Source organism: Cucumis melo, chromosome 11 (genome assembly GCF_025177605.1).
Source record: "Cucumis melo cultivar AY chromosome 11, USDA_Cmelo_AY_1.0, whole genome shotgun sequence".
NCBI lineage: Eukaryota > Viridiplantae > Streptophyta > Magnoliopsida > Cucurbitales > Cucurbitaceae > Cucumis > Cucumis melo.
The window spans coordinates 15,202,046-15,274,134 of NC_066867.1; the positions used below are offsets into that span (position 1 = coordinate 15,202,046).

At 32.3% G+C, this 72,089-nt stretch overlaps 2 protein-coding genes across 3 annotated transcripts; one reads left to right on the plus strand and one right to left on the minus strand.

The window, feature by feature from the left end:
• The first annotated feature begins 28,922 nt into the window (after positions 1-28,922).
• On the plus strand, positions 28,923-32,536 carry LOC103490440 (protein FAR1-RELATED SEQUENCE 9). 2 transcript variants are annotated; one of them, XM_008449934.3, is made up of 3 exons: positions 28,990-29,112; positions 29,410-30,981; positions 31,934-32,536. In XM_008449934.3, exons 2-3 carry the CDS (start codon positions 29,497-29,499, stop codon positions 32,099-32,101), a joined length of 1,653 nt encoding a protein of 550 aa, XP_008448156.2. In that variant the 5' UTR covers positions 28,990-29,112; positions 29,410-29,496; the 3' UTR covers positions 32,102-32,536. The 2 variants fall into 2 exon arrangements, with proteins under 2 accessions (XP_050947585.1, XP_008448156.2); XM_051091628.1 differs by having other exon boundaries at positions 28,923-30,981.
• Positions 32,537-41,766: 9,230 nt separating this feature from the next.
• On the minus strand, positions 41,767-44,257 carry LOC103490442 (3-hydroxy-3-methylglutaryl-coenzyme A reductase 1-like). The gene is made up of 3 exons (XM_008449935.2): positions 42,931-44,257; positions 42,499-42,845; positions 41,767-42,407 (listed from the first exon to the last, which is right to left on the minus strand). Exons 1-3 carry the CDS (start codon positions 44,129-44,131, stop codon positions 42,162-42,164), a joined length of 1,794 nt encoding a protein of 597 aa, XP_008448157.1. The 5' UTR covers positions 44,132-44,257; the 3' UTR covers positions 41,767-42,161.
• Between the last annotated feature and the right edge of the window lie 27,832 nt (positions 44,258-72,089).

Consider the following 72,089-nt stretch of genomic DNA (forward strand, 5'->3'; position numbering starts at 1 on the left):
CAACCCTTGAGTGTGCCAGGATGGAAATGGGAGAGTGTGTTAATGGACTTCATTACAGGACTGCCCAAGACCTTAAAGGGCTATATAGTGATCTGGGTTGTTGTCGACAGACTCACGAAGTCGGCCCACTTTGTGTCAGGGAAATCCACTTACACTGCCAGTAAGTGGGGGCAGTTATATATGACGGAGATAGTGAGACTGCATGGAGGGCCCGTATCCATCATTTCAGATAGTGATGCTTGTTTCACATCGAAGTTCTGGAAAGGACTTCAACTTGCATTAGGCACGAGATTAGACTTCAGCACGGCCTTCCACCCTCAGACTGGTGGTTAGACAGAGAGATTAAACCAGGTTTTGGAAGACATGTTGCGAGCCTGCGTGCTAGAGTTTTCAGGGAGTTGGGACTCCCATTTGCATCTGATGGAGTTTGCCTATAATAACAGCTATCAGGCTACTATCTGTATGGCACCGTTTGAGGCTCTGTATGGTAGGTGTTGTAGATCCCCTGTCTGCTGGGGCGAGGTTGGTGAGCAGAGAATGCTAGGTCCCGAGTTAGTTCAGACCACCAATGCAGCCATACAGAAGATCTGAGCTCGTATGTTGACAGGGCAAAGCAGACAGAAGAGTTATGCTGATGTTCGACGTAAGGATCTCGAGTTTGAGGTGGGAGACATGGTCTTTCTGAAGGTAGCACCTATGAAGGGTGTTCTGAGGTTCGAGAAGAAGACGAAGCTGAGCCCACGCTTTGTAGGGCCGTTTGAGATACTGGAGCGGATTGGCCCCGTGGCTTATCACTTGGCATTGCCCCCATCTTTTTCTGCAATGCATGATGTATTCAATGTCTCCATGCTGAGGAGGTATGTTGCAGACCCAACGCATGTAGTCGACTTCGAGCCACTGCAAATCAGTGAGAATTTGAGCTACGAGGAGCAGCCTGTCGAGATCTTGGCAAGGGAAGTCAAGAAGCTCCGTAGCCGAGAAATTTCACTGGTCAAAGTTCTTTAGCGGAACCATGGAGTTGAAGAGGCCACGTGGGAGAGAGAAGAGGACATGAGAGCCCAGTACCCCGAACTGTTCGAGGATTAGAACTTTTGAGGACGAAAGTTTTCTAAGGAGGGAAGGTTGTAACGCCCCAACAGATTGGTTTTTTTTCTTTCTTTTTCATTTAGTCGTCTCAAGAGTAATTTTGTAAATTTCGAAATTGTCTATGGAATTGGATTATTTTGACTTTATACTTAATTAAGGTCTAGAGTCATTTATTGGGTGGATACTTAATGAATGAGGTAAGGTTAAAATATTTATTTGTGAAGGTAACAAAATTAATTACTGATTGTGAAAGGTAAGAGTGTTGTGTTGTGAAGAGAGAGAGTGGGTGGTTGTTATTGGAGTAAAGTAGGGAAAAAGATAAAAGAAAGTAATAATTATTATTTTATTATTATTTTTCTTATTAAAAAGGGGCATTGGAAAGCGTGGAATTCATCATCTTCCCCAAGTAAAACCCTAATCCCAATCCCTCCACCCTAGCCGCCGCCGCACTCCTCAGACCGCCGCCGTAGCCCGCGTCTGCCCCACCGACCTCTAGCGAGCGCCGCGCCGTCGAGTTCCCTCCCCCGTAGCCGAATCGTCAGTCGCACGCCTTCAGCCGTCGAAAGCCCGAGCCGCGTTTCGGCCGTCGTTCGAACCCGAAGCGGACCGCGTCCGTTCACTCGACCCATTGCAGCTCCGCCCGCGCTCAACGAACTCCGGCCAAGCGCCGCGTCTCCTTCGCCGTTGCGTCGCCCTTCGCGACCCGAGCTGCGCCGCCTGCCGCAGTCGTCCCACATTTCTGACCCGAACAAGAGACGCGTGCCTTCGACCCGGAACCCGACCCGCATACCCGCTCCGTGCAGCCGAGCCGCGCCGCGTGCACCTGCGTAGCCGAGCCGCGCCGCGTGCACCCGCAAGCCGAGTCGCGCCTCCCTTCTGCCGCAAGCCGAGCCGCATGCGCGCAGCTTCTGTACTGAGCCGAGCCGTGCCTGCGCCCAAGCCGAGCCGGTTCCTGCTCCTCCAGCCGAGCCGCCAAGCCTAGTTTGGCTCTTTTCCACCTAATTTTTTGGTAAGTTGATTAATTGTTTTGGCATACCCAGCAAAGACTCAATTTTTGAACCTAAATAATTTAATTTAGACTAAATTGAATTATTATCGCTTAAGGAACGTCTTGGACCGAGTGACCTAGGAGTGTTGGAAGTTTTCTGTAGGGGCTCAAGCATTTCAACCTCGACCGTGGGTAAGTCGCCTCAAGTAAGTCTTGGACCAAATTTTCCCTTGAGGGTAAATTACTAAATTGTGAACTTTTGACCCTTTAGGACTAGCACCGCTTGGGAAAGCGTGTTGCTACTGTTAAGACTCGTCGAGCAATTCTCCAAGTAAGAGATTTCTACTACTAGCTCTGTAATTAGAACCATGAGACCACTTACACCTCCAGTTATGCATGTTAAGGACTAGACTGCATAACACATGTAAATAATGAAAGCATGATGTGATTGATGTTGTGGTTACATGATGGTATGATATTGTGATGATGTGACTTGTCGTAATTGTATGTTGGATATTGTGATGGTTTGTGAGATGGCGATTAGACTGGTTTGATTACATGATGATGCTATGTGCATGTATGTTATGGTTAGGGTACTTGTTAGCTTAGCCTATTAGAGTCGTACCTGCATGGGTGTCCTTCGGGATCACCACCTATTTAGGACTGTGTGATCCGACGGGGCACCAGTCTAGCATGGATATAGATATGATTCGAGTGATCCGACGGGATCCTCGCATCCCGAATGTTTTAGTGTTACCCCCGGGTTCACTACAGACCACCTATGTGCATGTTTTTACTAAACTTTATGGCTTGAATCATGTGTTTTACATTTAGTAATGACTTCGGCTCAGTATAAAGAGTTGGGTCGTTACAAAAATATTACATTTTCAAATATTTAAACTATGCATGATGTATACATGGATTATTGCATGCAATGTTCACAAATACCAAACACAAAAAAAAAAACTAATATTATAACCTACTTTTTGCAAATGATAAAATTGTAGAGACTCGTGCTGATAACGTGTTATAAAATAAAGAACCAAGAAACTAAATAAGAATAATGCAACAACACAAAAGAAGAATAGAGAAGAGAGGAAGTAAAAGACAATTGAACTCAATTGTGGGGTGTATTACAAAGGCACCACACACCTCTATTTATAGAACATATCATGGTATAGGTTATATTATGAAATTCAATGTGATGAATGTTACAATATGGAATTGAATGAGAGTTATATGAAAATTGTAACCTATCTAGGTTATGGATATCTACATTTATAATATATCATTATATTTACAATACTTTGAGTTTTTCTAAGGGGTAACATTTTTGGGATAAAATATTAACAATATAGCAAATTTTTGAACAAATTCCAAACATAGCAATTTTTTTCTTTTTTATATAAGGGCATTTTTAAAAATAGCAAAATAAATTAAAATATTTAAGCTATATTAAAATTTTGGATTCTATCAATGATAGAAACTGATAGACTTCTATCACTGTCTATCAACGCCACTGATAGAAGCATATCAGTATCTATCAATGTTTATTATTGATAGAATCTGAAATTTTGCTATATGTTGTAAATATTTTGTCAAATTTACTATTTTTGACAATTCCTCTTCTATATATTCCTAAAATTCCCTCATTTTATATGAAAATATTTCGCTCATTTTTCTCCTTACCTATGCAATCGTTTTGTCCATCTTCACCAGGATCGTTTTTTCCGTTCTCTAAGATCACCTTCTTCATTCTCTCACAATTTTCCTTAGGGTTTTATAATTCGTCCTCTCTTTTCCTATCGCTATTTTGTTTTCGCCTCAAACCAATCAATTTTCCATTCGATTCTCTCTCCGCCTCCGACTAGTCGTTCTTCAACGTCTAACAATTTTTCAGGGATCTATCGTTAAATTTTGTGGTATGTAATCAAGTTTTCTTTAAAGATTTTAGATTTGATTTTGATTTGATCTTTAGTTTTTTTAATAAAAATTCTATTCATCATTGCAATTTTATCTTTGTTTGTAAGTATGGTTCTGCAGAAACTGAGCCTATTAAGAATTTTGTTGATTTTATGTTTTTAGGTTAAAAGAATTACATGTTATTATTATTATTAATTTAAAACAATGTTGAATATGAGTCTATCATTAATAGATTAATATTAGTGGTAGACTTGTATCCTAGTGTATCACAGAGTCGATCAGTGATACACTAGGATACAAGTCCATTACTTATAGATCTTGTCTTCTATAAATGCTTTAGTGTAATACTAGGATGATAACCTTTTTTTTTTCTTTTTTTCTTTTTTGTGCAATAATTTGGATTTATGATTAAGCTTCCCATAGTATGTTTCATAATGGACAATGAGATGATAAACATAATTACTTGAAATGATGTGTTTTGAAAATTTTGTGAGCTTGATATTAAGGGAAGTTGGATTGGATGCATGTCCTTTTTCAATACAACTGTCAATCTTATTGAATTATGGGATCGCTGATATTCAAACTGTGGTTGAAATTCCCAAAGATAAATATGTTGCTGAGTTTCCAAGTTTAGTTAAAGGGCAAATTACAAGATATCCGTTAGTTGCCCATGCTATTGTTCATGTCTCTAATATGGATTTAAAAAGGTCATCTAGAGTTGTTAATAGAGAGACTGATAAATTGCTTTCTCTGCTGCCTTCTTCTTTAATTGATAATGATTTTCAAATTCTTCCGAATATTAATGTTAGTAGCTTGTCTTCTGCATTCAATTTAAAAGAAAAGGATATGTTTGCTAGCAAGAACAACTATCAAAGTCATTTTACTACATTGCTATAAAGAACAATTTTGAGTTCAAGACTATGAGATCAATTCAAAATCAAGTGAGTTTAAATGCTCCCAAGATAATTGTCTATGGTCCATCCATACATCTTGTTACAAGGTTGGGGAATTATAGCAGCTAAGGAAGTATATATTGTTAATCACAATTGATTAGTAATTGTATGATAAAAGATCACTTCAGTTCTTTTGATCGTTATTTGACTCCATATGATATTATGAATCACATGAGTACTAAACTTGGGGTAAATGTTAGCTACTATAAAGCATGGAGGGTAAAAAAGCTTGTTATGAATTCTTTGAATGGTGAAGAAAAAGAATTATGCCTTGAATTCAGAAGAGGCTCCGTAGGAGTTGAGAGGAGTTAGAGATGCAGTCAAAACTATTTACAAAGCTGAAAGAAATGAATTTAGGTGTGTTTTTATTCTTATAATGTATATATTATTATTAAAGCTTTTAATGATATGGTCTATTAGTGATGATATGTTCATTTACTATATATCAACACTATCACCAGTTTGATCATATGCTCATTTACTTTAGGGTGACCTATTACTGATAGACATTCACACCCCCACAAGGAACACGTCCCCCCTTCGCGTAAAAATGTCTCTAACGAAGCGTTAAAATGTTTGATCTTACACTTAAAACTTAATCTTCACTTACAAGAAAGTGCCAAAACACCTACTTCTTAGAACTTAAGCTTAAATGAGAATTCGCTTTACGATCTAAGAACGCAACACTTAGAAACTTAACAACCTTATTCATTCCTTAACAAAACTTAGTACAATTACAAGGTAATACTTAAAAACTTAAAGCTATTGAACTTAAACTCCAAAGCTTGCCTAGCTCTCTATTGCCTAGCAGAACGCAGCATCTTGCCTTCATAATGCAGCCTTTTCGCTTCGCTTTCCTTGGAAATGGAAACTTAAACATAAGCCTAAGGCTTAGTGAGTGCCATTTTAGAAAACCTTTGGGAAACAAGTACATGCATAAATTCATTTTGTTAGATCAAATTAATTCACAACGCCTCATCATGCACTAAAAGCAATAAACACCACATTAGCCTTTACTTATTCCTTTTGCAAGGACATTGAATCATCCTTATGCATAGACTACTGTGACGACCCGTACCATCATTAGCATCCCAGAAGATTTACATGTTCCATTCTAGTTTCTCATGTGGTTAGCTTAAATGCGGACATCTCAATGAATCCAACGACCTTCTCATTACCATGCATATCTCTCAACGCATGGTTATCTTGACTCTTATCTACACATAATAGCTAGCTCATGATAGGAATAAAGCTAAAGGTTTACTAGCATACAAGCATTTTATACAAGCAACATAACATGAAATACTTGAACTTTGAAACATTCTTTCAAATGGTCGTGCTTTTCTTATAAATCATAAACAAGATTATAACATGTGTTGTACTATACATAACATATCATTACTTTGAAAGAGAAAAAAAAACTTTGGAAATCTTTGTTCTTTCTCTTTTGAAGGGTCACTTACAAAAACTATATGTTTCCTCCTAACCCCCTTCTTAGTTTCCTTTTTCTCCTACTTGGTGTCTTTTTAGCAGAACTTCAACACTTAAAGTTTCCTTATTCCTTCTTTTGAACTCTTAAGGTCTATTTATACTAATCCTAAACTGGATTAATCATCCTTAAACTCATCTTAGCTTGTCAGCTCCTACTTAGTGCTTTACATGTGTAGGTTTAATATTTTCTCTAAACATGCCTAACTTTAACTTAACACGTAAGAAGCTGACTAATCTGATTTAATGAATCATCCAATTTCCTCCCTAGCTCTTTCTCGCTTAACCTAAAATGCTTACTAACAATCCTTCTCGTGTTATCTTAACTTAGTGAAACATCTTATGAACACAACCATAGAGTCGATCACTCAACATATAACGTAAATAGAACATCACCTTTTCAGAATGAGGATCATATCAATAGTTTAGAAATCACGTTAGAAACTGATTAACCATTCACAACCGTTTATAAACCATGATTTATTATCTTTAGAAGAATACTCATTTTCATGGAAAACATTTATGAAATGGATTTTATCATCCACAAAAATAGGGTTCATAAAACACACTTGATCGTTCACATTAGATTAATCAATCATAGGTAATGCTTGGAAATCACATTTATTACTTTCAACAATGCTTGTAAAACGAAACACTGTAAACAATGTAGCATTCACAATAAAAGATACAGCTTATCTTGTCACTTACGGAACATACTTAGCCTCAACTTCTTCCTTCTCGGCTTTCGACTTTCTCCCTTCGTTCGACAGTTGGAGGAACCATTCATTCAGCATTCAAAACCTTCTTCTCTTACTCTCATAAAAAAACTAAAGTCTATTTGTCATCTAGAAAAACATCCTTTTTCTTTTGACTTTCAACCCTATTTATAGAGGCCTTTCACCTCAAAGGGTCACTTTCTTGCTTTACATGTGTCGTCTTATTAACACACGCGTTATGCTATCAATCCCAACTTCACACGTAATTCAATCATCAGCAGCGATTTGACTTTTCCTTGAGACACACACCCTATTAATTTAGGAAGTCAAACTCTTAATTGTCTGACTATCATTTTCTCCTCCCGAAAAGTCACCGTCATTTCCTTTTCCACAGCAATTTGTCGTGTCACTTGACAAGACATTTACTTCCTCACCTAAATCTCCTGGGAGTATATACTTCTTCTCGTGGCATCCTGACAAATGTCCTACCCTTGGTGCCCAATGCAATGTCTTCCTCGTCGGTTATCCTTAGCGTGTTCCCTACCTTTACGTGATAGTATCTTAGCTTATGTATTTCTCTTCCTGTTGCTGACTTATTTTTTGTTTGTGTGCAATGCTCAGTTCCAAATAATAAGTATGTAGTATAAGTTTTCCTATCGCTTACCCAAGTGTAAGCAAAATGATAGATTTCTTGAGAAGTCCAGGGTCGAACATAGGGAATTGATATCAAATCTTAGTTATAAGGTTTACTTCTTCAACCAGGCAGTACAAGCTGTGCAGTATAAGATAAAGGTGTGCCTATACTATCTTAAAATCTGCACTAAAGATTCTGTAAAAGATGGTAAGAGAGGGAGTAAAATAGATAATGAACTAACTTGCATTAGGAAATAGTGAAGGAATGTATCTGGGTTGCTAGGCAATTAGGCCAAGTGGCAACCTAGATGCGATAAAGATCAGTTAACTAGCCTCTGATTAAGGCGAGCAGCTCTCATGAATACCTTAAACACCACACTTGCTCACGTCTCGGGATGTAAATGATAAAGCTTGGTTAAGCGACATCTATCTAGATATGTTTACTTATAAGACTTATATTACCTCTCTTTTAAGGGAGGCAACCTTTCGGTGTCAAGTCATCATACTTGTTCTCCTTTTAGGATACAAATGATGGAGGTATAATCGCCAAGGTGGAGTTTATCTTCAAATTCCCTCTTGCGCGCGTTAGCTATATTCTTGTTACTTACTCTCTCGAGTAGTTGGCGACAAATGTTGGTCAAGGGATGATTATAGCTCAGCTAACGAGATAAACCTTATTAGCTAGACTTCTTATTAAGAATTTATCACAAGCCTAAACCACTTATAACACTTTGACAAATGAACAGTAAAAGAATGATGGATTGAAAGTGGATAAATGTGCAATGTATTAAAGAATGTAGGCTTTCGATTATTGTACAATATGAAACAATACATTACAAAGAAATACAAAACTAAAAAGTGAGGAACGAGGAAACATTACAAGTTAGGAGGAAGAAAATGGTGGATTTCTCCTCTAATCTCTCCCTAAGTTCTTGCTTACAAGAGTGATCGGAGAAGAAGATAGAGATTTTTACAGATGGTGGAGAAGATACTCTTTTCCATCGACTCTAATAGAGCTCTCTAAATTTTGGCCTATTCAGGCCAGGTGTGGGGTGGTCCATTCAGATGTAAGGCTCCCACGTCTCTCTTTTTTTTTTTTTATGTTGGAAGAGGGTTTATATAGGCTACTTGCAGTCTGAAACATCTATTCATTATGTGCAAGTCAGCGCCACTTGCAGTTTTGTCATCATTAGTCTATATTAGTCGGCTCTAGTTGTCAGCGTCGCTAGCATTCATGTCAAGTCATATCAACTCCAACTACTATCCTTGTTTGCTAGTGAATCGTCTTGTACATGTTGACATGGTTTCTCGTCTAGAGATGTTTGATTACTAGGTAAGCTTCTCATTGTGTAGCACGTGCTCCTTTATGATTCACTATCTTTTTCTTTTCCTCCTAATCATGCAATAAGACATTGAAAAATGGGGTAAAACATGCATGAAAACTTATACAAGTTGTATTCTCTTATACTTATGAATTTGCAATAGAAGCTACGCGTTTTGACACACAATTATGTCTTTTGGTTCCATTGTTCTACCTAAAAGGCTACAATAACTTGTATGTCTTTTGGTTCCATTGTTCTACCTAAAAGGCTACAATAACTTGTATTTCTACACGTTATCAGTCGTTTCAGTCTCTCTTCGAATCCTTTCTCTCAGAACTTCTCAATACATCCGAAATCAATCTTCTCACAAAGATCTATTTCTTTCTGAATCAAGGCCTCACAAGAGACATATGATAAGTTTGAAGAACTAATAAATCAAGCAACCATAGAACACTTTAAAAGTGAATTTGTTAACACGAAAGATAAACCTAGTGAAATGGACCTTTCAATTTTCCTAGACTTTGTTGCTACAATTAATAATGATGAGAACTTGAATGAAAGTAATCTAGCAACTCGTGATAAGTATGTTAGATAGCAACAATGAAATTTGTGATAAGCATGTTATAGAGGATATTGACATTAATGATTCTGATGTTTATTTTAGATAAATAATGTAAGAAAACTCTTTCTAATAAATTTACTTTGTCTCCTTAGGATAACGGGATGGAACTTAAGGTTCTCCCTTCACATGTAAATTAAATATGTGATCTTAGGAGACAGCAACACCTTTCATGTCATAATCTCGAGGAAGCTTATCAAGGAGCAAGAGGAACGGTTACTAGAGACTTTAAAGAAGAACAAGCAAGCCATAGGATGGACGTTAGATGACTTAGAAGGTATAGACCCATCGTTTTGCACCCATATAATTGACCTTGAAGAAGAAGCAAAAGATAAGGTGCAACTTCAAAGGCGACTGAACCCAACCTTGAGGGAGGTGGGGAAGAAAGAAGTCTTGAAGCTAAAGGATGTCAGAATCATATATCCTGTACCAAACAGTATGTGAGTGAGCCCGATACATGTGGTACCAAAAAACTAAACATAATAATTAAAGAAAATGAAAAAGGTCAGTTCGTTCCAACTTGTATACAAAATAGTTGGTCTATGTGTATAGACTATAAAAAGCTAAATGAGGTAGCAAAAAAATGTCATTTTCCTTTGACTTATTTATATCAAATGATAGAACAACTAGCTAGGAAATCATATTTTTTGCCTTTAGAAGAATGTCATTTGGACTATCTAATGCTCCTGCTACATTTCAAAGATGCATGCTTAGCATATTCTTTGACTTTATTGGTAAATGCATAGAAATGTTTATGGATGACTTTGCGGTCTATGGTAATGTTTTTGAAACTTATCTGAATAGTTTAGAATTGATTTTAAAGAGATGCATATATACAAACTTAGTACTCAATTTTGAAAGTGTCACTTTATGGCCTTTCATAGCATAATACTAAGTCATTTAGTATCACAAAAGGGAATCCAAGTAGAAAAAGCTAAACTTGCCTTATTCAACTTGTTTGAAAGATGTTAGATCCTTCTTAGAAAGTGTTGGATTCTATAAACGTTTTATAAATTTTTTTTTTCAAAAATAGTTTTTCCTTTGACTACTTTGCTTCAAAAAGATATCCCTTTCGTAATTGATGATGAATATAAAGTTGCATTTGACACTTTGAAAGAAAAGTTAACTTCAATCCCTATTTTGCAATCACCCAATTGGAATTTGCCATTTGAAATCATGTGTGTTGCAAGTGAATTTCCATTAGGTGCAGTTTTAGGGCAAAGAGTTGATAAGAAACTTCATGCAATTTACTATGCATCTAGGACTTTAAATTTAGCTCAAGCTAACTATTGAACAATTGAAAAAGAGTTTCTTTCTATAATTTCTTCTCTCGATAAGTTTTGTAGCAATATCATGGATCTAAAATAATTGTTTATCATGATCATGCAACCATCAAGTATCTAACAAACAAGAAAGAAACCAAACCAAGGATAACGAGATGAATTCTTTTTCTTCAAGAGTTCAATGACACCATGAAGGATAGGAACGGCCTTGATAACCCCATAACCAACCATTTGAGTAGGATCATCTAAAAGAAAGAGGACAATCTAGTACAAAAGGACTTTTTTTTATGAATACCTTTTCAAGTTAGATTTGTGTTTTTTATGGTATGCTAAAATAGTAAATTACCTTGTGACCGGTAAAAACCCTACCCATTTCTCTTACAATAAAAAATGTAAATTGAAAAGTCAGTCTAAGTACTATTTTTGGGAGTCTTCTTACTTATGGAAAATAGGCTTAGACCAAATAGTTAGAAGATGTGTAACTAAAAATGAACATGAATCTATATTGTCTTTTTGTCATGAAAGAGCATGTGGAGGATACTTTGGTCCTAAACGTAATGCTAGGAAGATTTTAGATTATAGATTTTATTGAAAAACGCTTTTTGCTGACTTTTATGCATATCATAAATCATGTGAAAAGTGTCAAAAGTTTGAGTCCATTTCCAAAAGGAATTAAATGACCTTGAAACCAATTCTCCCTTGTGAAGTTTTTTATACAAGAGGAAAGAAGAGCTTTATCCATGCAAGCTTCAATCCAAAGCAAGGATACTAATCCATCCAAGAAAGTACATGGTTCCCCTTATTTCTCCCTTCCTTTATTTTTCTTTTCAAAAGCTTTGAGGACAAAGCAATTTTTTAAGTGGGGTAGGTGATACTTAACTTAGCTTGCATGTAGATGTACGATTTTCAAAATTTTGCCAAATTTTTTTTTTCAAAAAGTTAGTTCTTCCTTGGCTTACTCAGATTAGAACTGCACAAGAATAGCATAACTATCAACCCGAGATCATTGAGCTTGAGTTTGTAGATGTTCAAAAAGTTAGGGTTTTCCAATGTTAGTGAGGTATGAACCCCTAAGGAGGAAGTCTTCCCTTTGTCTTGAGCAAAACTAGTACTACTTAATCTTAGAGATCTTTACCTAACTTCAAGTTTTAACCAAGGGGTTAGAGATAAGGAGTGATCCTTCCTGCTCCACAATAGAGGGAAAGCAAAGCCTAGGACGCTTTTAATCTTTTTGGAGCACTTCTAGGCATTGAAGTAGCTAGACCTCGAGTTTATCTGAACATGATTTTGTCGGATAAATCTAGTTAAAACTTAAATTCAATTGATTGCTTTCATTCTCTTTGATCATTTGAATGATGTTTAGTCTTGATTTGGATTTATTGTTAAGACATTGAGTTTGTAGCTCGATTGACTTGCAAGATTAGCATGATTATCTACTTGCATGATTGAATGATTTTTTCCTTAAGAATGATCATTCCTTTCAATTTGGATTTACTCTCAATGCAGAAGTGGTCTTTAGAATGATCATTCCTTTCGATTTGGAAGGATCACCCAACCTCTCGGTGACTTTCTTTTTCAACAGAACTCCCTTTCTCAGATTTGAGCTTCACATGTTGATTAGGGCATTTTGGGTATCCCATCGTGGTCTTGTAGGCTTTTTCCTTTTTCAAAATTGTTCTATACATTGTGAATATTTTGCCAGTTTGTTCTATTTTTGAAACAACCCCTTTTAAATAACAAACTCTAAGTTATTTAAACTGGGAAAACAAAAATATTTATTCAATTTAAATCTAAATCAATTTTTTAAAAACAAATTTGTATTATTAACTTTATTTATCTATATATATCTATATTATCTAGAAGGGACTATGAAAAAAATTATTTAACTTTTCCTTTTTGCCCCTTGGATGGTTATAGGGATATACCAAGTAATTTCACTTTTAAAATCTGTAACACCCTAAAAACTTAAGATAACTTTGAATTTAATTATCTTATTTTATTTAATTAATTTTGAGTTTATTGGGTGTTATTTTGAGTTATTTAAATGTAAATTATTTGTTGTCGAGAAATTGAAATTAATTAAAGGGGTTTTCCCAAAAATATAACAAATCGGCAAAATATGTACACTATATAAAATAATTTCGATTCTTTTTTTTTAATATTTGATTTAAGATTGAATTAGATTCTCTATAAATTCAATAATGACACTCTAATTTTTTTAGATAGTTACAAATATAACAATTAGATTTAAACTATTAGCATATATAGAAACTTTTTAAAAATAATTACAAACATAGCAAAATCTGTTAAAGTCTATCACTAATGTACTCTAAAAATCAGAAATAGAAGTCTACCACAATAGACTTTGCTATGTGTGCAATTTTTTTAAAAATGTTGTTATACACTTAATTTTTATACCTAAAATTGAAACCCTAAACCCTAAACTTAATTTTTATACCTAAAATTGCTACCTATTATAATTACTTTTTTTCTTATACATGTCTGGCAAAATAAGTTTAAAAAACTATGTCCACAGCTCAAACTTATTTACTTTTGCAAAAATGGCAAAAGAAAAAATCCAACCCACGTGATATGCCTTATATAAACTTGATACACCACTGATACATACTTGACACACTCCATATACTGCTAATATACATTTGATACACTATTGACGCTACTAGAAAAATGGGTTTTAACAACGCAAAATTTACGTCGTAAAAGGTTTCAGTGACACAATTTTTGTGTTAGCTTTTGTCAAGATAGGCTATTTAACTACACTTCAAAAAAGTGTCGTTAAATATGCTTAGATGACACCAATATAGTGTCACTAATACCCTTACATTGATGCTTTAAATGTGTCACTATTATCTATAACTCGACACCAATATATTGTCATTAATTCCCTTATATTGACGCTTTAAATGTGTCACCTTCATCTATAACTCGACATAAAAAAAATGTGTCATTTTTTGTTATTAACAACACTTATTTCGTGTCATGTTTAAATGTTTTGGTACATATCATTTTTGTCAAGAAATGTGCTCTCACAACACTATTCGTGTGTAATAAAAACTTATATGTAGACACTTGTTTAGCTTCACTATTTTTCAATTTACAATATATATTTTTCTGTCATATACTTACTTATTTCAACATATTTCTACTGTAGACAGAATTAAATACATGATTCAAAATTACCCACATATGTTTAAATAATCTTTATATTGATAATAAAAAATATAAATTACATTATCGATAAAGGTTTTACAATAATCCAAAAGATAATTAACTGTAATACATGTATGTGTGACCTAATCTAATCAAACTAATGCATAAATGGACTTGATCGATCTCATGGTCCACAGATTCTTTAACTATACCTACAAACTTGTCGAAAATAAACCTTAGTCAACATTCATTAAGTACATGCCAAACAGATTTCACCTTCTTAATAAGCAAACAAATGAACTTTTCAAAATAAGCCAAGGTTCATTTAGCCAAGGTTCTTAATAAAAGACGAATAAGGGATGCAAAATTGAAATAAAAACACCGACTACATAAGCATAAGCATAGTCTATAAGTGTTGCAAATTTAAGTTTCAGTTCAATCTTTACAGGCTCATAAGAACAAAAGGAACCAATTTAGCTACACAAAACATGCTTCAGATAATACTCATAGCGAAAGAACAAAGAGGACCAACTTTGCTATACAAAAAACTATTGAAATTTATGTCCTAAAGCTCATAGTTTGTAATCATATTTTATTCAATAAAGTTGTTATGGAGAAAATATTAGAGAAATTGATTACTATAATCTTAAATCCAATAATATAAGGTTCTGAGGCTATTTTGAGAAAACTTGAACTTTATATAGAGACGTGGATCAAAAGTTCAAGTATATAGCCTACATAGTCAATGGTATACAAAAAGGTTGAGCACCTTATTCTGGAAATATTATTGATGTGGCCTACTTTGTAGTTAGAACAAACGATGTGATCCTGAATCATTTATATAGAGACATGAAAGTGAGGGTATCCTATGTAAAGAGTTTACATAAGACTAAAACATGAAATAGTCACTTTTATGTTTTAATTTCGTTTACTGTTTAAAACGAACTATTTTGATTATTGATAAGCCAGGTAATTTAATCTTAATCTTGAGCTAACTATGAATTCTTGTTCACTCGAGATTATCCTTAGACCTTCATAGGTGAGGGTAGCTCATTAGCGCTGGCCCAATAATTCTTCTATTTCAAGAGTAAGACCGGGTGAATAGCTGGGATAAAAAGTTCAAGATTGAATTCACTCCTACCCACTTTATGGTTAGTGGATAGATTGTTTCCTTAAGGATTGAATCCAAGTCTTGAACAAGGGCTCTCATCCTCTCATTGACTTGAGAGGGATTTAGTTTATAAGTTGGACCTAAAACCAATTGTTCAATAGTGAATCAGTGGGACTTAAGAAGAAAGATGTAGTCTCGGGGTAATTCGATATTTTGACCTAGTCGAGGTTACAAACAACCTATGAAGGATTAACTTACTGATCATAGTTATATCAGTTGGACAAAATTATATCTATAGTGAAGGGACTGCAACTACGAAACTTTAATGGAATGATCTATTAGTTAATGAATGATGATCAGCTTGGTCTAAAAGGGTTTAGCTAGCTAATCTCGGATCATTGGAGTCCATGATCTATAGGTACATTAGGTTCCCCTATTAGCTCATATGGACTAAACATAGAACAGCACGATGGATTGATTCAAATTGTTTGAATTAGGCAAGGAGAGAGAAACTGACAAGTATATGTGTGATATAGTCGTCGATTAAAAGATAGAGCTTTATGTTTAAATATGATTTAAACATAAAAAAAAATATGAATACGAATTCATACTTGGAAGCTCGAAAATGATGGAAATTGTCAAACTTGAAAAAAGTACAAATTTTGACTTTTGACTATAAAAAGTCAAACTTTGATTTTTGGCTTTAAAAAGTCAAACTTTGACTTTTAACTTTAAAAAGTCAAACTTTGACCAGGCGATATATTCAAATATGATTTCAATTTCAAGAAAATGAATATGAATTCATGCTTAGAATATCAAAATTAGTCAAGAAGGTCAAAATGGTAAAAGTCAAAATGTTGACTTTTAACTTGAAAAGTAAAAGTTTGACTTTGACTGGAATGGTCAAATGACCATTTTGCCTCTTGACTAAAGTTAGTGGAAAAATCTAACATTTCGTTGGATAATTCCACTAACTCTTAGTGGACTAAGTAGAGGTTCATGGTGATGACACCAAGCTCACTAAGAAAAAATGCAATGAAGAATGATTCCATTAGTTATAAGTGGAAAGTGAGGTATTGAAATTTGGTGAACTAATTACACGCAATAGTTGCATGTAGTTAGGTTATTTAAGAAAATATTTTGAAATTATGAAAGACCTTTGGTTAATTTATAAAATTAACTTCTATTTGAACGAGTTTCTCCACCATATACAAAACTCCATTTTTCAACCTTTGAAAAAAGTTTTCACCTCCAATTTCCATGACACTCTCTCAAACCTCTCTCTCGTTTCCTTGATCCATAGGGCCAATCTAGAAGATAGTAGGTGACTATTAGTGGTGGTTCGAGTTCGTGATCGAGGAGTAGACAATTAATTCGAAAGCTACAAAGGTAATTTCTTGTAAAACCCTAGTTCTTGTAGTTTAGGGTTGCATGTTAACTAGAAGCAATTAGGGTAAGATTTCGGTTCTTTTTTCGCTACGTTTGTTTAAATCCTAGCAAAAACTACCTACATTTTCCAGCAATGTTCTAGTTCACATCAAGTTGAAACTTAAACATAAACTTACCCTTAGCACCCCCCTTCCAATCCAAAGTCATTATTAAACTTAAACATAAACTTAGCACTGCCACCATTTTGGTCCTTTCTTGCTGAATTGCTCAAATTAAAAACTATCACTAATAGCATCTATCAGTTATAACAACTATCACTAATAGCATCTACCACTGATACTTGCTACCAATGATATATGTTATCACGCTAATAGCTTTTAGTTTGAGAAATAATTAATTACTTCACACACTTTTTATCGACTTTTCACATTGAAGGTTATCACTAATAGCTATAATTAGTGAATATCATTGACGACTGTTCTTGGTTGTTATTTGGATAACTACTATCAGTGATAACTTGTCACCATTACAAGTAATTTTTCCTAGTTTTCTTAAATTGAAAGTTATCATTAATAGCAATTGATAGATGTTATACATTGTTATCTATGATAAATGCTATCAATGATAGATTTTAATTTAAGAAATATTTTATCTGTTGATATAATTGATAAAGCTATCAGCGACGACTTTTTATTAATAATAGCCACTGAAGGGTAGAGTAACTTTCAATTTGAGAAATATGGTATCAGTTGCTATAGTTAGCTACTATCGCTGATAACTGCTATCAGTAATAGTTTTCAATTTGAGAAATGTGGTATCAGTTGTTATCACTGATATCTTCTATCAGCGATGTTGCTATAAATTGATATTCTTGATAACTACTCACTACTAGAAAAAGACCCTTTCTTGACGGTTGATTTTTTCTTTTCTTGACGGTTTCTTGAAAAACCGTCCAGAAAGGGACGGTTTAATGAAAAAAACCGTCAAGAATTTTGATTAAAAGGCGGAGGGGAGGCAATTTACAAAATTCTTGACGGTTTTGAAACGTCAAGTAATATGCAATTTTTTCTTGACGTTTTAGAATCGTCAAGTTTTTTATTTTACATTCTTGACATTTTTAAAACGTCAAGAATATTTATGAGTTCGATATTCTTGACGTTTTTTAAAACGTCAAATGTATATATTTATCCTTGACGTTTTAAAACTGTCAAGAAATGTCGATAAATTCTGGACGTTTTAAAACGTCAAAAATTTTCATTTTCAAATTTATTGACGTTTCTTGACGTTTTAAAAACGTCAAGAATGTTTTATAAAAAAACCTATTTTTTAAAAAATATATTATTATTTTTTTATTATTTTTTATTATTTTATTATTATTATTAAATTTCTTCTTGAAAAAAAAAACCCTAAAATTTCATCTCACAGCCGCACGCCTCTCGCATCTTCTTCTTCTTCTTCCTCAACCGATTGCTGCCACCTCACCCCATCTCCTCACTTCTCCATCGAATGTCGTCGTCAGCCCCTCATCTTCGACGACCACCCACCGCAGGCAATCGTGTGTTCTAGTCGTTCATCGACAGCCACCGAATGCGCCGCACCGACGGCCACCCACCATTTGCCTAAGCCGAGCGTCGAGCATCGCATCATTCTCCTCCCCGTGTGTCGTCTGACAAAGTCCAGCCACTGCCACTGCAGTTCTTCAAGTCACACACCAAACCTCAGCCAACCCGAGCCGAGATCTCTGTTGTCCAAGTTGATTTTTTGTCTTCTTCAGCCGCGTGCATCGAGCTACCTCCCAAGCCAAGCCGCTCGCGAGCCACCCTTCCTTGCAGCTACTTGAGCCAGTGCTTGGTAAGAGAGAAAATTTGATCCTTGTAGTTGTTTCCTTAGCCGATTTCAATATTATTGTTGGAATAAATTGTTGGATTGATTGGGTTCATGACCAATGATTTTTCTTGATGGGTTAATTTCTTATTATTGCTTTGAAAACTATCACCCAAAACTTTACCTTTCGTTATATTTTTGTACATATATTTTTTGCACTACATTCATTAAATGATATTTATAAATCTACAATAATACATTTATTTAATATCACCACCTTGCAATTATTAGATAGAAAAACATACCACTCTAATGAATTCATGTGGCAGTTTTATATGCATTTTTATGTGACTTTTAGCCATTTCCAATAAGCCCACCATTGACATGTGCTCTAAAGTTGTCTATATTTTAGGGAAAATTTATAATACTTTTGCTTAAGAAAACTTTGTATACCTTTTTATTTTCTTAAGGTCCCTCTCTCTATGTTTAATTGCAGAGAAGGGCCTTCATTTAAAGGGATAAAATAGTTGGTAATGAAAACCAATGACAATGTTACAAGTTGATATTAGCAAAAATAACAAGGTTGAAAGTAACTTAAACCTTATAGTATCCCAAACTTTCTTTGTCACTTTTTTTTCCCTTTTTGTGTTGCCATCAAATTTTCTAAGTTGATTCAACCATCCATAGACTTGGGCAAGGAGATTGAGGGGATATGAAGTTTCTTGATGTTGGAGATTTAGTGTTCACTTTAACCCACTGTGTGTATTGGCCAATACGACTTTGTTATTGTATTATTTTCAATTAAGTTTATAGGGGAAATCTTGGACCACCAAGCTTTTCTATTTGGGATATATTGAAGTTATCTTATATTGAAGTACTCACTAGAAACATTTAAGAATTGTTTTGGATGTACTTTATAGTTGATTTCATCCACTTAAAAAACCTAAAGAAACCAATCAAAATAAGCACTTATAGTATGTATTTTGATATTCCCTTGTGAAGAAGGTAGAGTACCCATTTAGACTTTGTTTTAATAATTGCATTTGTTTGCATGCAAGTTCTTATTCCTTTGTATTTTGATTGTTGGATTTTAATGTTATAGATTTTGTTATGGCCTATAGTAACTTGTATTCTTTTTGTTAGTAGGAGTTGCTAAAATCTTGTATTTCTTTTATTCTTTCATATGAATTTCTTTCATATTATGAATTTCTTGTATTCTTTCATATATTATAATTCAAATTGATAACCATTACTCAATAAATTCTCTTAGGACTTACACTTATGGATAGATCATGGATAGGAATTTATTTTCTTTATTTGGTTAGTTGGTGGAAAGTTAGTCTTATTAAGCGAATGTTTGTTCAATATCCATATTTCTTTTCTCTTTTTATTATCTCAACAAGACTTTTTGAACTAATTTAATTTACTTTATTTGTTAATAGATTTACAATTATGGATAAATCATGGATGCATAAAAGTAGATTATCCAAAGAATATGAGTTGGGTGTGGAAAATTTCATCAAATTTGGATTTTCGAATACAAGTACCTCTTACATTCGTTGTCCTTGTTTGAAATGTGAGAATTGTGAAAAGCATAGTAGAAAGGATGTTAGAGATCATTTATATGTTAATGGTATTGATGAAAGCTATAAAATTTGGTTTTGGCATGGTGAAGCATTTCCTAACTCATCTTTCTATGGAGAATGTTCAAAGTTTGACACACATACATGTGAAGTGAATGATGTTGGAAGTGTAAAAGAAATGATTGAAGTTGTTCACGAGGAGTATTCAAAAGACCCAAATGGATTTGAGAAGTTGCTTATTGATGCTGAAAAACCATTGTATGAAGGATTGAAAAAGTACACCAAGTTGTCTACTCTAGTTAAATTGTATAATTTAAAAGTTAGATATGGATGGAGTGATATCAGTTTTTCAGAATTACTTAAAACTTTGAAGGAAATTTTGCCAACTACCAATGAACTCCCAAATTCATTGTACGAAGCAAAGAAAATATTAGGTGCATTAGGAATGGAATATGAAAAGATTCATGCATGTCCTAATAATTGTTGTCTCTATAGGAAAGAATTTGCTAATGCAACAGAATGTCCTAAATGTGGTCAATCGAGGTGGAAAAACGTTAAGGATAGAAATGAAGAGAGAAAGCAAATTCCCTCAAAAGTGATATGGTACTTCCCACTCATTCCACGATTCAAAAAGCTATTTAGAAGTATTGAATGTGCTGAAAACCTAACTTGGCATGCTAGTGAAAGAATTGAGGATGGTAAGTTACGACATCCAGCGGACTCTCCAGCATGGAAGTTAAAGTCTTTCATAGGGTCTGCAACTCATTATCATGTCCCTATCACATATATGCCTTGAAAAAGTGTGCCTGCAGAACTGAAAGATAAGATATTCACTACAGTTGAGGTATATATAACTTTAATGTCCTTATTATATTTGATAATGTTCTTGTTGTATGGACACTTGATTAAGTACTTTTAATTATTTAGGCTGCATTCGTCATTGATCCAAGATCTAGGAAAAACGTTCTCCAAACTGCAGGTATTTCGTTTTGTCAGTTTAAGAACTGGCTAACAACGAAATACATCATCCCGCATAAAGATGAACCACAATTGCTTCAAGTTCCACCTGAAAAGTATTCCTTCATTGAGCAAAATCACTGGGAAGAGTTTGTAAGGTCAAGGTTATCAGAGACCTTTCAGGTATGAATAACTTTTATACATGAAAATCATTCGGAATAATATTTGCTACTTTCTCATTAACAAATACATTTGGATATAGGAAAAAAGAAAATTACAACAAGATAGATGATCGAAGAACAAATACAGTCATAGAATCTCAAGGAAAAGGTATGCCAATCTTAAGGAGGAAATGGTAAGATGTTTAGATGTCTAAGGAGGAAACTCACATTTTTGTAGTTTGTTCTTTCTTTGTTGGCGAAGAAACCTTATAGAATTTGGGATGTTTGGTTTGATATCTGATGTAATGCTCCTCTTTGCTTGTGTGGTGTAAGTTTGTTTGTTTCTTGTAAAGGGTTGCATAAAAAGTTGTAAGTAGGATTATTGTATGACTTTGTCATTTGGGGGGAGGGGGGTTGCATAAAAAGTTATAAGTAGGATTTTTCTAAAGCTTTGTCATTGGGGGGGGGGGGGGGAGGGGTTGTTTATTTCTTGTAAAGGGTTGCATAAAAAGTTGTAAGTTTGTTGTTTGTTTCTTGTAAATGGTTGCATAAAAAGTTGTAAGTAGGATTATTGTATGACTTTGCAATTGGGGGGGAGGGGGGTTGTTTGTTTCTTGTAAATGGTTGCATAAAAAGTTGTAAGTTTGTTGTTTGTTTTTTGCAAAGGGTTGCATAAAAAGTTGTAAGTAGGAATATTGTTTGACTTTGTCATTTTGGAGGGGGGGTGTTGCATAAAAAGTTGTAAGTAGGATTCTTCTAAAGCTTTGTCATTTTGAGGGGGGGTTTGTTTGTTTCTTGTAAAGGGTTGCATAAAAAGTTGTAACTACGATTATTGTATGACTTTGTCATTGAGGGGGGGTTGTTTGTTTCTTGTAAGGGGTTGCATAACAAGTTGTCAGTTTGTTGTTTGTTTCTTGTAAGTTTTCTTTATACCAAAAATGGAATACAAGCTAATATGTTTACCACTTGAACTCCATGTTCTCGAATGAAGAAGGAGGGTTCAAATGAAGTTTATGTTGATCGAGCTAAAATGTGGAAGAAAGCTCGAGTTAACAAATAAGGACAGTACGACAACGACGACATTCAGCAAGTCGTCCATAAAATAGTAAGTCATTACATGTAAATCACACATTTCAATTATCCATTACATAAGCAATCATTTCTATAACTTACATTAATTTTGCTATCTTTTTAGGATGAGATATCAATGAATACAGATTCATCGTCTGTGAATAGACACTGTTTGAATGATGTATTAACCCAATCATTGGGTACAAAAGAGCACAATGGTCGTGTGCGTGAGGTTGGTGGATACGTTACTCCAGCAACGTACTTTCATATTCAGTTAAGAAAACATCAAAAGATGAGGCGAACATTCTAGTTGAGAATGAAGAACTCCGTAGGCGAGTTAGTAAATTAGAGGCACAAATTCCCTCAAACTTATCTACACCATTGTCTGCACACGGGAGTTGTTCAAGGCCAATAGTGTTAGAGGGGATTGAAGAGAAGGGTAAGAGAATAGAAGTGGAATCGTTGGACAAACCAAAACAGAAGGAAAAGAAAGGGAAGGAGGTGATGAAGATGAATGAACCAGAGTTGGACATCTTGAAGGTATGTAATCCACTATTAAACTCAAATGTTTAATATTGTACGTCTTACTGAATTTGGATGTTCTTGAAGGTATGTAATCCACTATCAACTTTGCCATTAGCGTTGAAATCGATTCTTAGATATGCTGAGAAGGTAATGGAGAAAGATTCCAGCATCACTTTTTCACTACCCGCTGACCTTTTTGGCGTTTGTCGAAAGACTTCTGTGCTTCGAGAGGATATCGTTGATCTTTGTAACATGAACAAAGTGAAAACGTTTACATTGGTGGCCTATATGATGTAAGTCAATTTCACTCCTTTGCATCTAAATTTATGTATCTTCTTTACGAGTTTATATATTTTGTAGGTACTTGTATTCATCTGTTAGTGGTTCGAAAGAAAATATGCAGTATGTCTTTGTAGATCCGTCCCTAATCTCTTCTGAAAACACACAAGAATCTCGAATTCGAAACTTGTGTAGTAGATTGATGGTGTCCAAACCCAACCAAGTAGTTCTTGCTCCTTTTAATCCCGAGTAAGTTTAGTTAGGGTATTGGTTGCATTGACAATAAAATAGTACTTACATTTTTGTATAATTAGGGGTCATTGGGCACTGCTTGCTATAAATGCGTATGAGGATACAATGTTTTACCTTGACTCGCTAAGGACGACATCAAAAGTAACTACAAGATATGTAACCGACACGTAAGTTTAATCTTTTATATCATGTAGTGCTCTTAATTCTAATGCATGTACAATATTCTAAGATATGTGCAATCTTATCTTGGCAAAACAGAGCAATAGCGATATTTCACTTGCAAAAGAACATTAATAATAGCAGGAAACAAACTTTATGGCGAACAGTAAAGGCAAGTATAAATATTTAAATTCAATTTTATTTTGTAGATTACTAGCAATTAAGACTAGTCCGTTATTCTAATTTATTGTTTTTATAGTGTCCACTACAAGTCGGGAGCACTACGTGTGGATACTATGTCATGAAGTATATAAGATAAATTGTAAATAGGGGAAGCATTGTCATCTCGGATTCGGTATGTTATATATCAAACTATTTCTTTTGTACGTATATAATTTCTAAGTCGAGTTAGATGAGGTGCGGGTTGAGTTGGTAGAGTTTTTGGGTTCGTACATATGATCTAGGACTTATGGCGTCATCTCTGAAAAAGGAAATTAACTTTATTTTTTGTGGCTGATTTTTTGAAATGTTCATATGGAGGGGAGGGGTTGATTGATATACTTTTGAGACTTTGTAGAGGATTAGAGTTTAGGTGAATTGTTGATAGGTGAACTGTTCATATGTAGGGGGTTGCCATTATGAAAGTTTATGTATTTGGGATGATATACTTTTGGGCTAGGTTAGTTAATCAGATGATGTTTAGTTCAATTCTTGGAAATCTGTTGAAACTGTTTATATATATATATTGGTTTTGTAAATGATATATGAATATGATGCAAAGTTTTGGAAATGATATTGAATGGATGATGTTTAGTTGCCATTTGATGTATATTTGTCGTTTATATGTAGTTGAATTTTTGGACCAATGAGAGCATAATACAGGAAGAATAATATAAAATAAATTACAATTAAGAAAATGAAAAATTGCTTGACGGTTTTGAAATGTCATTAACAATACATTTCTTGATGGTTTGCAAATGTCATAAATAACAAAATTCTTGACGGTTCTAAAATGTCATTAAAAAGCACTCTTGGCGATTTCCAAATGTCATGAAAAAGAGTACTCTTGACGGTTATTAAATGTCATGAAAAATGAACTCTTGACGGTTTGTAAATGTCATGAAAAATGCACTCTTGACGGTTTTAAAATGTCATGAAAAATGCACTCTTGACAGTTTTAAAATGTCATGAAAAATGCACTCTTGACGGTTTTAAAATGTCATGAATAGTCGTATTCTTGACGGTTTTTGGGCTTCATCATCTCATTCTTGACGGTTCTAAACGGTCATAAAAACGTATCCTCTTGACGGTTCTCAACTGTCATGAAAAATTGAATACTTGACGGTTAGAAAGTGTCAACGATACCAATTCTTGACACTTTTTACAACCATCAAAAAAATGGCCTTTCTTGACACTGGATTCAACGACGGTTTTGAAACCGTCAAGAATACTCATTCTTGACAGTTTAAAACCGTCAAGAGAGTCATTTTTTGTAGTAGTGACTATAAGTAATTTTTCTATACTGCTATGAACGTAAAATGATACCACTAACATTATCTATCAATTATTGCATTAGAAGAATATCATTGATAGTAAGTATAAGCAATATCATTAGAAGAATATTTTTTATAAGTGATATCTCCTTGGTAAACATATCAATTTTGAATTGATGAGGTTTAATTAAGCTATCAATTGATACTTTTGATAACTACTGCGAATAATATTCTTCTATTGTGATTACTAATAATATCTATGATTGATAACAGCATAAGAATATCATTGTCAAGTGAAAATCAATACGTATCAAAGTCTGTATAGGCAAAGTCGTTACAATCAAGCATAAATATGTTTAGAAATAAAATTTATTGCTAAGAGTAGGTTGCACTTACCTAGATTTGCCTCGACAAAAAAACTTTAAATTTTACCCTTACTTTTTAGCGTAGTTTGGTGGGAAGTAAGGGTGTCGAACCCAAGAAAATGGTGGCTATGTAAGTTTCTTGAGATTAAGCTTTAAAGAAATGATGTTAGTAGCAAAAGAAAAGCATTGAAGAGTGGGAAAATCAAGTAGAACCAAGACTTAAGAGTGATTAGGATGTAAAGTCAATTCACTAAAAAAAAAGGTAAAAATTGAACTCTTATGAGAAAAATGAGGGAAGGGGCAAAGGGCACTAATCAATTCTTATCATTGAATGAAGAGGATTGTGAAATGATTTTTGCTCAATTAAAAGGAGTTCTTGATTTTGTAAGAACTTTGGTCAAGATTTCAAGAAAAGAGACAATCACCTCAAGCATTTAATTTATATTCTTGCAATAACAACTAAAACCTAATCTTGCTCTTTAAAGAAGATCAAAGTATCTTTCACACTTTTTTTCTGAAACAATTTGCAATCAATGAATTAATTGGATTTAATTGTGTACAATAAAATTAATGCAATCAAATTCAAAAATTACCAAGAACAAGAGAGATTCATCTTGCATTAATCAATTTCAAGATTCAATATGTTGCAATCAAGAATTAGATTGAGTTTTTGTGTAGACAAAGGGTAATCAAATTAATCTTACATTAATTTTTCATACCCAAAGTATCTTGCATGCAAAAATGGTGAATCGAGAACAATATCAAGAATTAAATTGACAAGAATACTTGTAATTGAAAGAATGAATCATTTTTTATACAAGGAAATTAACGATTCAATAAAAACAATAAGAAATTCAAAGATTTGATCATATCTAATTAATAGGGAAAAATAAGAGAAGAATTCTCCAAAAATTGAAAAGTCCTAACCCTACTTAGCTCTCGGTGATTAGCCCTCCATCAAAAAATAATTCTAAAAATTAATTGAGAGAACAAAAAAAAAAAAAAGCTAAATGGAGGAGCAATTTCTGGAGTTTGAGAGAGTTTAGCAGAATTTTTGGGATTTATTTGAGAGAAAATGGTGATTGGTGATGGATTTTTTGATGATTTTTTTGATAATCATAAAAAAAGATTCTAACTTCCAACCTTAAGGTCATCCGAAATGACGAAAAAGTTGGTTATTTTTCGGATATTTGCTAAATACTTACGAAGTTGCCACTAAAATATTCTTGAAAAAGTAATTTGCAGCTGCTAAGGTTCGAACTCGAGTGGTGGGAGAGACCGCGCGACCAAGAGCTAACACGTGACATGAGAAGAGAGATGGACGGACGAATTAAAGCTCGCGCGGATGGATTCGAATAAATTCCATTTTATTTCACATCTAGTGGGATTTGAATCAATGACGTTTGGGCAAAGGGAAAGATCAAAACAACGACATTTTGAATTTGAGAAATCCGAAAAATAAATGTTTTGCTTGGATTCAAAGTTGTGACCTCTGGATTGTTCGCACATGTGGATGGCTGACACGTGTCACGACTTTTTGAATATTTGCCCCTAATTTACAAATTGCTCATTCTTCTTTGTTTGGACCCCGTTTTAGGTGATTTTTGTTGTGTTGGGTTCGTATCAAAGTCTTCTTTCATATTTTGCACAAAAATATCAAAATAATGACGATATGTATACTATGGATTAAGAATAGGATACAAATAAATGGGTCAATAATTGTCCCAACAATCATTGATAGTATTTATAAGTAATATCCCTAATAGGCTACTATATATCAATGATGTCAAGGTAATGCTACTATAAACTGATATTTTGGTTGTTTGTTTTTAACATGAATGGACAAAGAAAAGAAACCGAATCGACATGCTATCGGTGATAGCTTTGAATCACTAATAACATGCTATCCATGTGATAGCTTCTATCGCTAATGGTATAAATAAAATTGATATAATTGCAACTTTTGTTTAAATAAATTTTTTATTTTAGGTTATGCAATCAACATTTATCATATAGAAATTTGAAGTTCAAGTCATCAGTGATAAATTCAAGAAAAACACACTGACATATACATCTGTCATGGATAAAAGTCATTACTGATAGCATGATATCAGTGATAAAAGTTGTCACTGATAGCATATGAGGAAAGAAACTCAAAGACAGAATTGACATTTTTAAAAAATTTATCATATGATTGGTAAAAAATTGTTAATTTTGCAAATGTTGTTCCCTTATACTACATATTATTTCTATTTTCTATCTGGTGCGGCTTTTCTTAATTCTTTGGTGTGACAAAATCATAAAAAATAGTCTCATTCATAGAGACCATTTATAAAGGTTTTCAAATCATAAAGACTATATATATGATGTTTTATCAAACTATAAGTTAAATTTTCTCCGAACATTAAGGACTAAAATTGCAACTTAACTAAATTTTTAAAGAGAAGTTCTTGTGAATAGGAAAAAAAATGAAATATATTTGCAAAATACAGCAAAAAAAACTTAAACGAACTACAAAGAATTTGATAGATTTTATTATATTTTGTAAATAGTTTCAATTTTTTTTTTTTGTTATATTTGAAAATGTTCATTTTTTTAAACATAAATTATATTCATATATAAATAAATTAATAATAACTTATTATCAACTAAATCTTAATAGATAAGTAAGACGAGTTTATGATTTATACATATATAGTAGGGTTTTTCAATAATATAACAAAACGACAAAATATTTATACTGTATAGAACAATTTTGAAAACGAAAAAAACTCATAGACCCACAATGAATAATACCAAAAATGCCCCATTAACAACGTGCGTAATATATTTGGTATTTGATCGTTTAGATTTAGGTAGCCAAATTTAAACGATTTTTTTTCAAGATTTTTTGTACAAGATCTTTTAGATTTTATTACACGATTGTTTAGATTTGGCTACATAATTGTTTAGATTTATTTTTTTCAAGATTCTTTTGATATACGATCATTTAAATTTGGTTACATGATCGTTTATGTTTTGTACACGATCGTTTAAACCCTAAACCCTAAATTTGGCTACCCAAATCTACACGATTTTTTTAAAAATTCTTTAGTACACAATCGTTTGGATTTGGCTATTTTTGGTACACAATCATTTATAGCAAAATATAAATGACATTCTTTTCAAGATCTTTTATATTTAGCACACGATCTTAAAAACCAAATAACAATTTGAAAAAAAAAAAGAGAAGAAAGATAATAGAAAGAAATGGGGAAGAGGGAGAGAAGAAAGACGATGAAAAGAAAGGGCAAACCTGAAATATTTTTTAAAAAATGGTCACCTTTATGAAATTTTTCATTTTGTTACACGAGCCGTAAATATTTTGTCAATTTGTTATATTTATTAAAATTTCTCTCTCTATAGTATGAAACACATTTTTTTTTTAACTAGAATTTAATTTTTTAATCTATCACCAAAACTCATATCTAAACATATATTTGAATTTTATGTTTTCATTAAACTCCTTGTTTTCAAACTTATGTACCAAACAAGCCACAAGTCTACTAGAGAGAAAGTAAAAAGAAAAAAAAAAAAGAGTTTCGACACGTGCGTGGTTGTAATGGGCTAGCACGTGTATTTCAAGCCCATTTGCGAAAGAAAATAAACCGCCATGAAAATAAGAAAAAGAAAAAACAAAACAGAAAAGAAACGATGGAAATGATAAAGATCGGAACCCTAGAACGATCGGCAAAGAGATCAGACAACCGTTACCGCCACTGGTACTTTAGTGATCGTGTTACCTATTTTTTGTTCATAATTTAGGCACCTACTTTTATTCTTACCAATTATGGATTAGAATTCTTCTTCCTTCTTCCCATTTGCCCCCAATTTGTTTCACTTTCTTCTCCGGCCTCAATAGCTTCTAGTTTTTCGAATTTCATTTTCTTTTCAGATAGGGAAAGTTTACAACTCTCAGTTCATCGTACAAATGTACAGTTCTTATGAAACGATAAATTTTTCATAGCTCTATTTTCGTTCTATTAGAGAAAGTTTGAAGAATTTTCATTTCTGTACAGCCGGTGATATATATCTTGAAGGATCGTAAGGGAGATGGAAGTCCTTTAGGAAGCATCTCCCGACTCTTGTTTAGTAGTTCTTTAGAAATGAGTGGTGGCCGGCAGCGGACCCTTGTGGTTGGGATTCAGCATGTTTTGGACTATCTGAAACGAATGCAGGCTGAGAATCCTGCTTTTTATTATGCAGTCCAGGGCGATGGTGATCATCACTCTGGGGCGAATATCTTTTGGGCTGATGCAACGTGTAGAATGAATTATACTTACTTTGGGGACACTGTTGTACTAGATACAACATTTAGAACAAATCAGTATAGGGTGCCTCTTGCTGCCTTTTCAGGGTTTAATCATCATGGTCAGCCAGTGTTGTTTGGATGTGCGTTGGTTCTTTATGAGTCTGAATCCTCATTCATTTGGCTCTTCCAAACTTGGCTTCAAGCAATGTCTGGCCGCCAACCAATTTCCATTACAACGGACCCAGATAGGCTTATCCAGGTTGCCGTTGCACAAGTTCTTCCAGGTACTCGCCATCGTTTTTGCAAATGGGCTATATTCAGAGAAACTCAGGAGAAGTTGTCTCATCTTTGCCAATCTCATCCTACCTTTGAAACCGAGTTTAGAAAATGTGTTAATGAGGCTGAGACAATTGAAGAATTTGAGTCCTGCTGGGAAGCCCTTCTGAATAGATATTACATTATGGACAATGAGTGGCTTCAGTTAATGTATGGTGCTAGACAACAGTGGGTACCTGTCTACATGAGGGACACTTTCTTTGGAGAAATGTCAATAAATGAGAGCTATAAAAGTTTGAATTTGTTTTTTGATGGATATGTTACTGCATCCACCTCTATGCAGATGTTGGTTAGACAGTATGAAAAGGCCATGGCAAGCTGGCATGAAAAAGAATTAAAAGCTGATTACGATACAATTAACTCTATGCCTGTCCTGAAGACACCATCTCCTATGGAGAAACAGGCTGCAGATCTATATTCAAGGAGGATATTCAGAAAGTTCCAGGAGGAATTGGTAGAAACTCTTGCCAATCCTGCAACCAAAATTGATGACACAGGAACAGTTGCTACTTATCGAGTAGCAAAATTTGGGGAAGACCATAAAGCCCATGCTGTTAGTTTTAATTCATTAGAGATGAAAGCCAATTGCAGTTGTCAGCTGTTTGAATATTTGGGAATAATTTGCAGGCATATATTAGCGGTTTTTAGGGCAAAAAATGTTCTTACACTTCCTTCTCAATATGTATTGAAACGGTGGACCAGAAATGCCAGAAATGGAGCTGTAATAGATGATCATGATTCAGAACTACCAAATGAAGCTGGAGATTCTTCTACTGTTAGGTACAATAATCTTCGTCAAGGAGCAATCAAGTATGTTGAAGAAGGAGCGAAGTCAATTCATATTTATAATGTGGCTATGGAGGCCCTAAAAGAGGCCTCTAGAAAGGTTGCTGCTGTGAAGAATCGGGGCCCTGGAGCTACTAACGGTGATATTATGGCCAATGGAGTTGTTGGGGTTTTGGTTGCAACAGAAGAAAATCAGACGGCAACCTATCAATCAGTGGTTAGTCTCATTAGTTTGCATTTTTAAATCCTCCGAATTATGTCCGTGTTTTATTCATGTTCCTCACCCCTCCTCCTGAGTGGAGTGATTTAGACCTTTTTACACCAATAAATGAGCATTGTGTTTGAGAGATGTCTAAATCATTAGGGCAACATACTATATTTCATGAGTCAATTGATGACAAACTGTTGTAGGGTTCAATGGTAGGGTTTATTTTTTAAACGGATGAACCTGGAGAGTTGGAAGATTCGTTAGTTAATGATAATAATAAGCTTAGATTTGGGTTGAATAGATATTACTGTGTCATGCTTGTCCTATATATGTACTTTGGTTGCATTGTATTCATTCCCTTTTCCCATCCTGCTGATGTATTCATCCACAAATCTTCAGATGGGTACAGATTAGTTCTTACTATCAAAATCAAAATCTGTATTCCCTCCTGTGTACTTCATTCTATATTTTGGTGAGGAACCAACTTTTCAATAATTGAACTTAATTATTTATGGACTTGACTTTTCTTCAATGCATCTGTTTGTGCTGTTGCTTAGTTCATCTTTCTTAAGTGGAATTAACCAGAAGACTGTGCTCTTACTGTCTCTTTTTATATCTACTTTTCTCTCCGAGATTGTGAGAGGGAAAAGCTAGATATAGAGTGTCTTCTGTTTAACTTTTCAAGTTTTTAATTTTGAAAATAAATCATTTTGGAAAAATTGAAACGTTTGGGAACCACTAAAAATAGCTTTTTAATAACTATCAAAGTTTATTAGAAGTTTTTATCAAAAGAGTTCAAATGAGAGTAACTTTATAAAAAGTAGTTTTTTCCCTAGTCAATCCAAATAGGCCAATAGCCTATCATTCTTTTGGTGAAAAAAAAAAAGAATACCAAGAAGATAATGGAGGTTGACATTTTTCTTATTTGTTCTCTGTTCTCTGTGTCCTTTCCTTTCTCCAGGAACAAAAGGAGAAAAAAATTCGTGAGCTTTCTGCAGAGTTGGAAAAAACAAATCAACGTTGTGAAGTATATAGAGCAAATCTCCTAGCTGTTCTAAGGGACATGGAAGAACAGAAGTTGAAGCTATCTGTGAAGGTCCAAAATGCAAGGCTTAGTTTGAAAGAGTGAATGATCAAGAAATACAGGAACAACCAATGTCTGACTTTAATGTTACCATTCTACTCTCAAGTTGATACCATCCTTCCACTGTGTTCATCTTTTTAATGGTTCTTCCATCTAACGAATAAAGATGGGGAGTGAGCAACCTGGCATTGAAGGAAACCTTCGAGTGTGCCACAACTGTCTTGTAAGTTTTCTCTGAACTAAATGAGTGTTTCCTTTTTCTGTGGAAAAATGCTATAACTATCCTGCAATTCCTACTGTGCAAGTTACAAAGAGAGGTAGTTGGATCTAGGATGAACCATCATGAACATCTGGCATTGATTGCTGCTGTCCACTTAGAGACTAGGATATGAAGATGAACGCTGTTCAAATCTTGATGACTCAAATAATTCTTGTTTGAGTGATTCTTGTAAAGTAAATAGAATGTGTATTTTTATTAAATCTTCTTCAATTTTTTAGTAATAGTGATACCAACTAGGTTAAATTACAAATTTCTAAAATTTGAAGTTTGTGTTTATTTGGACTCTAATCTTTTAATTTTTTTTAAAATTTATGGATCAACTAATTTTTAAATATTTTGAATTTATAACGGAATTATTGGACAATAAAAAAGATTAAGAATTTAGAACAAACTTTCAAATGTTCATAGTCAAATATTACACAAATAATATTGAAGTTTAGGGATTTCCTATTTAACTTATTAATCGTCATCCATTATTCGATTAGGCCACATCTACAAATTTTTATACTTTTTCAGTTCGTGATGGTGAAATCAAAGATTGTAAGTATGTTTTGTATTCAAATCTGGGCTGGTTGTGTTTGATGTTTTTGGTTAGCTTTATTGAAGATTTTAATGAGATTTATGAGCTATTTCATGAATGGTTTTTAGATTCTCAGATTCATTAAAAGAAATTTCAATTTGGTTCATGTATTAATATTTTTAGGCCTAAACTTCAATAAATTACTAAACAATCGAATCCCTGTATTTTGCAACATTTAATGATTTACTCTCCATAGTAAAAATATTATCACAATCTTATGAATATTTTTAGACAAATAGATCGATGAAGCAGAGATTGAAGATCAAATTTGTTAATAACTATAGAGATCAAGTCATTACGTCATTAACAACAAACTTGAATATTCATGTGTTATTTTTATGCAAGTTAAGCAACCAAAGGGTTTTTTTTTTTTTCTTTTCTTTTCTTTTCATTTTGAATCAGTGGTTTTTAAAACCTTAGTAAAGTTTGTTATTATTGTAATGTGTCAATAATGAACATTTGATTTGATTCAAATATAAACTAAAATTATTTAAATGTGATAGTTCGAACTCCTCGTGACTTTTACCAAAGAGAACTAAGAGTGTTAAGATATGAATTGATGTTGAATGCTTCAAAATATTTGGTATTTGTTTGAGATAAAAGAGCAATATTAAATGTTTGGAAGAACTTAGAATGTGTTGTTGTAATTATTTTATGTTGAGGATTAGTATGAAGTTCCGTGGATATTAGGAGATTGGTGTTTGATGAATTATTATGATTCCTTCGTGCCCACGGAGTATTTAATTTACTTAATTTTTTAAAAAGTTGTGCATTATCGGCAAAATTTTTATCTTTCTAATTTTTTAATTGAAATGATATATAGTATAAGTGTAACGACCCAACTCCTTATACTGAATCGAAGTCATTACTAAATATAGAACAAGTGGTTTAAGTCATAAAATTTATTAAAAACGCATAAGGTTTAAGAAATTTTATTTATGAAAATTTAAACAAGGTAGTTATGCAAAAGGTGTAATGCGTTCTAAAGTCCTACTCGGGCCCTATCTACATAAAAAGATGATAAGTAATGAAAAGTACTCAAACTCAAATACGAAAGTCTGAAATAAGGATAAGCGGAAGCAGTAGTCCCTATGGCCCTCCACGGTCACTTCGGGTCGCTCGCCAGCTTGCCCTTGCCCTTGCCTCGTCCTCTACCTGAAAACATAAAATGAAGAGAGTGAGTATAAAATACTCAGTAAGGGACCCACTACTAATCCCACTAGGTGCCTGTTAACTTCCTGTCAGAGTCCTGTAACTGGTACCCAATTTCTGGCACGTTCCCGAACACGTGCAACATGCGCTCCCGTAGGAACGTAACTCTGGTCTTCGGTGCCCCGGGGGACACCTAGGACAGTCGGGATGCGAGGACCCCGTCGAGTCACTCGAGTCATATCTATATCCATGCTAGACTGGTGTCCCGTCGGACCACACAGTCCTCAATAGGTGGTGATCCCGAAGGACACCCATGCAGGTACGACTCTAACAGATTAAGCTAACAGGTACCCTAATTGCAGTATACATACACATGGCATCAGCATATAACATATCACATAAATCATCTCTACACTCTCCGTCTCGACATTCGTCGTATAGCCATAACAGGCTCTCGCCACACATAACAGGCTATAGTATAACCATATCGTCATTTGCATCATACTAACATTTATTTCAGGCATCGTACTGTCTAATCCTTAACATGAAAAATTGGAGCATACATAGTCTCATACTTCTAAACATGAAGCTAGTAGTAGAATCTCTTACCTGGAGATTTACTTGTCGAGTCCTAACCGCGAGGCAGTACGCTTTCCAAGCGACGAGGTCCTAACTGTTTAATATGCCAAAATTCGTAATTAGGTCACCAACGACTAACGGTTCAAGACTCATTTGAAATGACTTACCCTAGAAGGAGATTGCAGTGCTCAAGCCCCTACTGAAGAAATCCCCCGCTGCAGCAGTTACTTGGTCCTAGACGTCCCTTAAGGAAAAATGATCTAATTTAATTCCAAATTAAATTATCTAGTGCCCAAATATTGAATCTTGCTGGATAATGCCAAAATAATTGATTTAATTACCAAAAATTAGGTGGAAGGAGCCAAATTAGGCTTGGCGGCTCGGCTGGAAGAGGACAGGGACCGGCTCGGCTTGGCGCAGGCGCGGCTCGGCTCGGTACAGGGATTTACGCGTGCGGCTCGGCTTGCAACAGGAAATTACGCGTGCGGCTCGGCTTGCAACAGGAGGGAGACGCGGCTCGGCTACGCAGAAGCGCGCGGCGCGGCTTCACACGCGGACACGGCTCACACGCGGATGCACGCGGGCGCGGGTCGGGTTCCGGAAGATGGCGCGCGTCGGTTCGGGTCGCGGAGTGGGTTTTCGGTCGGATCCTTGCGCGTGAGGCGTTGGCTTCCGGATTTCGGGTGGCGCGGCGGCTGCTGGTGGTCCGGCTACCGCGGCTTCGCTCGGCGACGGCTGCAGACGAGCGTTTCGGCTGAGCTGCGTCGGATCGAAGCGGCGCGACTCGGCTGGCTGTCGGGTTGGCTGCGGACGCGCGAAGGTGGCTTCGACTCGGCTTCGGGCGTGCGAGAGACGGCTGCTCCGACGGACGCTCGGCTGCGCGGATCGGCTTGGACGATTCTTCCGACGCGGCTGGAAGCTCGGCGACGGCTCGGTTTCGACTGCGGCTCGGCTGCGCTGCTGAACAGAGAGGGGGATGCTTGGCGGCTCGGGTTCGCGGCGGCGGCGGCGGCGACGTGCGGCGGCTAGGGTTTCAATAATAAAAATTTTCCTTTTTCTTTTTCTTTTCCCCTCTTTCTTTCTTTGATTTTTTTCTCTTCCTCTTTACGCACGAGTCCCAAGGCCTTTTTATAAGAAAATTGACTCTTTTCTTTTCCTTTTAAAAACCCAAAACAACCCCTCCTCTCTCTCTCCAAATCTCACCAAAACAACTTTAGTTAAAGGGCTTCCCTAATTATTTCCAATAAAATAAAAATAATAAAATAAATAAAAAAATGATACTTATTATCCTAAACAAATAAGGATTCCCAACCTTAATTACTCGAAAAAATCAAAATGGTAAGGTTCTTCCAATAAATTTAAAATTCTCATAACCACACTTAATATTAATGACAATGGACAAAACAAAAAAGAAATATCGAATTTGTTGGGCGTTACAATAAGTTGCATTCAAATATTGTCCATAATATAAAATATTCTTGAATTTGAAAAGACTGACAATAAATGATTTATATGTAATTTTAGGTTTAACATTGAAATTTTTTAAGTTCGTTAACATATCTCAAATACTAAACTAAAGCCTATCAATGATAAATAAGGTTTGTTTTTTATATTAATATATATATATTTTCATGTCTTTTAGTCAATAATATATAAATGTTAAATAGTTTCACAAAATAATAATTAGTTGGAATAATATAGACTTTCCAAAAAAAGAAAAAAGAAAAAACCAATGTTTGTATTATAGATAAACTATAGCTAAATTTGCGTATGTGTTTGAAGAACTATTCTAACAAATGTAAAATCTTTAATGTCCTAAGAGTAATACATCTCACGTACTTTCATTTTCAAAACAAATGTATAATATCTTAACTAATTAATCGTTGGTCAATTTAGTTTCCTTAACTCAATATACTATAGGTTTTTTTTTTTTCTTTTTTTAATTGGTTTTCACCTGACAATAACATAGATTATGCTTTTATGGCAATTTGACATGAAGTGTTGAATTATTTTTGAGAAGTTAAATTACGTATCACACACATGGTTTGATTTGACTGTTCTAAGTCCTTTAGTTGAATGAATTAGGAAAGTTGTGTTGTATTTGTTTTGTTTGTAGTCCAAACTTGACAATAAATTTTCCAACAATGACTTCCAAAGGACCAAAAGGAAAAAGAAACACAAAAAGGGGAGATTGATTCCCACTTCCCTCAATGGCGTGCCGCTGCCCATAGAGTTTATCAAACTTCAATACTTTTGTTTTTCTTTTCTTTTCAAATTTATCAACTTCAGCTCTGAGTTAATTGGATAAGGTATACATTGTACAAAGATTCATTACCACTCTAATCGGTTCACAAATTTATTAATTTTCATTAAAAGACTTCGACACAAGAATGATTTACATTAGTGGAAGAAGTCCAAATCCTTTGTTTTTCTTTTTTGCTACAACGAAAATTCATCATGCAATGATCACTCTAATCATTATGGTTCAAAATTTCTTTAAATTTCTCAATTTTCCCATTAAGTAACACTTTAACCTTAATTCTACTTTTATATATCTAACAATTTATTCCCTAAAATTTAATTAGTATCAATTTAATCATTTTATTTAATAAACTTGTAATAAGTAAGCCTTTATGGTAAAAAAAAAAAATTAAAGATTTAATGAAATTAGTGGTCATGAAAGGTTGATAATCTAATAAGGGTGAAGTTTGTTTATAAATTATTAAGAGTAAAAGATATTTAGAAAATAAACTCTAAGAAATTGCAAATAGATATTTCGAATCAAAAAAACTAAAAAGAAAAAATTAGTAGGAATAGAAAAAAACACGTTATTGACAAAATATCCAAAATAGTAGAGAAAGTGAAGTAGAACGCCAAGAATCAATATGCCAAAAATCGTAAACATGAAACGAAATATTTCACAAATGTAGTGAACTTTATGAAAAATAACATCATTTTTAGACATTTTAAATATTTTGATAAAATTCTCTTCCATCTTTTAATTTCACAATATTTTAAAAGAGAATATATCCTTTATGAATTCTATTAATTATATAAGGATTTTATTTTTCTAATTATCATTACCTTATTTCTGACCAATTGATTTTTTTACTAATTTCCTTTTCAAATTTTGACTTTGGTTTATTATTTTATTATTTTATTAATTTATTAATTTAAATTCATATTGATTTAAAGTAAAATATTTCGATTAACGTTTTTCTTCGTTTTGGGAGACTTCGGGTGTGTTTGGATTGGTTTTTGAAGTGTTTAATTTTTAAAATAATTCATTTTAAGATAAATTGAGGTGTTTGGCATTCATTTGAAATAATTTTTGAAGAAATGAGATTATGAAATAAATCATTTTAGAGAAAACACATCCAACCAAATTTTAGAATAAATTTTTATTTTATGTTTAATGAGAAATCTCTTCCAAATATCTATTTTTCTTCCTTTATTTTTTCTATTCTTTTTTATTATCTATTTTTTACTCTATTGTTCTTTTTGTTTTTTTTCTATTTTTAATTACTTTGAATATTTTTTTAATGTATATGAACACACATTTAAATATAGAAATTAGGAAATGTTTCTCTCTCAGTCAAATCTATTTCGACTTAACATCTATGAAAGAAATCATGAGAACGTTAATGAGAACATGATTGTTCAGTTCGTGAAATAAAGATGAATGAAGAACGTGATCAAATTGCACATCTTTTTGTCTAATTGATGTTATATTACCTCGAAAAAAATTATTTATCTTATTTATATTTTGTTGATGGAAGTCAAATTTTTTTTTTTATGATTATATATTTACATTTCAAGATATTTGGGTTTTTAAAATTGTATTTTTCAAAAAAAAATTAATACAAAAAATAAAATTGATGTTTAGTTTCAAGTAACTAAAAAATTAATAATTTCAAGATAACATACAATTAATTTTAAAATATATTTATGAAAAAAAGATTTAAAATGTGTGTATTTTTTTAATGAAATTTATTCGTAAATATAAACTAAACCAAACATAATTTTGTATATAAACATTTATAAAGAGGTCAAACCAAATATGTGAGGATTTAAATTTTAAACTCATTTTACAAAAAACATTTTTTCAAAAATGTATTCTTAAAAAAATATTTTTTTTCATAGGCAATCCAAACGGACCCTTCATTTATGAAATTCCACCATCATATTTAATAATCTATTCCCTCTCCGTTGACATCTCGAATATATGTAGAATAATACTGGTATATAATGAAAAATGTTTGTATATATGATTTATGTTTTGGTGTGTTTATAAATATATTGCAAATCAAATTAAATGTCGTATATATTTTTCGTTATATAAGATAATATATTGTACGAATTGTCTTGTTAATTTATGTCAAAATAACAATAGTTTAATTGACATAAAATGCGTTTGATTATCTATAGAAAAAATGTTATTTTAAAAAATGCATTTTCTTTCAAACACTTTTCTTTAAAATGAGTTTAAATTTAAACACATTTTTAAAATTTTAAAAAATATATATTTTTCGTTATATAAGATAGTTTGTATATTTGGTTAGATCTTTTTATATGTGTTTATGTATATAATTTTCTCGAAATTTTGTTATGATCTTATTTTTCGATCTCATTTAAGTTATTAAACACTTCAAAAAATTTTAAAATATTTTTTTTCAAATTTAAACATTTTAAAAGGTAATTCGAGCACACTCAGAGTGTTTGTATTATCAACTTTGAGGTCTCAATTTTTATTCCCTTAATTCAATACCTTTGCCAAAAAATTCTTGTTTATGTACTTGTCACTTACAAGTATAGGTTTTGAAAAGAAAAACATTTTGGTAATTTTATAGCCTCGAGAAACTTTCTTTATCTTTTTTATTACAAATATTTCAATTTTTGTATTTATTTGATTTGATTTTGAACTCTTTTGGTAGCACATTGTATGGCAACTTGTTTCTTTATTGATAGCATTCCCATTTCAGATGGAAGAGTCTCTCATTTTTTTTTGAGTTGAGAGCAAACATTTAAGAGTTCTACAAGATCTAAGAACAGTTCAAAATTACTGTATCTTCAGAAATTATTCGTTGTATTATGTTAAGACAATTGTAGTAGTCTGCTTACAATTCATGCTGAGCAAATAATTGCCCTTAGGACAACAGTTATCAGAAGTGTATCTCGATTGTCTATTGACATCTTCAACACATATATTTTGAGGTTTGTAGTTATTTTAATTTACAGCGATTGTTATATTGTTTGACTTAATTTTAAGTTTGAATGTTATTATTGTAAATGATGTGTGTACCATGCATATCTTGTTAATAAGGTGTAATTAGTTTACAATGGCTTTTAGTTCTTATATATCCTCCCAACAATTTTATAATAGTTATTTACTCATTGTCTTTATATTTCCTAGGCAAACATTTGATTTTTTAATCGATTTTCAAAACAAAAAAACTAGTTTTTGAGAACTTCTTTTTCAAGTCTTGTTCGATAACCATTTATTTGTTTCTAAAAAGGGAAATCAGGGTAAATGATAAAAATATTGAAAATATTTACACAATATAACAAAAGTTCAGATTCTATCAAATGAAAGACACTGATAGACTATCATTTGATAGAAATTGAAACTTTGCTACATTCTATATATAGTTTGGATCATTTTGGTATATTTGAAAATATCACTTTTAAAATTTGAATTATTTATTTAACAAACACTATCATTATGTACTAAAGTTATTAATCAAGTGGAGACTTCCTATGTATATCAACATAATAAGTAACGACGCGACAATACTCAAAATATAACTACAAAAAGCATGATAGGAGGTTAGATGTTACAAGAAAAAAGAAGTGTCCAAAGGGCAGGAAGTATTTGCCAAACATGTAAGTCATTCTTATTTTGAGTTTGGCAACATTATCATACATTAACCACTTCCTTCCACTTTAATTCATAAAGAGAAAAACCAACTCTGGTTTCAAATCAACAATAATATTAATTAGCAAGAGATATGTTCACATCTGATCTGTTACGATTTTGTTAAAACGTCCTTGTTCGAGTTGATTTACTCAAATTTTTGAACAAATGGTTGAGTGACATTAGTCATGATGTGCAACATATTGACCGATAATTCATCTAATAGATTCTCGTGTTTTTTAATATGACCCCACTTGACTTAGACTTTAAATTTCATATAGTTGGGTGATACTAGATGTGACCAAAATTAAATCTTCGATGATTATTGTTTCTTTATTATGAAAATTTCACCCCTTGAATAAATGGGACGAGGAAGGTGAGGAGAAAGAAGAAAAATTAAAAAGAAATCCCAACTTGTAAGTGTCACTGTTGTATGCACAAGGCTTTGTGTATCGACAATTTCCAAGAGGGCAGTCTTAGGAATGTGGGCAAATATTTAGATTCCCTTTGGTTTCTAGTACACCTCATCCCCTCTATTTTCAAATTCAATGACTCATTTATCGCCCCCATCAAATTTCTAATAATAGTCATTTATCCATCTACTACTCAAAGTTTGAAATATAATAAAATCGTTGAGAAGGTAAAGAGTGTTAGAATATGTTCTAAACAAGGACCAAGCTATGGAAACAAAATGAGTTTAATAATACAAATTCGATCCAAAACTCCTAATCCAAGCTTGGTTTTGAATAATATTACATTACAAACTCATTTTACTGCTGGTCCCAATAATGGAGTGAGTAGAAAAGAAACCACTCATTTCTTAACCATTAATGCATAAGCACTATCTTCTTATTTTATATACGTATGTATATGCAACATAAACTAAACTATTTTTTATAGAATGACACTTTTCCTTGTAAGAACATCAAAATATAGAATAGTTAATGAGAAGACAGAGCATCACAAGTCCCATTTAATTGTTGTAATCCCAAAGTCCATTCCATTGACTTTGTCTATTAATGTAAAAACCAACTTCAATTCAGTTTTTGAAGAGAGAGAGAGAGAGAGAGAATACCATAAAGGACAACAGAGACAATCAATCCATGGTGAGAAGAGAAAAGCTTGGAATATAGTGAACTAACCAAAAAAATAAAATAAATAAAATAAAAAAAAAATAAAAAAGAAAGAAAAGAAAAGGAAAGAAGAAGAAGAAAAAACTTCGTCATCACATCACACAATTACATAATTTCAGTTACATGAGGTTTGTTGAACTTTTGAATTGAAGAAGAAGATCATCAAGAAAAACAAAAGCTATATATATATATATAATTCAGAGAAAGATTAAAAAAAAAAAAAAAAAAACTAAAAATACACAAAGGGTTTGAACCTTTTTTTGTTCTATGGTTGACTGGGTTTTTATGGTCATTCCCAAAGTTACATGTGGGAGAGTTGTGTTTTATGTTCAAAATCCATTGATTCAAAAGTCACCGCCTGCTGCTTTTGTGCAAATTTTCATCTTCATGAACAACAAGAAGAAGAAGAAGATGAAGATCGATTATGATGATGATGGGGGATTTTTTTTTTCTTTTTTCTTTTTTTCTTAAGAGGAGGAAGCTTTAGTGACATCTCTACTGGATCTATTGTATTTCATATGACTCCTCACAAGATGTCCTGCTGAAATAGCAGACATTAGAGATAGCTCTCCTGCAAGAACTGAAGCAGCTACAATGGTGGCTAGCAGCCTTGAGTTAGATCCAGGAGCTTCTCTGTTTGCCCCTTTAACTCCAAGTAAATTCAAACAAGCAGATTGAGAAGCAAGCTGGGTCCCTCCTCCAACTGTACCCACCTGCAATTTTCACAATCAATTGTTATAATCAGAAATTTCAACTATGAGTTACTTCATCAACAAGATTATTACATATAAAAAGTAAATTTACCTCTATGGAAGGCATGGTGACGGAGACATGAAGATCTTGCCCATCATTCACAGCTTCCATCATTGTAATACAGTGTGAACTCTCCACGTTTTGTGCTGGATCTTGCCCTGTTGCTATATAGATGGCTGAGACTATGTTACTCGCGTGAGCGTTGAAACCACCAAGAGCTCCAGCCATGGCAGAACCAGTTAGATTCTTGAGCATGTTAAGCTCAACTAAAGCTTGGACATCGGTTTTGAGAACCTTCCTCACCACATCGCCTTTGACTGTAACCTCACAAACCACTGATTTACCACGCCCTTCGATCCAGTTCACAGCAGCTGGCTTCTTGTCTGAACAGTAGTTTCCTGGATTCAAGAACAAATGGAGATTAGAAGAAGTAAATCAGAGAGAATTGGAAGGGTCTTGTGGAAGGGATTTTGTTGTGGTTACCAGATATGCCAATTACATCCATGTCAGGGAAATCATTCTGGAGAAAGTCCAAAACATTTTGAACGCCTTTTGATACCATGTTCATCCCCATAGCATCACCCGTACTGCAAGAGAATCTCATGTAGAGATTCTTACCAGCAATGGCGCATTTGATACTTTGTAACCTTCCAAATCTACTAGACTTGTTGAAGACGGAGGCTAATGTATCAAAATTCGCCGGATCTTCGACGTAGAACTTCAACTCCGCTGCTCTTTTCGCTGTAGCGAATCTCATAACCGGCGCTCTTGTCATTGCATCTCTCAACAATACGCTGTTTGCTCCACCGGACATCATAATCGCTTTACAACCTCTATTTGTACTCGCAACCAAACAACCTTCGGTTGTAGCCATTGGTACAGAATATTCCTTGCCGTCTAATAGCAATGGCCCGGCGATTCCCACCGGAATCTGTACATACCCGATAGGCATCTCGCAGCACTGCCCTAATATCGAAGCGTAGTCGAATCCTTCCAACGGAAGCCCCGAGAGAGATTTCCCGGTAACTCTCTGCAAGGCCTCGCGACGGATCGCTGCCGCTCGTCCACAATCGCCAAGCTTCGATTCGAGCGAATACGACGGCGTAGTTCCATCGACAACAGATTTAACAATATCTTCATCTTCCTCCGTCAAATCGATGCTAACAGGGAGCGGATCAACGACTTTTGGTACCGACGGCATAGGAGGTGCCAAAATCGGAATCGAACAATCGATTCCAGCACCGCACGGAACCTTCCGAGTATCTTCCTTAATCATTACGACCTCATCATCCTCAGAGGTCCATACATCATGGGAAGGGCGGAAAATCGACTGAACAAAGTCGATACCGAAGAATCCAAGAAGGTAAATGAAGGAAGCGATAAACGCAGAAATGGCGACCATTTCGGAAAGCGTAACGACATGGAGAGGAGTGGATGAACGGATCTTCTCACGCCACCGCGTAAGAAGAAAGTAAACAACAGAGAAGAAGAGAGTGAAGAAAGCGGCATTGGTGAGGTAAATGGGAAGAGGCAAAACATCAGACGCCTTAACGGCATCATCGTGAACATGTTGTCGTTCCACCATCTTAACCTTGAGAGGATTTTTATCCATGGATTTTACCGGTGGTTCGTCGGAGGGGAGTTTCTTGACGAGGGTAGAGGACCGGCGGCGGCGGGCGTCCATTGTTAAGGAAGAGAAAAAGAGAAAATGGAAAACGCCGGCGCCGGATCGGGAGGCGAAGGGAGTTTTATAATGAAACGAAGGCTTCTTTTGCTTTTCTCCTTCCAAACAGGGGAAATGGTTTAGAAAAATTTGAAGGGAGGAGCGAGGATTTGGGCGTATTTATAGGGTTTTATTTTCATTTTTCATTATTATCATTGTTTTTAATCTTTTGGTGGGAAAAGGGGGGTTGTGGGTCCCTGCGGAACCTGGCCAGCTCAGATGGACCGGACCCAGCGGAATGGGTTCATTATTCCTCCCCGTGGTTGTGGGTTGGAAGATGTAAGTTGAGAGCAATGAGTCATCATCTAAAATATGGAAAAATAATATCATACTTTTGTTTTTCTGTTTTTTTTTTTAATTAATTCTATTTATTTTTAACACTATTTAATTACTCAATAATTAACAATGTTTTTTAATTGGTAACTAAAGGTTTTGAGCCACCAGGTTTTTATTTTGTTGAGGTTTCATCAAACGATTTTAAATCATTCTTTCATTCTTTTTGGTCAATTTAGCATTCATTTGTAAATCAATCATGTAATTAAATGTGTCAGACTATATGAATATTATCACATATATAGACACAAATTATATATATCTTCTTGGTTCTTTTACTATATTTGAAAATAACATTTTTTTTCGAATTCAAATATTGTTTAATTATAAATTTTTATTTAAAGTAAATTTTGGTTCCTTAAATTTTAAGTTCTTTTCATTTCATGGTGTATGAAGTTTGAGACAATGCTAAAACCATATTTTTGGATTTTAAAGATAATAGTATACTTCCTCTATATCTTCTAAAAAGGAAGTTACTTTGAATATATGTGTAGAAAAAAAGTTGTCACAAAATTATTATAAATTGCATAATAGTTGAAAATATTTATAAATACAACAAAATTTCAATATTATCTTTTTCATAAAATCTAAAACTTTGCTATATTTGTCATTATATTATATTTAGAAACAACAAAAATTTTAATCCAAAGTCTAAGATATATTTAATAAACCCATTAATTGGGCAACATGAAGGCTATTAAATCTTGTATTATTAGCTCGAATCCATTCTACTGAAAAATTATAATATATATTGTAATAAATGACGAGAAAATGAAAATTACTATGGTAATATTGTTTTGACTTAAATAATTTAGATTGTAAAGAATAAATTATTAAGTAAAAGAAAAGTACACGTATCCCATTTAAGCATGGGAAACAGAAATTTATTCCAACAAAATACCAAATTTAGAGACATTACATTCATTTGATTCCAACATATATTTGCTCCTTTTCTAATTCAATCCAATTTACCTTTTATAAGCATTTTTTGTTGTTATCATTTCAAAGTTTTTTCAAATATTATTTTTAACAATTTAATTTATTATAAATTTTAAATACAAGTACCCTCCCTATACATGATGTATAGATATAATTAATTACATTATTACTTCTAGTGTCCATGACTAAATAAAAAATCTTATATCTTGTAAATGTTTAAGGGACTAGAAATGGAGTTTAAATGGTTATGATTTGATAACCCAAAAGAAAATTCTAAAAGTTCGAGGACTATAAATAAAACTTACTAAAATTATTATTTATAACTAATTTTGAATCCATGTTCGAATTACCTAACCCGAATTAAAGTTATTTAAATCCATGATACAACGAAGAAAGAAAAATATTTTTCTCATAATTATATATTTTTCATGACATCAAAGAAAGATAATGAAAATTAAGATCACCAATAAAAAAAAAATAGCAATTAAGATTAAAATGAGAATTGACTAATATGTTTGTGGTTGGACCATTTCAGATGTTGATCAAGCCAGCTCAAATTTTAAATATAATAAACTTAATTTTCATGATTACAAAGAACTGAATAAAAGTATTTAAAATTAGAATAAGTGAGGAAATAAAAATAATTAAGTAATTATAAAATGCAACAAGTTCATTTTCTTTTTTTCTTTTTTGAGAAATAATACAATAAGTTAATAAATTTATAAATACGGTGGTAGGTAAGGCGAGGACTATGAGATAAATACAAAAAAAATTTCCTCAACGGAAAGATAGTGATAAATTTGGGGAGGAAGACAACAAATAGTCATAAATTAATTGACAATTTGTGTGAATGTTTTTTTTTTTTTTTTTTTTTTTAAATTAGAAACAAATAATAATGAAATGTCTATGGATAATTTTCATTTAAGCCTCTTTTACTTGATTTATTCCCAAAAATGTACTTTTAACTAGGAGTTGAGTAAGTAAGAAAATAATCAGAAAGGAATAAGTTTATTTAATTTTTTTTATAAAAAAAGTGGAATTGAGACTTAAATGGATGATTTTTTTTTTTTTTAATTTTCATTTTATTAATTTATTTATAAGTTCTTTTTTACTCTAAGATGATAAACATATACATGATCATTGATATTTGACGCTAATAGATCATTATCATCTATCACTAATATATATTTATTAGTATTTATCAGTATATTTATTAAGGTTTATCACAAATAAATAGTAACATTTTATTATATTTGAAAATATTTTAATAATTTTGCCGTCAGAAACAATTATTTTTTTTTTGTTAAGTTTGAAGACTTTTTTAGCTCATTTAATATTATTTTATTTTTTAAAATATATATTTTAAGGTGAGGAGCGATAATAATAATAATAAAAAAAAAAAGGTATATAAGGTAAAAAAAAGTAAAAAGAAGAAAAAGAATAATAAAGGGAAGTTGTGGAGATCTTATCTATTAGAATTAGCAAATTTGATGTAAAGGAAATTTGAGTTGATGAGCTTTTATTTTAAAAATGCATTTATTTGCATAATACACTGTACTTCTACTTACTACATGCCTCATTTATTGTAAATGAAATTACAATATTAATTTTTTTTTTTATTTTTAAAAAAAGCAAAAGACATTATTCATTAGTTGTCTAAAGGTATCTCTCAAAAGAGAGAAGGCAAGAAAAGTTGTACCCAATACCCCAACCTTTTTTTTCTTAAAAAAAAGTTAATTAATAATCATTTTACAATATCATTTTTCTTATGTATAGGTGTATTTACTAATATATATATATATATATTCTTTGTTTAGATGGGTTGTATGGAGTGTACTCCGTGGCTAATTTTGGTCGATTTAGTTGGTTTTTATCAACTTTAATGATCCATTTTTTTATTTTAATTTCAATTTGATAGTTTTTGAAAGCTAAAATAATTCTACTCTAAGTTCTCATCCATTATATATATATATATATATATATAATAATAATAATAGTGATAATTTTTATGGATTAAAATCTTTTTTGTTTTTCATTGTGTAACATTTATATTTTTAATTTTGTACTCTTAAATCTTAATAACTCTTATTTAATCTTTCAAATTTTATATTAAAATTATTTAAATAATAGTATTTATTTTCATGAAAAAATACTATGTAAATATATTTTTATCCATCAGCTTACATAAATGTAACAAAAGTTCATAAAGCTTCCATCTTTTTTTTAAATTTTATAAATTTCAAATTTGTCTTTTTGTTGATTTTGGATACTTCACTTCTTCTTCTTATTTTTTGCGATTTATTTTTCTCCTTTTCATATTATTACTTTCCCTTCTTCGTATTCCAATTTTTTCTCGTTCTCGATTTCTTCATTTCATTTTCTAGAATTTCTTCCTTCTTCTTCATCTCTCTTCTTATTTGGTATAATATATAAACAACATTGGTACAAGATCCAAACGATTGTGTACCAATATTTAAATGATCAGTTGTTTATTTCAAATAGACAAAGATAGACTTTTATTAGTTATAGATCGTTTAAATTTTGTACAAGATTGTTCAAATTAGATACAAGATCATTTAGATTGGGTACAAGGGTATAAGACCGTCTAGATCGAGTATAAAATCGTTTTTCAAGCATGTGTGACCAATTAATTATGAGTATTTTTTATAGAAAAATTGAGTGTGTCAATTATACGAGAGATTTTATTAAAGACCTCCAAAGAATTTTAGTGTTGTTTTTTTTTTTATTTTTTTTTATTTTCATTAATCCTAAGTTGACAATACAATTCTTATCTAAACATAAAAATAAAACAATTTCCAAAAAGATTGGTTGATATTTAACTGAAAAAAAAGAACATAAATACGTGGGAAATAATATGTAAAATGATTATCGGACTTTAAGTTGTTGTTTTAGGTAGTTTTTAATTTATTTAAATATTACAAACTTTGTCCTAGAAGTTACACGGTTTAATGACTACTGTATGACACTCTCAACAAGTGGTGCACTCCCAAAGAAAAATTATAATTTATTTGGAGCAGAAGAAATCAAATTGAATTCTCTTTTTTTTTTCTAATGGAATATAATCATTTCCAATTTCCAACGCTTGTTAATAATGATAAATACCAAATAATACTAATAATTTAAAACTGCCCAAATTAACACACACATAAATATTGTGTCTGAGGAAGTCTTTTGTAAACTATTTCGTCCATATACATATTAAATATCGAATATTAGTTTATGTGATAGAGGGAGTGTATCTTTTAGTTGATATTTTGAATTTGGGTCCTCTTACTGAGAATTGAGAGAGATTGGTAACCTCTCAAACCCTTTCCCCTTTCTGTTGAGCCATTTTCGTACTCGAACAGTTGATTTTAGAACGGTTGGTAAGATGAAATCAAGGGTGACTAAAATAGAAGGAAAGATGGATGAGATATCAGCGAAAGCGTTGAAAATGGAATATCGATTTATTGAGGCAATCGAGCGTCATAAGACGTTAGAAGCTAAGTTTCTCCAATCTAAATAATTGAGACGTGCCTCTGTTAACATGTGCTTAAGGAAACTAGAGATCCTAATTTTTAAGGGAAAGGAAAGTGAAAGTGGTGACAGATGGATACATCGTGGGGAGAGATATTTCATCGTGAATCTTCTAACTAAAAAAGATAAGTTAGATGCGATTTGTTATCTGCCTTGAGGGAGAAGCCCTAGACTAGTTTTAAGGGGAAGAGGATCGAGAAACCACTGAAATTGGACGGAGTTTCAAAATTTGTTGTGGAATTTAAGATTTTGGCCAATGGATGTGGGGGATAAACACGCACAACCAATGAAGTTAAAACAGGAGACTCCAAATTTGTTAGAGTTGATGCCCTAAATCTCGTGGTTTTGTAGTTTGTAGTTGTATTATACAAACATTTTATTTATCTAATAAAATAAAATATTTTATTTTATTTGACATTTAATTGCATTAACCTACAAAACCAATGAACTAACATCTAAGGTTATCTAGTGTAACCTAAACATGTATGTGGAGACATACAAGTTAATCATATTTAAGTGATGACCTAAATGCTTTGTAGTAGATGGATAAGGTTGGATACCTTATTCTAGTGACACTATGAAGATGGCCTGCTTTGTAGTTGTTACAATTGTTCTAAAGTACTATAAATGATTTGACCTAATCATTTATGTCGAGACATTAGAGTGAAGTATTCTATATAAAGAGTTTGTATAAGATCGAACCATGAAATGAATAGTCTATCTTATATATTAACACTATTACTAGTTGAGACTACATTTCACCAGTATGACCACATGTGACTTGCTCACCAGAATCCTGAGTGAGTTGTGTGTACCTGCCTATGAAGGCGGTCCTTTGATTTGCATGAGTGAGAGTGGCTTATGTCGCTGACTCAATATGCTTACCATTTTGGGGATTTGTCTGATTGGGGAGCTAGAGGAACACAAGGACACAAGAAGAAATTCACTCATTTTCTAAAGATAGAGTAAGTAGAGAAATTGCTCTCTCAAGAGCTGATACTAGAACTTGAACAATGTGGTGTCACACCCTCTCTTAGCACGAGAGGAGTTCAATTATAGTGGGACTATAACTTGTTCATTAGAGAAATCAGTGGTACTTAATGAGTTAGATGTAACTACAGGGGTAAATCGGTAATTTTTGGCCTAGTTATACTTACGAGCAATTTATAAAGGGTCATTGTACTATTGATTGGTTATACCTAATGGACACAAAAATATATCTATATAAGAAGAGTGTAACTGTTAGTCTTTAGTGAAATGACTAATAGTTATGAATGGAGATTAATTTAATTAAAGAGTTTTTAATTAATCTCATATCATTAGAGCTTCAATACGTAGGTCCATAAGGTCCTCTTATTAGCTCAATAAGGATAAATAAGAATCAAGTTTATTTTGGTTTAAATTTGAATTGTTCAAATTGATTAAAGGGAATAAGTTGTATATGATGCAATTAATATAATTTATTTAGTACATTATAATATAAAGTTTTGATGAGAGAAGTTAATATTTGAATATGATTCAACTAATAATAATAATATGAATAAGATTCATAAATAAACTATAGGTTAAAATTCATAAGGATTCGATTTATATTAGAACTATAAGTCATCTCAGAGATCTAAACTATTGATTATATTATATATGATATAGTATAAAGTTTATATTATATTAGATATAATATAGTTTAAATATATATTTATTTTATTTTATTCTAATTAATATATTTTTAATTAATAGATACACACTCTCTCTTCTAGGATTGGATCAAACTTTGAAATAAATTGTCAGTTGAGTATAGAAACTTTGCAACCTCTAAAAATTGGGAAACTTTCTCTCTATACTCAATCGACAATTTATTTCTAAGTTTGATCCAATCCTTGTTCATCGTTAAAGACCTAAAAGATAAATAGGTTTGATTATTGAAAGATAAATAGGTTTGCTTATTGAAAGATAAATAGGTTTGATTATTGAAAGTTAGCAAAAGTGGAGTTGAGAGGATCTAAACTACAGATCTCTTGATCTTTAACACATATAAATATAAAGTTTTAGTTAACTTCTAAACATCTCATATAAACCTTATAGAGTTGTTCTCTAACTTCAATTTTCCTAGAAAAAGAATTTAGACCTCACACGTAAAAGAACTCAATGACTATTCTACTTTAGTGTGGAACTCTAAGCACTTTCAAAAACACCGATTTCAAGCCTAAATACTACATCAAAACCAATAAGTAGAATGAAGGATTAATTCAGTTTCTAAAGTCTTTCATTGAAGTATCGACAACACAAAGGACAAGTGATTAATTTAGTTTTTTCCATGTCAGAAAGCATAAGTTTACAACAAGAACTAGTAAACTCATTGTTCACATCAAGCTTTAAATTACATAATGGAATTCTTCATTTTGTAAGTGTAACAGTAAAACTTAAGTTCACCCATATTGATTCCCAAGTTAATTCTTCTTCAACACATTGTTAAAACGTGATTTATAAGAGTGTAAACCAAGAGCCACTTTTTCCATCCTTTTTATGGTTAATTTTTTCATATTTTGAGCTTCCACAACAATTTAGATTTTGAGTTTCCAAATCGAGTTAACAATTTCCAAAGTTTTCATCCTCAATGACATTTTTCTTTAGCAATAATCATAAAAACTTATTCTAACCTCAACTCCTATGAAATTGCCATGAGTAAAATAACTTAGGGAGATTCACCAACTTCAACAAAGGGGTTTTTAGGGCTACTTCTAGAATCAACAATTCATCAAAAAAATTTCAAAACAAAGTAATTTTTGGGGAGTTTTTAATGAACAAAGTGATTTTAGGAAAAAAATTAAAAATCTAGCTAAATATGTCATACTCGCGTTACAAGAATCATCAAACACATATACCATCAACCAACTAATTACAAGAAGCAAATCTAATTTTATTTCTTAAGTTAAACCAAAATAAAGAGAGAAAAAACTATGGTTATTACCGGAAGAAGGCGACAGAAGAGGATCGGGGCGGAGGCGTAACAGACGGTTGAAGGTCGCATATGCGGTCGAATGGACAGCGGTGGCACAGGCGGCGGTCTCTCTTCTCTCATCGCGTCTCTTCGTCTCCTTTTCTCTTTTAGATCTGTAGTTTACAGATCGGTAAAGAGGGCTTTTAAATGAGAGCTCCTGACGAACCACGATAAGCGTCTTTCTGTCAACGACTCATTGCATGCATCGTGAGTTATAAGAGTACTCCCGATGCATTACTAAATGTTGGAATTTGTGTCCTAAAACTCATACTTTGTTATTTGATTCAATAAATTTTGTTATTGAATGCTATAATCTTAAAACCAATAAATTTAGGTCCGGAGGCTATTTTATTGAGTTTGTAAAAAACACTTGAACTTTATGTTGAGACATAAACATGGATTAAGTTCAAGTTAATAGCCCAAATAGTCTATAGGGTATGAATAAGGTTGGGCGCCTTATTCTGGATAAACACTATGGATGCGGCCCGCTCCGTAGTTAGTACAAAGGATGTAATCCTGAATCGTTCATGTAGAGACATGAGAGTGGGGGCATCATATGTAAATGGTTTGCATAAGACTGGAACCATGAAATAGTCACTTTTTGTTATAACACCGTAAACTATAAACTGACTATTTCATTTATGATGAACTAGGTAACTTGATCTTAATCTTGAGGTAACTATGAACTTCTGTTCATTCGGTAGTATTCTTAGATCTGCATAGGTGTGGGCAGCCTCCCATTTTAGGGATAAGACCGAGTGGATAGCTAGGGACATAGGGTGCAAGACGAAATTCACTCCTACCCCATTTCTGGGATAGTAGATAGGTTGTTCCCCTTAAGGATTGAATCCAAGTCTTGAATAAGGGGCCCCACCTTCTCATTGGCCCGAGAAGGATTAAGGTTTATAGGTTGGACTTTAAACCAATTGTTCAATAGTGGATCAGTGGGTTTTAAGGAACAAGATGTAATCTCGGGGGTAAAACGGTATTCTCACCTAGCCAAGATTATGAACAACCTGTGAATGATCAACTTACTCATCATGGTTATATCAGGTGGACAAAAATATATCTATAGTGAGGGGAGTGTAACTAAGAGTCTTTAATGGAATGACTATTTAGTTAACTAGTGTTGATTAAGCTTGGTCTAAAAGAGTTTAGTCAGTTAATCTTGAATCTTTGGAGCCCATGATCTATAGGTCCATTAGGTTCCCCTACTAGCTCATATGGATTCAACTAAGAACAAAATGTTGAAGTAACTCGAATTGTTCGAATTAAGATAAGAGAGAGAAATCAACAAATATATAAGATATAAGTCGGTAGAAATAAACTTTAAGCTTTGTGTTTAAATATGATTTAAATAAATATGAATATAGATTCGTATTTAAAAGGTTGAAAAGTTTTGAAATGGCCAAAGTTGTAAAAGTTAACTTGTTGATTTTTAAACTTTGAGAAACAAAATTTCAACTGGGTTTATATTCAAATATGATTTGAATTTTAAGAAAATGAATGGGAATTCATACTTGGGAGAATAGAATTAGTCAAGATGGGAAAAATAGTAAAAAGTCAAAAAGTTGACTTTTGACTATGAAAAGTCAAAGTTTGACTTTGACTTAATTGGTCAAATGACCAAAATGCCCCTTTGACTAATTATTCTATTAATTAACGGTTAATGGGAAATGTGGCAAATTATTGTGAATTTGAAGCCACTAATTCCATTAAGAATTAATGGATTGATGAGGTGTTGAACATATATGAAATAATTTGCATGTAATTTGCATGAAGATTTCATATAAAACATTTCTCATTACAGAATGAGAAAAGAGGATGTTCTTCTAAAAAAGCACCTAAACGATAAACTACCTTTTCTCTCTTTAAAAGTTTTACTTCAAAAAACCTAGTCCCACAACTCTGTTTTTTGGTCTTGAGCATAGTAGGTCAACTTGGTGGTTGTCCTTGTCTGTGATTTTCAGGTCGAGAAGGAAAAAAAGGATAAAAGTTGAAGTTCAGAATAATAAATGGTATGTTCATCGTTTACCTTTTAGGCTCTTCATTTAGGTCCATTGCATAGCATGTGCATGTTGCCTTCTAAATTGTTTAGATGCATATAGAGTAAAGCATGATCTTTTTCCTTTCGCTGCAGCATGTCTCTTGTTGCTTTTCCATCACTAAAGACGTTGGGAGTTCCACACTATTGCCCAATGCCTTTGTTAATGCATCGGGAGTTCGCCTTTGACTCCCGACACATTAGTTATGCGTCGAGAGATACGTAATCGTCAGACGTGCCTTTTATTGCGTTGGGAGATATGGTATCTCTCGACGTCTTTTCTTCCGACGGTCTAAATCGACGTCGGAATATCTGAAATTTCTTGTAATGGGATAAGGAGAAGGGAATCAAAGGCAAGGGATGGAAATGAAGCATTCAACAAAACTAATGATAAAGATCTGGGATTCGGAGAGAAAAATGGAAACGTAGACGGGAACAAAGAGATGAGATTTAGAAAGGGATGCGAACAGAGAGACGTCAATAGAGAGAATAAGGGAGAAGGGAGAAGTATTATGAGAAGGAGGGAAGGATTATACCAGTATGTTTGAAAGAGTGAGAGGGGCCGAAGTGAGAAGGATTAAGTGAAGTAGTAAGAGAAAAATAAGGGATTCCGAAAACCTTAAAACTAAGGTTTAATTTCTATAATCTGGGCCCCAAACATGAAGTGGGCTAAAATAGTCCAACTCCACTCCTCGTAAGTTTGGAATAGTAGTAAGAGTAGCAGTAGTAGTAAAAAGCATAATAATTAGTAACTCATCCCATAGGTAAAATAATTAGTTTATGTTTATTAGTCTTAAAGTAACGTAAGATTAGAAGTTTGAATATCGAATTTATTTATTATTTTTTATTGTGAATTCAAAAAGTACAAATATAATAAGGATCCAATATCACTTTAAAATTGTGATTGATGCATTTATCACTAAATTATATACTAGGATCTATATATTCATCAACTCATATAATATCGAATGGAAAAAAAAAAGTTGAATATATATGAGCTTAGTAATCTCATATTGGTCAAAATATTGTTGGCTTCTTGCTTAAATTATAGGTTTCAAATTCTTTTTTCAAAAATGATAATTTTGAGTTGTAATATGAAAAGTAACAATATTTAATCTTAGGATTTTTTTCAAAAATAAAACGAAAGCGCGAAAATATTTACATCGTATAGAACAATTTTTGAAAAGAAAAAAGCCCACAAGCCCACTAAGTGAAATAACAAAAATATCCACGTAATTAATCAGTCACACACGCGTGAAAAAATGATCTCGTACCTGGCCTAAGGGATCTCCTATCTAGTCTAAATGATCTCTTAGGAACGACTTTTTAGCAACAGTCTCTTAGCAACAAACCTTTAGCAACTATCCCCCTTAGCAACGACCCCTTAGCAAGTCTAAACGATCTCGTACCCTTGTACCAAGTCTAAACGACCTTGTACCTTTGTACCAAGTCTAAAGGACCTTTACCCTTCTACCTGATCTAAACAATCTTGTAGTAAGTTTAACCGATCCCATAGTAAGTCTAAATGATCTCATAACAAGTTTAAACGATTTTGTACCCTTGTACCAAGTTTAAATAATCTGGTACCATTCTACCTTAGTCTAAACAATCTCGTAGCAAGTCTAAATGACCTTGTACCTTTGTACCTAGTCTAAACGACCTGATCTTCTACCAAACAGAAAAAGAATAGAAGATGAGAAATGAAGAAGAAGAAAGGAGTTCTGAAGAGGAAACGAAGAAATTGGTAAATATTTACACAAATAACCATAATATTGTAAAATGAATAAGAAGTAATAGTATGAAGAAATTAAGAATATGAAGAGGAGATGAATAAATTGTAAAGAAGAAGAAAAAGAAGTGAAAAAATGGTCAACATTATTCAAGGGCAAACTTGAAATTTTTAAAAATATCATGGGCTTTTTGATTTTATTACACAAGACTGTAAATATTTTTGTATTTTTTTTTATCTTCCATGATATTTTAACATTTTCTTTTTCGTTTGAAGCCTATAATTCACAAGATGAATGAAATCTCCATTATGATTATACGAAAATTTTTAATTGCCAAAAAGAAGAAGAAGAAGAAGAAGAAGAGGACAATACTACATAGAATTTGTCTTCTAAGAAAAGAAAAAACTCATTTTCATTGTGCCAAAATGCAAAATAATACAAACTCAAACTGTGTGAATAAGACATAAACTCATGATTGGAAAATATATTTTATATTGGATCTTCTTACAAATAAATAAATAAATAAATAAAAAATCTCGTATCGATTAGGAAAGGGAGAAATTCTAGCGGTATGTAATTGAGGACAAGGTTTTCCTTCTTATTAAATTATAATTGTAAGATATCTTGTTTTAACAATCCCTAAAAACCATATTTTTATAGCTTATACTTCCAAAGAATTGTATAAAATGTTAGGCAAAAATTTAAAGAGAAAAAAAAAAAAGAGAAGAAATTGGAAAACTGCACTAACCAGATAGGGTTGTCACAGTAACATGATCTTGAACTAATCAATCATCCTCTCATCTTTATTATTGCTTCCCATCAACCCTTTATGTTAAATCAAATTTTATTTTTATATACATAAAAACTGATGATTTACCTTTAAAATAGGGATTCAACATTAATTTGTGTAAATATATACTTTAACCCATACCAAACAACAAATTCTCGAAACATTTGCATGTTGATTGCAACCAATAATAATCTTTAGAGAGATAATCGATGAAATTGAAGGGTTGCTATTGCAACCAACCCATATTTTAGGGATGATTTGTCCAACTTTTCCAAAAAAAAAAAAAATAAAAAAAAAAAATGAATTCTACATATGTTAGGTTAAAATATATTTAGGTCGAATTTAGAAAAAAAAAAAAAAAAAGAAAATTGTTAGGAATAGCAAAATATGGAAACTATTTACAAAATATACCCGTTGAATAAAAAATTCTGGACAAACCATAAATTATCATATCATTTACTAAATTATTGATGAAAAATACATATAATTAAATTTGGGACTAATTAAAAATTAAAGTTGAACACATAAATTGACTTAAATTCTGATGATGTCACATGTTTTCGTTAAGATCGTTGATCAAGCTAATTATTTTGGTTAACTTATCGATAGAAATAAATTTGGTTGTGATTCTAATCATTGAATACTTATGGCTTGAAAACTTTTTTTTGCAATAAACACACAACCATCATGGAATACACAACAAATACCCTATGTATTAATTGATAGGTTACAAGTTGCTTACTTGTATCGTTTGATTAACGATCCATTCTAATTAGTTCATTGAAATATATTTAAGAAATTTGGTTCTAAACAAACAACCAGTTCCTAATCATGCTTTTAATTTATTCTTCAAAAGTAAAAGGCTAAAATGGATAAGCAAACCAGATATAATTATCATGATTTTTCATGTTAATCAAAATGTATTCTATTAAAATGATAAACAGGAATAGAAAATTTCAGATCCTTCGGGACAATATCCTATCCTCAAGTTGAAATATTTCAGATCTTTCGGGACAATATCAACTTAAAAATAAAATAATAATAATAATAATAAAATTATATATATAGATAGATAGAGTGATGAGACGAGGAGATGAGGAGGAAAGAAATCTCCCAAGAAAATGTTCTGGGTTGAATTTATGGTTGTTGGGTAGAGGTGGACCTTACATCGCGACGCTATAGGGTAACATTGCGAGACTGATAAGATTCTCCCCCAGTTCATAGTGTCATTCGTCGCCCACTTAGCTAATTTGTTTGTCACTTAGCATCGTGGCATTGTGGACATTTAGTGCCACCAATACACGTACTCCAAGAACAAAACGCTGCTTCATCGAACATTGGGTGGCATTGCATGCAACGAGTAGTGTTGCGATGCTACCCGATTTTCATATGCATTTTCGTAATTTCTTTGTTTTATCTTCGTTTTGGTCCCATTCATCCCGTTCTTCACTTTTTGCTCCAAAAATGATCCATTTAAACTTGAATTTTGCCTCTTGCGCTCTTTGAACCTATAAAACAATAATTTAAACACTTTAAATAGCAAAATAACTTTATATTAAGATCTTTCACGGTGGTGTCATTGGTTACATTAGACTTCCAATCGCACATACACTCAAGTGAGGCAAAGAATCATGTCATATATGCCGAAAATTTCAAATACTTTTCATATATGTATTTGACGCGTGGTTTGACATATTTATATTTATGTTTGATGTATATATCTAACACGTGATTTGATGTATTTGTTTTTATATTGATGTGTCTGACATGTTTTTTTTTTACGTATTTATTTTTATGTAAACCTTTTTCTAAAGAAAAAAGAGATAAGCAACTCATTTGATATTTTTCAACTTAAAACTAAACAACTTATTTAAAGTGTTAATTTTCTTGTCCCTAACTAAAGCAAACAAATAAATAAAAGATTATATCTTAGAATCATCTTATCATTACCTTCACATTGAGTCTCTACAAAGTTTTATAAAACATGACCCTATTTAATATCTTCAACAATTTAACAAGAAGTTCTTCATTTATCTTCATACTTTCCTCCAATTGTCTTCCTCTTCTCTGATCAATTTGTCTCTTTTATGTTGCATTCCATTGATTATTATACCTCAATATCTTTTTGTTACTTTTTTGTATTGCACATATATCATTGTCATGAATTTGACACTATGATTTTTTTGTGGATTTAGTGAATTACAAATTTACATGTATCCTAGTTTTTCTTAAAAAAATGAATCTTCAATCATATCAATATCTTAGTTTTTTTAGAAATTGACGTATGATTGTAACATATCGTAATTATATCCGTGTATTGTGCTTCATACCTTCCAATTAACTATTTTTTCCTTTCTTTTTTAGGTTCGTGTCTTTTCTCCAATTTTCTTTCATTAGATATATGTAGTAGTACTAGTCCCTGTCTTTTGTCGTATTTTTTTCACTTTCTTTTTCTTAAACTTTACAAATCTTTGAGCCCTTTTTTATCCAATTGTTTGCTAAACTTCTCCTCAGCATTTTAAAAAACTCAGTCAATTAGGTGAGGACAATTTTTTTTTAAAGTTCAAGCAAAAAAGAAGAGTGATTTTATATAAAAAAAACAAAAATCTAAATATTTAGATTGATTTCATGTAACTTATTAGTTTTTAATTGTTAAACTTTATAAACCCAAATGTTTTTTTTATTTTTTTTAATTACAAGAAAAATTGATTTTAATTAAGGGATATTTTAAAAAATATAACAAAGCGGTAAAATATTTATACTGTATAGAATAATTTCAAAAACGAAAAAAGCCCATAGGCTCACCGTGAAAAATACCAAAAATGTTCCGTCAACCACGACGTCAACAATGCGCGTGTAATATATTTGGTACACGATCATTTAGATTTGACTATCGTTTGGTACACGATCTTTAATTTGATTACGTTTAAATTTGGTTACACGATCGTTTAGATTTAAACCCAAATCTAAACATTTTTTTTTAAAATTTGGTACACGATCGTTTAGATTTGTCTATTCGATGATACAATCTATAGTTTTAATATAGGAAAATTTTCATAAATATAACAAACTATTAAAATATTTGCGGCTCGAGTTAACAAAGTCTATAAAGTTAGCTATTTTTTAAATGTTCTAAGTTTGTCCTTCCATCTTTCTTCTTCTCTCTGCGATTTTTTTATCGTGTTTTTTACTTTACTCTTTTTTTTTTCGCTGCGATTAGTTTCCATCTTTCTTCTTTTTTTTTTTTTTTTTACTTCGTTTAGATTTGGGTAACCAAATATGATTTCTTTGTATTGTCTTTTTTTTTTCGCTTTTCCTCTCTTTTTTTTTACGTAGTTTAGATTTGGGTAACCAAATCTGATTTCTTTCTATCGTTTTTTTTTTGTTTTTTTTGCTGCATGCATCGTCTTTCTTATTTTCCTCCTTTTTTTTCTTTATGTTGTTTAGATTAAGGTAACCAAATCTAAAATATTGTATATAAAGAATCTTGAAAAAAAATCGTTTAGCCAAATCTAAAAGGATGATGTACCAAATTTTGAAAAAAAAAATCAAGCCATATCTAAACGACCAAATCTAAATGATCGTGTAACCCAATTAATTAAAGATTATGTAACCAAATTAAGCAATAGATTGAAAAACTAAATCGTTTAGATTTGGCTTTCTAGACCTAATCGAACAAATCTAAATGATTGTGTGCGCGCGTTACCAAATATATTACGCGTGTTGTTGACAGACATTTTTGGTATTTTCCCTTATGGGCTTGTAGGCTTTTTCCATTTTTAGAATTGTTCTATATAGTGTAAATATTTTGACGCTTTACTTTTGAAAAGACTCCTTTAATTTAATTAATTTAATTAAATCAAATTTTATTAAATAAAAATAAACTAAACTATTAATTAATTTTTCAATTAATTAATTATTAAAATAAATAGCTTATATTTAATTTAAGGGAAACTTACATAAATGTAACAAAACTGTAACAAAGCCCATAAGGTTAGCCATTTTTTAAATATTCCAGGTTTGCCCTTCCATCTTTCTTTTTTTCCTCGCGATTCATCTTCCCCATGTTATTTCGTCTTCTCCGTCTTCCACTGCGATTTTGTCTTTCTTCTTTTCTCTTTTTCTTTTTTGCAATTTTTTTCCATCATATTTCTTATTTTTCATTTCTTTATTTATGTCGTTTAATCTTTCCATCGTTTTTCTTCTTTTCCTTTTCATTTTTTTTCGCTTCAATTTCTTTCCATCGTCTTTCTACTTTTCCTCTTCTTTTTTTTGCTGCGATTTCTTTCCATCGTCTTTCTTCTTTCTTTTTTTTTTACGCGTTTACACTTGGGTAACCAAATCTAAACGACTGTGTACAACAAAATAGCAAAATCTAAAAGATCGTGTATAAAGAATTTTGAAAAAATCATTTAGATTGGAGATGCCAAATGTAAACGATCGTTTAAAAAAGTAAACGATCGTGTAAAAAAAATAAAAGATCGTGTATAAAAAATTTTGAAAAAAAATTATTTGGATTGGAGCAGCCAAATGTAAACGATCGTGTAAAAAAAGTAAACGATCGTGTAAATAAATCTAAACGATCTTGTACCAAAAGAATTAATAAAATCGTGTACGAAATAAAAAAAAATCATTTAGATTTGGGTTCCCAAATGTAAACGATCGTGTACCAAAATTCAACGATGGAATTGAAAAGATAAATTGTAGCAATATCTAAACGATCGCGTATAAATTGTAGCCATATCTAAATGATCGCTTATAAATTGTAGCTATATCTAAACGATCGCGTATAAATTGTAACCATAACTAAACGATCGTGTATATATTGAACCATATCTATACGATCGAGTATATATTGAACCATATCTAAACGGTCATGTATATATTGAACCATATCTAAACGATCGTTATCGCGTATATATGAACCATATCTAAACGATCGCGTATAAATCACAAATATATTACGCGCGCATTATTGACGGTGTGGTTGACGGGGCATTTTTGGTATTTTACACGGTGGGCCTCTAGGCTTTTTTCGTTTTTGGAATTGTTCTATAGATTGTAAATATTTTGTCGTTTTTTTATATTTTTGAAAGGACCCCTTAATTTAATCCAAATTTGAATCATATTTTAATATAAATTTCTCTCATAAATGTGAATCACATTAAATTTTAACATATAGTTTTAATATGAATCTAATTCACATTAAATTAATATTTTAATATTTGAACTGATTTAAATATTTTATTCTCCCATCAATTAATTTTAAACCATATCTAAAATTAAATTTATATAATAAAGTTTAATTAGCCTATGAACTTTATATTATAATGTATTACTAGACATTATATTAATTCTTAAATTAAATTTGAACATTTCAAATTACAACCAATATATATTAACCTCATTACTCTTTACGAGCTAAGAAGGGGACCTAATGGACCTACAGATCAGAAACTACAACAATATGAGATTAATTGGCTAAACTCATTAACTACATTAAATAATATTCATTAACTTTATGTGCACTCCACTAAAGACTCACAACTGAATTCTTTTCACTGTAGATATATTTTTGTGTTTACGGATATAGACCAATAACAGTAAGTTAGTCATTCAAAAGTTTTTCTAACACTAGCGGGTCAAAATTATATTTTTACCATTGGGTTACTTCTAGTCCTTAAATACCAATGCTTCTCTAATGAACAATTTGTTTATGATCCAACCACTAAACAGAAAACCCTCTTATGTCATAAAAATGGTAGGACTCTATGTTCAAGTCCCAGAGATACCATTTAAGGGAACATTCATCTATTTACCCAATTATCTCTAGTAGAAGTTGGATCGCTGACAACAAAGTGGAACAAAGATGTGCTCGATCCTTCTTACTAGAAGTTGGATTTGACGACAAAATGTTCGATTGTCCCTAATAGAAGTTGGATCGCTTTAGGATACGTGGCACTTCACACTCATTCTAAATTAGTATATTTTTCATTTTTAATTTTTAATTATTTAATTATTTTTATTTTATATGAATCTTAATTTCTAGTCTAACTCATTTTTATGGAAATTGATTAAATGAAAACTATAAATAATAATTTTCATGAAATAAAATAAAGGGACATTTTTAAATATAACAAAATAAACTAAAATATTTACCATATATAGCAAAATTTTGGATTCATAAACGATAGAAATTGATAAGCTTCTATCAGTGTCTATCAATTTCAATAATAGAAGCATATCAATGTCTATTATTGATAAATTCTAAAATTTTGTTATATTTTGTAAGTTTGTCAAATTTTATTTTTGATAATTCCCCTAAAATAAAATAAGTAAATATACTCTCAAAACTTGTAGTCAAAATATTATCGATAATAAAAATGTCTTTTTAAATAACAAAAAAAGCTTAATATTTGTTGAAAGTACATAGTCTAAAATTCTAACGAATTTTAAAATATGGGAACTAAGATGATATTTTACTATTTATGCAAAATTAATTGAGGAATTGTTATGAATAGCACAAAAAATGAAACTATTTACAAAATATAGCAAAATTTTCAAATACACTATAGAGGGTTGAATGAATTTTGCTATATTTTGTAAATAGTTTCAATATTTTACTATTTTTAACAATGCCTCAATTTAGTTCTCTATTGATTTATTTATCAAATTCATAAATTAGATGTACACATTCATAAAATTTCATACCAATGGAGATGATTATTCTCTCTTATATATCCATAATCATTCTTTTATATAATCGATTTTGATTGCATTTCTAACAAATTTTCTTTCTTAAATATTATTTTATTTTGTATCTAAAAATTTATTAAAAAAAGTATATTACCTACCAAATATTATTGTTTATTTGAGATGTGAGACTCTGATCACATTCTTAGACTACGCGTTAAGACCCCACGTGACAGAAATTGTATGCATTGAGATTGTACGCGATGGGAGTTGGTGACTAGAGATGTTGCAAAGAAGCGACTGTGTAAAGGAATTTTAAGTCATGCGATAAGAAAGAGCTATACGATGAGATGGAAGGCGATGTGAGCTTCTTTCATTGTGACGAAGTTGACATCATCCTTGTGAAAGAAGATCGATGGGCTGATTTGACCTTGCCACTCAATTGAGTTCAGGATAAAAGATGGCAGTAATATGTTGCACTTTGACATTGGTTGAGTCTCACCACCAAGCAGAAAAAATCATTCTGACAAAGGAAACTTCACCTGAGAAACCTATAAGTAGGAGAAGTCCGACCATTTTGGGAGCTACTTTTACCTTGTGTTTACTGAAGAAAAAAAGGTGAAAGATTTGTAAATAATTTAGGTGAGCTAACGTTAGCCTAATATTTTGCAAGAAATTACAAAAAAGTGCAAGAGATTCTTGGCCAAGGACTCCACGAGGAGGTTATTTGATTGTGAGTGGTTTCTCCTTATAATGGTTTTAAAACAAATAAATTTCCATTATGTTAAAATCTTTATAAATTTCTCTTGTGAATTATTGAGTTCACTGATTTCTATTAAGTTTCTCAACATCTTAAAAGTAGAGTTGACTTACAAATGAATTGGAATTTGAAAATGAATTTGAATAGTTGTTACGAAATGATTTTGGTACCCTCTGCGATGAGATTCGTCACACCTTGCTTTGTGTTCTGGTGTAGGATGTCTTATTCTTGTTGTGTGTTTTGAAATAGGATGCCTCATACTTGATTTGTGTTCTGGTATAAGATGTCCTTTGCTTGCTATATGTCTAGCATTAAAAGACGTTTTATGCGTAATGGAATTGATGGAAATAATTGTTGTTGTTAGAATAACAAACTTTAAATCTATATAATAGATTAACCCAAGATCATTTATGTCAAATTGTTAAGAATAAGTTACATACCATATGCTATTGTCAAGAATAAGTTACATACCAGAATTCATCTTCTTGAATTGATGATGGCTATAAATCGATGGCTATAAAATGACTATTGTCTTCCTCAACCAAAACCCTAAATGTCCTTAGTGGGATCTTTCTCTTGATGGGATAAAAGAAAGACTAAGTGCTTATTGTTTTGGTATGTTGGGGACCATAGCCCTAAAGTTCTTTATCTACTAGTTTAATTAGGATCCCCATTAAATCCTAATCAATCTAGGAATAAGCTTCTACCCATTTAGTTCATAATCAATTAGGAATCTTGGGCCTTAATTAAATAGTTCACATAATAGGCCCAATTAAATAAAATAAACCAATGTGATAAATTATTTATTTACAAACATTGCCCACACTTTAATTATGCGTATTATTTGAACATGTTTAACAATCTCCCACATGGGCTATGTTTGTATTTCTGATATAATTAAATCACATAAACCTTAAGCGCGCATAAACATGTTATTTTAATAAAATTCCTCTTTAGCTCATCTGGTCCATCTTCTGTATCAGCATGGAACCAAGGCGGCTTTTGTCACTATCCTTGCAACTAAACCTTCCTTGATCACCAATTCAAATACATTCAATGATATAGATCAAGTATGGATGGATAGGATGGAAACTACATGCAAAGTGATTTAGATCATGCTTGTTTCCAACTGATCCAAATTCTTTAGTGAGATCATTCTTAAAAAAACTTTATGCTAAACTGCATGCATGATAAACAAGTTCATATAATAAAACATAAACCATCAACTTTATTCTATATAGAAAATAAACAAATTAAGGTCAAAGAACATCCTTAATAACAAACTCCCATTAAACCATGGAATCAAAAAATTGACTAACACCAATATGAGCAACGTACTCAAGGAAAACTTTAGTGGTGTACGTTTAGTCAATAGATCTGTCACCATCGAGTTTATTCTTTATGTGTTCTATAAAAAATTTGACCATTTTGGACTTTTTCTTTCACAACTAGAAGCTTTACGTGTACATGCTTTGACTTTGTATTGCTTCTGTTGTTATTGGAATACATTACTGCTGAGTTATTGTCCAAAATAATTTTGTTGGTCTTTGTCAAGTACTATTTGCAATCTAGTGACAAACTTTTGCACCATATTCCATGACTAGATGCTCCATAACATGCTATAAACTTCACATCTATAGTAGAAGAAGCCATAAGTGTTTGTTTAATACATTTCCAAAATATAACTCCTTTAACCAACATGAAGTTTTAGCCTGAAGTAGATCACAAACTTTATTGGCATTTAACATAATCGAAATCAAAATACCAAATGATCTTCAAAATTTTTGATCTTCAATAAGTGAGCATATAACCTTTTGTTCTTTGTAAATACCTTATAACCCGATTGGTTGCTCTCTAATGATCCATCCTCAGGTTGCTCAAATATTTGCCAAACACTCAAACTATGAACACATTAAGCTTCCAACAGCTGATGCATAGGAAACCTCATGTATCTCCTTAATCTCAAGTGTGGTCTTCGGGCATTAACCTAAATGAAATTTAGTAATGGGGGTATCTCCTGGTGCACAATCTTTCATGTCAAATCTACTCAATTTTTTTTAATGTAGTTCTTTTGTAATAATCTCAAATACCAGAGCAATCGCGTAATATTTCTATTCCTAATAAAAAAGAAGCATCACCAAGATCCTTCATCTCAAAATTCTTTTTGAGAAACCTCTTAGTGTCATGCAATATACCTACATCATTATTTGCTATGAGTATGAGCATGTCATAAACATATAACACTAGAAAAATAGATATACTCCCACTGAACTTGTGATATACACAATCTTCTACTATATTCACCTCAAAAGCAAAAGAGGTAATTACTTCATGAAATTTGTGATACCACTGATGAGAGGCTTGTTTAAGACTATAGATGAATTTCTTTAAATTTGCACACCACAAACTTTGAATTATTAGTTACAAAGTTTTCTGGTTGTACCATATAAATCGTTTCAACAATGTTTCCAATGAGAAACATATTTTTCACATCCATTTGATGTAGTTTTAAATCTATGTGAGCTACTATTGCCACGATTACCTTGAGAAGAGTTTTTCGATGAAACCGAAGAGAAAGTCTTTTTGTAATCAATGCCTTCCTTTCGAGTAAAACCTTTGTGACAAGACGATTTTTATATCTTACGATTTTGCCTTGTAAATGTTCATTTACAATCTATAGATTTCACTTCTGATGATAATTTGACAAGTTCCCAAATGTCATTGTCTTTCATGGATTTTATTTTCTCTTATATAGTATTTATCCACTTTTCAGAGTTAGAACTTTGTAGAGCTTGTTGGAAGTTGATTGGATCATCTTCCATTATGCCAATGTCATCCTGATGGTCTTGAAGAAACATAATATAATCATCTGAAACTACACTTCTCTTTTCTTTAGTGGATCTCCTTAATATCATTTGTTCAGATTGTTGAGTTTGCACTTCAGGAACTTCATTGTTGAGTTCTATAATTGGTTCCATAGTGAAGTCAGGAATTGGAGTCTAAACACCATCTATGCCCATAGTAAGAAGAGAACTAATTCCTCTTCAAAGACAAATTTCTTTATGTTATCTTCCCTTTCAAACTCAACATCCTCAAGAAATTTGGCATTTCCAGTCTCAGAAAACGATTTCGAAGTGAGATCATAAAACTTGAAACCTTGAGAATGCTCAGAGTACCCAACAAAATAGTAACTAATAGTTCTTGGGTCCAATTTTCTTCCGTTAGTCCTGTAAGCCCTAGCTTCAGTTGGACAACCCTAGACGTGAAGATGCCTAATACTAGGCTTATTTCCTATCCACGACTCATAAAGGATTTTAACTATTGCTTTACTAGGTACCCTAATGAGAATATATGCGGCAGTCTTTAGTGCCTCACACTAGAGGAATTATGGTAAAGAAGAATGACCGATCATACTTCTTACCATATTCTTAAGTGTTATATTTTACCTTTTCACTACACTGTTCATGCTGGGTATCCCTGGCATAGTATATTGCAGAACGATTCCACATTCCTCTATGTATTTGACAAAGAGTCGTGGACGTTGTTCACCTGATCCATCATATCTACCGTAGTATTCACCACCACGATCAAACTTGACAACCTTAATTTTCTTTCCAAGTTGAAATTCAACTTCATCTTCAAAAGACTTGAAAACGTCAAAAGATTGAGACTTCTCATGAATTAATATAGGTACCCATATCTTGAATAATTGTCTATGAATGTAATAAAGTATTGTTGTCAATTCCAAGAAGCCATAGGTAATGGGCCAGAAATGTTTGTATGTATTAGTTTTAAGACGTCTGAACATCTGTTGGCATCTAATTTTCTTATGTTTGTCAGTTTTCCCTTAATACATTTGACAGAAACTTCAAATTCGCTTAAATCAAGGGAATCAAGAATTCCATCTGACACGAGTCTCTGAATTCTCTGTTTAGAGATGTGACTTAAACGCTTGTACCACAACATAGCAGAATTCTCATTTAATCTACGTTTTATACCACATGATTTAGACAACAGGACCTTGTTAGATGAAGCATAAGAATCAAGCATATATAGGTTATCAATTAAAGAATTGGTACTAATAAGCTTGGAGTTTTGAAAAAGACTAACTAACTTTATTATTTCCAAAAGAACAAGAAAAACTAAATTTGTCCAAACTGGAATTAGAAACTAAGTTCCGTCTAAATGACGATACAATAAAAGTCTCATTCAAATCCAAAAAACAACCAGTTTTTAAATGTAATCTAAAATTACCAACAGCTTCAACTTCAATTTCTTTGCCATCGTCTATATAGATGAATCTTTCAGCATCATTTGGGGATCGGCTCCACAAACAACCTTGTAGAGATATACTTATGTGAGTAGTAGCACCAGAATCTATCCACCAAGTATCTGTAGGTACAAAAGCTAAATTAACTTGAGAACAAACAAAAGTAAGAAGTTTACCCTTCTTTACACGCCATTTGGCATACTTGGGACAATATTTCTTGAGATGACCTTTCTTTTTCCAGAAGAAACAAGGATTCTCTATAGTTTGTTTCTTATTTTGCTGAGATGTTCCTTCTACAACATCCGTAGGTCTCCTTTTCTTCTTACCATGAAAGTTAGTTGTCAGGTGAGCACTTTCTATCGTTTCTCTCTTAATCCTATCTTCTTCTTGAATATCTTGTGAGATAAGCTCATTAATATTTCATTTATCCTTATGAGTATTATAACTTATTTTAAACTTAGTGGATTATGCAGGAAGAGAGATAAGTACCAAATGTACGAGTAAATTTTCATTTATCTTGATATCAAGTGCCTTTAGTTTACCTGTGAGATTGGACATTTCCATAATGTACTCCCTGATGTTTCCATTGCCCTTATACCTCATGGAAGTTAAAGTAGTCAACTTGCTTTCCCCTTTTCATTTTTAACAAAATATTTTTCAATTTCAACAAGGAACTTTTTGACATTTTCACTTTTAGTGATGGAACCCCAAAAAGACTTTGAAATGGAGTGCCTAATAAACATCAGACACATGCGATTTGACCATTTCCGCTTCTCAATATTATTCGTATTCGGCTGTTCCTTAGTAGAAGTAGGTTTATCGATACTTAATGCAAGTCCAGATCCATACACCTCAGAAGTATCTCTAGGCTTTCCTTCTAAATCTTGAAATTCGATCCATTCAACTTAGGCATTGAACTCAGATTACCAGATATTTGAGTAAGGCCAACTGAATAGAGAACAAGCAAATAAATTATATATTCACAATTAATAGGTGTCATAAAATAAAATATGACAAAATAATTTAACATAAGATACCTAACACAACATTGGTGTTCAACCTTTGGGTAGAGGCATCAACTATAAACGGTACTCTCAATGTAGTAATCAAAGTACTGACGGTAAACTCTGTTAAAAAATTAGCCTTTCTTTGGACCAACTATTTTTCACATGAGCAATCATTATAACTGTCACCTACTCATTACCACACGCATACTTATAATTTGGTCACATAATTATCTTCTTTTGGGTCGATAATTATATGCATAAATCAATGAATATGCACATCCTATATTTTAGAATTAAACTGATATAGATAACAGATGCTACTTTGAAAACATGTTATTTTGATTAATTCAATCTAAAATATAAGACACAACAATAATAATTTTATTATTGCAAAAAAAAAAAAAAAAAAAAAAAAAAAAGAGGAAGAACACCAAATAATCTTTACCAAAGTTCTCCCAATGATTGGGTATATTAAATTACAACTAATGCAACATAAACATGTGAAAATCCCAAAAAAATTCATCATTCAATTTTAATTCACATGATGATCAATTAATCTTGACTTAACAACATGATCAATTAAACTTGTATTCACAACATGATGATAATTAATCAAAAATCTTGAATCTACAACACGAACGATTAAACTTAAATTCACAACATGATTAATTAATCAAATCTTTCAATCTAGAATAAATAAACTTAAAATTACAATATGATTAATTAAATCTTGAATCTAGAATGATTAAACTTAAAACCACGATATGATTTATTAAATCTTGAATTTAGAATAATTAAACTTAAAACCACAATATGATTAATCAAATCTTGAAACTACAATATGATCACAACATGATTAATCAAATCTTGAATCAAGATCAATTAAACTTAAAACCACAATATGTTTAATCAAATCTTGAATTAAGAACCCAACATAAAACAAGTAAATTTCAACAATTTAACATGAAATTCATGCTCTGAGACCACTTGTTAGAATAACAAACTTTAAATCTATATAATAGATTAACCCATGATCATTCATGTCAAATTGTCAAGAATAAGTTACATACTAGATTCTATTGAGAATAAGTTACATACCAGAATCCATCTTCTTGAATTGATGATGGCTATAAACCGATGGCTATTGGCTTCCTCAACCAAAACAAAAAAAGACTGAGTGCTTATTGTTTTGGTATTTTGGGGACCATAGCCCTAAGGTTCTTTATATACTAGTTTAATTAGGATCCTTATCAAATCCTATTCAATCTAGGAATAGGCTTCTACTCATCTAGTCCATACTCAATTAGGAATCTTGCGCCCTAATTAAATAGATCACATAATGACCCAATTAAATAAAATAACCCAATGTGATAAATTATTTATTTACTTACATAGCCCACACTTTAATTATGCATATTATTTAAATACGTTTAACAGTTGTTGCGTTGAGACTACTCTGTATGGTCACAACTCGGCAAAGAGTGTCGTAAATGCTTGAGTTGAGGAGGGTACAAAAGATGAAGTTTAATATGGAATGATTTGGTATTATAAATTGTAACGCGCATTATGTGAAATGCCTTTTTATGCTATATGATTTGTAATGAATGGTTTTCAAGGAAATAGTTTCTATATGATTTATAATGTGGGCCAAAGAAATTTGTATGTATAAACCGCCTAGCGCATTGAAACATGTTTTTGACTTGAACTCTAATTTCTATTAAAATATATGTTTATCAAATGTATTGATGAAAAGCCCCACTCACTAGACTCTTCTGGTCAAAATCCTTCAAATGTTTTGTTTTGTCCCCCTTCCCCCACTACAAGAAATCGACGTTTTTCCGACACACAAAACGACATCGCAAGAAATAACGTTGGGACAGATACCTTTCCTCGATGCCACTTTTCACATGTCGGGCAAAGGCGAATAGATTATTTTATTATTACCTTTTTTCGACAACATGAGACGGTCGCTGGAAAAATAAAATCCATTTTCAATGTCTAGGTGTAGGGCATCGAGAATGGTTAGCAGTTAAATAAAATATATAACTTCTCCCGACGTCAGGAATGGACACCCATGTTCCTAATAGCACTCGTCATGCATCAGGAATGGTCAAACCATTCCCGACGCCATTTATTGACCGTCAGAAATCTTCAAACATTAATTATGTCAGATATCGATTCTCAACGCCTCATGCATGGCGTCGAAAATGGTTTTAACTATTTCCGACGCCATTAGTGATTCATCGAGAATGTTTCTGGCTATTCTCGACGAATCACTAATGACATCGAAAACAGGGAGATCTTCCGACGTCTTTATGCTGTGTTAGAAGTTCCCATATAAAAAAGATGTTTCAGTTCTGTGAAACACAGAACCAAAAATAAATGTAACGCCCCAAATATTCAAGGTAAATTTTATCATTTTATGTTAATTTTCGGGAATTTAAAATTTTTTGTGTTAATTTTCGGTTGGTTTTGAAGAGAAAAGAAAAAGAAAAGGAAGGGTATGAATTTTTTTTATATAATATAATATGATATAAAATTAATATAATAATAATATAATATAAATTATATTATTTTTATTATTAATTATAATAATATTATTATTATTATTTTATTTTAAATATATATATATATATAATTTTTTTTAAAAAAAGAGGAACCCTAACCCGCGCGCCCCCCGCTCCTTCTTCTTCTTCATCTTTAGTCCCTTCACAAAGCCGACGCCGCCGCCCGTCTCTCCATCCATTTCTCTTCAGCACTCGTCCTGCCTCCGTCCCCATCTCTGACTTCGTCTCCGTCTCTGTAGCTGTTCGCCTCG

Bases quoted from the DNA above. Each gene is read 5' to 3' on its own strand.
- LOC103490440 (XM_051091628.1), top strand. From the start codon at position 29,497: ATGAGTGGTGGCCGGCAGCGGACCCTTGTGGTTGGGATTCAGCATGTT. The intron at 30,982-31,933 runs GTTAGTCTCATT...TCCTTTCTCCAG, and splicing joins CGGCAACCTATCAATCAGTG to GAACAAAAGGAGAAAAAAAT.
- LOC103490442 (XM_008449935.2), bottom strand. From the start codon at position 44,131: ATGGACGCCCGCCGCCGCCGGTCCTCTACCCTCGTCAAGAAACTCCCC. The intron at 42,846-42,930 runs GTAACCACAACA...TCTTGAATCCAG, and splicing joins GGATGTAATTGGCATATCTG to GAAACTACTGTTCAGACAAG. The intron at 42,408-42,498 runs GTAAATTTACTT...TGAAAATTGCAG, and splicing joins TCACCATGCCTTCCATAGAG to GTGGGTACAGTTGGAGGAGG.